Here is a 50,565-nt window from a genome sequence, read left to right as displayed (position 1 = left end):
GAATAAGAAGTAAAACTTGGCGCGAAATGAATTCAAAACGAACTCATTTCCAAATCACCAGAAATACAATGCCCGTCTCGAAGCGCGTTTCACCAACCAAGTCGGTGAAAAAGGATTTATAACTATTTCATCGTTTGAACCAAACGAGCAAATTTTCAGAACATTGTTATATGAAACGCTATTGCCAACATGGATCTCCTTAGATTACATTGGACATTGATCTTTGAGTGATTGGGATACAAAATATCAGATTTTCTGTGTTCGGAATATTAAATGAAGGTAATTCAACTAGGAGGTATCGATATCTCAGTAAACTCTTAATTATTTTAGAAAGTTTGTAGGTTCGAATAATTATCACAACATAACAACATAACATTTCTGTTATGGATATGACGGTTTTTCCAATCAAACAATTCGATTTGAATTCTGAATCCAATGAGATTTTTGGATATCTTTGAATAATTCAACTTCAAAGTGAAAATTTTATTGTTACTCAGAACTTTATTTCGATGGGAGTTATTTTTCAAGAAAGGAGTATCAGGGTATAATTCGAATATGAATCTCCAATGGGAATTCGGACTCCCTATCTTCAAAACTTTCTACCACCTCTCTTCTCTTTTTAAGGAAAAAAAACACAAGCTCTATAGAAAAATCCTCGAGGCGCCCTAAGAGCGAAGCCTGTGCGAAAGTAGTGAATCACATTCGATTTGAATCACTGGAGATCAAATACATTCAGAAGTTTGTTTCACATAAATGCTGCTCCCAAAATGAAACAGTTTTTGAACAGTTAAGTTCGTGATGTACTGAGTTGAACCTCAAAACGATGAGCGTGTTTCTGATATGTACCGCTCTTGGTGGAATCAAATGTTTCAAGTCATTTGAACACTTCTCGTGAAAGTATAAAAGAGACAAATATCCAACCTTTCTTTGATGTTCCAAGCTATCAAGGTTGCAAGTGATGTTCGCGTCTTCAATCAGGCAGATGGCTCTTTTCTAGATGGAATCCAGCAACTTCAGGGATGTTTGGGGGCAGAGCTCCATAAATGAGAACAATACTGTAGAGAAGGTTTGATCTGAGTTTTATAAATCATCAAAAGTTGCTGAGGTGTGTACAGATTTGTGGTTTGGAACAGTGTTCCAAGCTTTTGAGAAGCGGCTATTGCAATTCCAGTGACAATATTTTGACAAGACATATTTGTGCCCAATTCAACCCCCAATAAACTTATCGAACCAGAAATTGGAATTATCTGACATGACATCATCATATCAGGTTTGGAGACATATATCTATTTGGAGAAAACCGATCTCTGTGTTTTTGAGGCATGGAAAGTAACCTGGTTACTTTCATCCCAATTCGATTTTTTTTTATTCGGTTTTTTCCAGTAAGTCATTGATATACAATGGAAAGGGGATAGGAGACAATATTTTACGCCACTGCCGGTAGGCGGTGCATCTGATAGATATCACTTTCACTGTATTCCGGAAAATTCAAAATATTCGAAAAAAAAGAAATTCAGTCTTGGATTCATCCGGCGATGAGACTGCAATGATACATTATCATATTGACTACTAGCGAGCCACCCTGATTCCGCACGGGTGCAATGCTGATATTCGATATATATATATATATATATATATATATATATATATATATATATATATATATATATATGTATATATATATATATACATATATACACAAATGGAGATTTTATCGAGTGTGCATGATACAAATCAAAAATGAAACAATTCGTGGACACAACACTCCAAAAAAAAGGGGGGCAAACTGCGGACACGTGTTTCTGGCTATTGGCCTCATCAGTGCGGTGCAGCCAAGTGTAAAGATGGGCAACACTTGTTTGCCGAAAGCAGGAAACAACACATACGCACGGAGTCAACAACAGAAGCCAACCGCACATATTATATAACTCCCATATATATATATATATATATATATATATATATATATATGCAGTCAAGCTGCTGGAAAATAATTCAATGAAAATAAAAAAATAAATAGATAAGTACTCTTTGATCATTCCCATATTGATTTCAATTCAAGAGCCACCGGTAGACAGCTGTTTCAGCCTATTGGGCATCGTCAGTACTGGGCAGGCGGTCCTCGATTGAAGACGAAATGAGAAAAACCAATAAAGTACTTGATAAAAATAGCTGCGTGAACGCAAGCGAAACATAAGTGGAACCACCTATTGGTGTGACACCCAAGTCAACTTGCCAAGTTTTTTATTTCAGTGTCGGTAGTTTGACCAACTAACCGACAACTGCGGTAGTAGAAATTTACGAAGCTAACCTGAAATGCCATCGGAAAACGAATCCACATGTTTCTAGGAATGATATGAAATCTAGAAAGGTTAATGCAGTCAATCAAGCTGCTGGAAAATAATTTCATGAAAATCAAGAAATAAATAGATAAGTACTCTTTGATCATTCCCGTATTGATTTCAATTTGAGAGCCACCCAAATTTCTGCTACCGCAGTTGTCGGTTGATCGGTCAAACCACCAACACTGACATAAAAAACTTGGCAAGTTGACTTGGGTGTCACACCTATAGGTATATATATATATATATATATATATATATATATATATATATATATATATATATATATATATATATATATATGTATTTTCTCCCCATAAGGATTATTTCCACAACGTTTCGGCAAAGTCTCATTTGCCATCTTCTGGTGATGTCTGGTTTTTTTCAACATGTGGGTCACATGTGGCCTAAGTGCGTGGGCTTACACTCACCCTCTCTACTCTACAGATACAGAGATTCATCATATATTCATTTGATTCCTTTGGATCTCCCTCTTACCACATACAAGCAACATCTGATGCTTCTGTGGTTTCTACGATGTTTATTTTATTCAACTGTATGTATCACTTTAGTTATTTCTTTCTGTGATTTGAATCTGAATAAATATTATTATTATTATTATTATGAAAACTTGGTTAGGACCTGTTTGCCAGATTGGCGTCCCACGCTTCTTTATATCAAAATATTTTTTTTTGTAAATAGATTTATTCTGATTTCAAATTATTGAATCATTGAATATGAAACTCCGCGGACAAATATCAAAAAAATTAAAAAGAATATCCGTATTTTGTGAAGGCAGATAATTTTGGTGTCAAAGAGTCCTGTTATTTACGTAGAGATCCAGCATTAGGCGTCATCTGGATAATTAGGATATTAGGACATATCATAGATTGCTATGCTATGTCCTAATTCACTGGCAAAACACGTATGTATATAAAGGACAATAAATTGATGATTCTACTTGATGATTGTCCTAGGGCTAGGGGACTCAGTACGTTCATCTGATAAAAACAAATTCAACAAGGAATGGTTATACAAATCAAAACTCAGAACTATCGAATCCGTTGATTTCCATTTTTTTTTTTCAGAAATCAAAAATAACATTTTTATGTCAGATATCGTAGAAATGAAATTCACAAGTTTTCCTATGAGTCATGTTTGACATTTTGCATAGGTCAAACTGAAGGAACATTTGGAGCACGCACTGAAAACTATTCATTTCCAAAAAAAAGGTTTGCAGCTTAACATTAAAATATTACTCAAATCATTGGTATCAGAGAGATTTCTACTACAAAGATAAATTATACTTCAGAATATGAAGCAGTTTACTTCGTCTCCAGGAGACGCCAACTTGGTTGATGAAACGCGCGTCTTCCAGACGCGCGAGTTCTGATTTCTGGGAAGAGAACTTGATTTGAATTTATTCTACGCCAGAGGCAGTTCTACCATTATTCACACTAAACTTCGAGTTCAATCTTATGATAAAATATTTCACAGCGATCTGTGGTATAATCATCATTCTCAATGAATATTACTGGAGTTTTGACCAAAACCTAACCGTTTTTTCCACACCAAGTGATCATCTTCAAGAGGAAGTTTGATCTTGATGATCACTTGGTCTCAGATCAAGAGGAAGATCAAACTTCCTTGATCTTCTTCTTGAAGATGATCACTTGGTGATAGAAACACGTGTCAAAGAGTTGAAATAACGGTTTGATGTTGAAGAAAACTCCAGTGATATTCATTACAACACCAAAGATTCCAGATAGTTCATCACAAGTATCATTTTCATCATCAAAATACCTACATTTTATTACGTTATTATTGCTATCGGTTTTCAATTATTCGGAAAACTTGTTTCCTACGATGATAACGGTGTGAGTTATTTATAATATTTTGTTCACATGCATTTTCGCGATATAACGAACCTCTAATGAAGTAAATAATGGTGTTTGATTCCAGTGCCGATAAGAAACCCCTTCCAATTACTCTAACGATCCTGATAAAATTGCTTCACTTGGATATAATATTTCCACAATTAGAGCAGGTTTTCATTACTGCAACAAAATGAAACAAATTGTTTTTGGTGTTTTCATATTCCTCTCGGTTTTCGTATATGTTTATACAATAAAAGTATGTGAAACGTTCATCCAATACGATGAGCCCAATAACAAACATTGTTATGATGATCCTGATTCGGAGTTGAATGTAGTGAGTATTCATCCCAATGAAATTCAATGTTTCCGTTCCAGGTTTTGAAATGAATTACATTTTCAGTTCATTTATGTTTATATTTCTTGGTCACTTCCATACCAATAGCCTTTTGAAAGTTGAAAGAAAATTGGTTCGAGATGTGAAATTATTTGAGACATCAATTGAAAAAATACAGGGTGCGGCACCCCATACGACACTGTCCCTCTAAACCGAACCACCACTTTTTCGAAATTTCTCCATTTCATTATTTATATAAGGCTGCAGAAGGAAATTATTTTGGAGTCTACAGGGTGGCTCAAAAAAGTGTGGAATATCCTGTATTTCTTCACACACGTCAGGAAAAAATGAAATGATTTCATACGACTATGTACCTAACTATAACTGTTCTCGAGTAACTGATTTTTCATGAAAATGTTAGGTACAAATAGAAACTAAATAACATTGAAATGTATAGAAATAATTCCTTCAGAATTGTGACCAAGTATGAAGTTTTTAGTGCCAATCATTTCGATAAAATCCGTTTCTTAATATTATACAGAATGTTCAGAAATCATTGTCACCTTTTTAGAATTGCGGAAAGTGATATTTTCATTTTTTATTTTTTCCGATTAATTTGGCCGTTATCTGATGGGGATCCATAATAATTCCATTAACTACCCTCACGACTTGATTTTCACAAACTTTATTTTCAAAAGTACAGGATGTAACTAAATAAGTGTGAAACATTCGAGGAGGTGATTCCTCATCGGAAAAAGATACGATATTTAATATAAAGAAATTTCATTGGAGCATCCCTTGTTAAGATTCAACCCCTTGAAGAGGGTACATAAAATTTGTATAACAATTATTTTCACAAGCACTAAAAAGGTTACAATATTGAAATTAACCTGACGTTTTATATTACCAAAAAGACAGTTAGCCAGAAATTTAATTGGTTTACCCCATAGTTGTAAGAGGTGGAAAACGCAACCCCTAAAATTTATTTCCAATGCAACTTTTTGTCTGATTATTTGTTTACCATTCAAGAATTTATTTCCGATAGCCTGTTTCATTCTGAACAAAAATGTCTCCAGGGTTTTTTGCCCAAAATAAACCAGTTTGCAGCAAAAAATTATTTTACGAACAACTACAGAGATACATCGTCATAAATGCGAAAATACGAAACTAATCTATGTAGTAGGTCGCTATTAGCGATAGTGACAATTAAATTGGTATGACGCTGTCAGTTTGTGAATTTTCGAAATTGAATTAATACTGATTGTATGTTGTCGTTCTGTTCTCAATTTGTTACTTTAATATTTCACTTGTTATTAAAATGGCATACACAAATGAGGAAATAGTTGATATGCATTACGTTTACGGTTTATCGCAGGAGAATGGGTTAGAATAAGCTTCTAGAAGATATGCTGAAATGTATCCTCAACGGCAGCATCCTTCATATAAAATATTTGCTGGACTTCATCAACGATTACAAGAATATGGTTCATTCGACAAAAGAACGCAGGAATGTGGTCGCCATCGAGAAGTACGAACACCACAGCTTGAGGAAGCAGTACTTAATTTGATAGAAGAACAACCTACTACCGGTACTAGAAAGACTGCTTTCCAGCTAAATGTTGATCATATGACGATATTTCGAATTTTGAAGGAACAACTCTCATCTTGCCATCTTACCATCTGCATCGAGTACAAGCACTAACGAATGTAGTTTTTGTCGGGACTAGAAGCCCACATATGGGCTGATGAAAACCCTCACGCTATTGTCGTAACTAACCATCAAGAACAGTTTTCTCTTAACGTGTGGCTCGGACTTATTGGGGATGATTTAATTGGGCCTCATTTTCTACCTCCTCGATTAAATGGTGAGGCATTCGATCAATTTTTAGGAGAAGTGCATCCAGTACTGCTGGAGGAGGTTTATTTGGGCATCAGAAGGGATATGTTTTTATGCATGATGGGGCTCTCGCCTATTTTAGTCAAGTAGCACGTCAGCATTCAACTGAAACATATGGTAATCAGTGGATAGGTCGAGGAGAACCACAGAACTGGCCCGCTTGATCCCCGGATCTCAATCCTCTCGATTTCTCTATTTGGGGCCATTTACAGCATTTGGTTTATCGTACTCCTGTTCGCGATGTAGAGGACTCGAAAAAACCGCATCATCGATGCGTACAGGGTAATCAGAGAGACTCCAGAAATATTTGAGCGAATACGTGGCTCAATGCGCCGACGTCTAGACGCATGCGTGATATCTGAAGATAGACATATTGAACAGTTACTATGATTTCTACATGTTGTGTGTTTCGTTATTGATGAATTAGTTTTGTTTATTACCCTTTAATCGTTTAATGCAGGTACTAACTATAAAATAACAATAAATCCAGTTCACATTTATGACGATGTATCTCTGTATTTGTTCGTAAAATAATTTTTTGCTGCGAACTGGTTCATTTTGGGCAAAAATCCCAAGAGACATTTTTTGTTCAGAGTGAAACAGGCTATCGGAAATAAATTTTTAAATGGTGAACAAATGATAAAACAAAAAGTTACTTTGAAAATAAATTTTAGGGGATGCGTTTTCCACCCTTCACAATCATGGGGTGAACCAAATAAATTACTGCATGAGTGTATTTTTGGTAGTACGAAACGTCAGGTCAATTTCAATATTGTAACTTTCTCAGTGCTTGTGAAAAGAATTATTATACAAATTTTTTCTACCCCCTTCAAGGGGCTGTATCTTAACAAGGGATGCACCAATGAAGTTTTTTTATATGAAAGATCCTATCTTTTTTTCGATAAGGAATCACTTTGTTGAATGTTTTACACTTATTCAGTTACACTCTGTATATCACCTATATTAGGACATGTTTCGCTATCACACTAGTTTTTTGCAATGAACGACATACCAGTAATCTTTGGTCTGAACTATATTATATCCAATTATCTTCCATTTCATTGGGAGGTTCTCTATACCAAACCTGAATAATTTTTCAGAACTTGGCTTTTTCAAATAGTACATTATTACCTAGCAGTTTTATTAAAAATCAATTACTGGAGAACGATTGAAATAAAATAATTCCTTCCTGGCCTATTCGAGTGTGGAACGGAATACTGGGTGTTCCATTCGGAAACACACAATTGCGATATGCCACAATTTATTGAGCCACCACGAGACTCCCAAATAATATCTTTTAGCAGCCTTGATCAATAAATTTATGATGAAATCAAGAACTTTTCGAAAAAATCAATGATTTGTTTTACAGGGACTATGTCGTATGGGGTGCACCATCCTAAATATTCTGCACATTCTTGACAATTACACTTGGTAGAGAGTGAGCCAACAAAAACTCATTTTTTCCTTTACACTTCTTGAATAAGTGTTTATGATATGCCCTTCATTTTCATGTTACCAGATCACATGAAAGTTGGAGAATGATGCAATACCATGTCATTCCTATCCATCATACATCTGTTATATTCACTCTTTTGAATATGACTTTTTAAAAAACACTTTATTTTCAATTACAGACTTTTCTGAATAACACACAAAAATATCGTTACAAAAACTACAATGAAAAATGGAACAGAATCTAAGTTGATACTAAACGAATTCTAAATTAGTTCTGACGATGATTTGACCTCGCAGGGTTCATTTATAATGTGTAGACAGCGGTGTCAGCAGGAGACGATGGGGAATAACAAAAGTATCACGTTCTGCTGACTCTGCTGACTCAAAGTCTTGGAAGTTGTTATCTTGGTAATCTGATACCGGTGAGATCGTCCTACTCACGATATAACAACTCCCCTTATCAAAGAAAAGTTGGTGCTTTGCAGTAACTTTTATTAAGAAAAAGTTTTTTCATTCAAACTCGTGGTTAGTTCGACATCTTCTTCAATAGGGTCTTCTAGACGGACGCTGGGTCTTCTTCTAGGAACGAATCTTGCCAGGGTTCTGGGTACTATTCTTGTTCTTGGTGGTCTCGGTGGTTTGTCGTTGCTTGAAGAGGTGATTCCGATCGCAATTGACTTCTTGCGACGGCACTTGCAGAAAATATACAAAATCACTAGTGCGATGATGAGAGCAATTGTAAAATACGTGAACCAAGAAATATGTTTGTTTACGAACGGTTCGTTGATGAGTTTGTTCAATCCATCTAAGTATTGGTTCAACTTGTGTTCGGCGATGATGAGATCGTTGACATTTATTTTATTTAATTTCAGGGGTTTCAGCTCCGGGAGTTTTGATTTTTCCGGGAGGTGATCACAGCATCGATATGGTATCTGGACTGCATGTTTGTTGTAAGTTACGTTCTGGTATCTTTCAACGAAATATTTGGAATGAACTCTCGTGTTTCCAATAAAGGCGTTGCATTCAGGCTGAAGTTTCAGGAGAGTATTGGTTTCGATGATTTTTGTGATTACTTCTCTGCCAATACAGTTTATGGTGATCGGTAGAGGATCGGATATTGATATCAACCACAGATTTTGAGAAATCACTTGAACGTTGTAGTCCTTTACGTAGATCACTGTTGATTTACAATTTTCAGGCAATTGCAGAGTTTGTTTGAGGGGCTGGGCTTCAGAAATAGCGTTGCTGTCTATCGGGTATGAAAGCACTTCTGCACAAATTTTCAAGTCGGTTTTGATCACTTTACAATTATCTAAATTTTGAAAAAAAGTGTACAACATTGAATTGTCGTCTCGCGCAATAAATTTTTGAAATGTTAATAATATATGGTGAAGTCCTGTTCGAGCATCCAAGATTGGTATTGGATATAAACGAAAAAGTGTGTACGTTTCAGGCTCGACTAGGGGAATATTTAAAACAAATACTACTTTATTGTCTGTTTGATATGCTTGCAATTCAATAAGGTCTAGGTATTGGGGGATATCTCCAATACTGACGTATAATGTTAAATTATTTTTGTTCAATGTTTGTGATACTTCTTGAAGTGAATAAAGTAAATCACTTGATGTTATGATTGAACCATGAATTATTTTCAATAGAGCGAAAGTGATTGAATTGATAATATCACCAATAATAGTTTCAAGGAATAGGTAGTTTTCCATGAGTGATTGGCATATCTCTAGAGTTTTTATTTGAGCTTCGTAAAATGTCATTTCGTCAGATATTTCCATTAATGATTTTTCGATTTTTTTTATGTCTTGATTGAAAGTCTCTTCATCAACTTGTAGCTTTTGAATTGTTGAATTGAAGTTTTTGATCACCGAGGTGGTTACAGATATTTGATTTTTTAATAGATTTTCAATCTGATGTTCGTCTTGGCTTATTTTATTGATACAATCCGTGAAATATTCTCCATCGGATGCGTCAAGGTTTCCAATTATTGCTTTCCAAAAAGTTCCTACACCATTTATTAAACCACGTTTTGTTCTTTTTTCGAATTTTTCTGTGTCCGTGAAGATATCTTTAAACTTTACTTGTAGTGAGTCTGATATTTGGCTTAAAAGACTGGTATGTGTTTTTATTTGAGCTTTGAAAGCTAGTATTCTAGGCTCGTCTCTGTCGAGAAAATAATGTTTATGGACGTTTTCGGAAACTGTCCTTCCAAATCTGATTTTGGACTTTTCTTTTTGTCTTTCGATTTTTGCTCTGGCCAATTTATAGAAATAAGTTATGCGGTTACTGAGATCTCTAACATATTTTGAAATATCCTAAGTGGTGTACCGTAGTGTTGAAAGTGAAGAAGAAGGGTATTCACGACTGATTTCGAGGATTTGTCTTCTATGGCGTATGCTTGTGTGAATTTAGTCAATTCGTCTCTTATTGTCAAAGCGTAGTATTTTGTGGGAATTTCGAAAATGTCTACATTGATACGTTCAAAAGGGGTTTTTGGTGTTTCAGTTATGATGAGAGGTGTACTGAGGTTTTTTCGGCAACTTTTGACTTTTTGACAAAATTCGCATTTTTTCACGAAATTTTTGGATAATGAATCGGAACTGTGGCAACTTTGTGAGTTTATGATTGAACTGAACCTGAGAAGATTCCTGTATAGCCTCCAACCATACTTGCCAGAATGGATTATTCATCACTTTGAATTGAATGATGAAAATCGAGAGGAAATTGAAGATGGTCACGAAAATGATGATTCTGAGGAAGAAGTTATTTTAGATAGTCTGTATGTTCCTGTAAATCATAAATCATGTCAAATAAAAAACTTTGTATTATTTTCATGTTTTATTTATTTAAATCTCATGAAATACAATAGAAAATGATTACAAAACAATAAATATGATAAAAAATACAATACATGATATAAGTCAGTTACAAATAAAGAAAAAAGATCATAAAACAGTACATGATAGAGTGAAAAAAAGTGTCAATATCTGCTATGAACTGAACCATCCAATGCATTGTATGTTAAAACTGTATCATGCAAAATTAATGCATATACTTTAGTGTTGTCTGGAAACTTGGTCTTTCTCGTCTCAAACTCAATCTTTATATCAATAGTTGATGATTTTGTTGCATTCGGTTGATGGGAACAATTGATGAAGAATAGTGGATTCTCTCTAAATTGTCCAATGTCCATCAGAGGTTCACTCATATCTTTATCATAATATCTTCGCTGGAAACTCTCAAAAGCATAATAAGCAGGAGCATCAAGTTTTTTATCGAAATTCAAATTCCAACGCTCATATGGATAAACTTCAGAATTCAAGTATACTCGAATACTATCGATATCAGCAGTTGTGAATTTTGTAATATCCTGTGTTCTATCTTCATATGTGCTAGTACTTTGGAATGCGATGATGACAAAACGAGGAGTTTCCAATGCGTTAGTTGTTTTGATGACCCATATGTCTGAAGAAGTCCCACGTAATAATGGTAGTTCATAGAGGTCCCACATACGATACGCCAACTTGATTTTGGCATTCAGACCGCTTTTGTTTATTCTACTCAAAAGTTTTAGCTTGTGTTTATCATCTGGTACAATATGTCTTATTTTCCATTCGATTTTATTTATTTCCAAATCAGCATCAACCTCACCTATATATGAGTTTTTGATTGATCGAGCGATAATCAAAATCAATTCATGTTTGGCATTCAAGATACTTTTGTTGTAATCTTCAGCAAAACCCATCAAATATTTCAGTGGTAGTTTTCCACTAAAAACATGACTGTTTGTATCCAAGATATCTTGCTTCAATTGTGAAAGTCCCCAACCAGATGTCAATAATGTGTTAGCATGAGATTGTCCAAATGATATCATGGTTTTCATTGTAGATGTTATCCCAGGTTTTCTAACAACAGCCACTTGTTCAACACCCATTTTATAACAAATTTCGTCAAAGAGAAATGCAATTGCATTATTCGAGAGATAGCATGATTTCGCTACATCTTTGGGGGTGAATTTACCTTCTATGTAAATGAAGCTCTGCAATATCTAGTATAACATCTTGATTATTGATTGCAATTCTGATTTCCTCCGAATTCCTGAATAGCGGTGATCCATAGGGCTTATATGTGTGCTCATGTAAACTTATGAGAGAATGATCGAGCACTGGTTCATTGAATATATTCAACTTTTCACTGTTTGTTTCGAGCACCATTGTTATTTTCTCACTTTCAATCCAATCGATTTCAAAAATTTAAGATCACTCACAGACAGAGCGTTATGTGCTAACTGTTTAGCATACACTTGTGGAATGAGCTTCTTTTTATGCACACCTTTCTTTTTGATAGTGCAACTCGTTTGGGATTGTTCAATGCGATTTTGTCTATTATAAATGAAACCCATAACAACAGTTATTCGAATTTCTTCAATTCCAAAATTATGAAAATCTCTTCTTCACTTCCAAAATCAATAAGGTTATTTTTTTCATCCAAAATACGCACTGAAATGTTGTGAATTAATTGACGACCTTCTGGACTGACAGGCATACATATAATACTGTGTGGTTCTTTAGTAAGATTGTAGTCAGGTTCAACATCAATGTCGAATGAGAAAAGAATGTGGGATTCTTCACCATTTATATATGAACCAGATATTATATTGCAATTTAAGCGGATAAGTCTCTCAGTTGTAATGTTTATTGGTAATGATGATTCATGTATCTGATTTGGTGGAAATATTCCATGAACGAACCCCATCATTTCTGCTATAGAATTTGGATGTGTCAGATCAATTTCATATTTGGATCGCATTTCACATTTGAATGTATTATTATTGGCGTGTAGATGGAAAATATCATCTGCAACGACATCATTTGGTTTTTTATCATGAAACAATCTGAACATGATATGTTTCTGTATGACGGCATTGATCTCTTCTATTTCATAAGCGCCACATGGAATTTCAATTGTCAACTTTTGGGGTATCGATGAGTTGTCATTACTGATTCTAAAACTAACCAAGTTATTAGCTTCAGTTATATTATTGATTGTATTGCATCCATAGAATCCCAAAAGTCCTAATCCATAACGACTTTTCCTATACAATTCAATTGGTGGAAAAAAATCCGCACTCAAGACACTTGTCCCGACAGCTTGTAGCTCGAACTTTCGTGACATGACTGATGAATATTTTGAAACACATTTCAATTTATTATTGTTCACAGCAACAGCACATTTGAGACAATTTACACTTTTTGGAAGGTGTTGTATTGTAATAAGTATCATTTTTATTGATACCAATATTCACATCCTCTATATTACAAATACAACACATAGATTTTCGAGGTATAGGACCATCATTAACATCCGAATCTGAATTTTGATCGTGGTGGTGCTCATAACAATATCTGTTTCATTATATCGATGTCATCTTGCAGATGCTTAGGCAACTTTTCCCAAACATATGCAATCTCATGTGCAACACATGCAAGTATCACTTCCTCAGGCATATTTGCAAGCATCACTTTATCCATTTTTTTCAAGGTACCATATTTTGAAAACATTCTAAGTAAAAACCCCATTCCCTTGATAGCCTCCCGATCCAGTTTTGGTGTTCAAACCATTTTTATTTGGAAAATTATTTAGAGAGAAACTGCAAGCACAAGTGACCACAGAGAACTGTATTAAATCACTAATAGATCGCGTTGGTCTGCTGTTGACATGCGATATGCACAATCACAAACATTTAAGAAAGTGTTCAAAAATATTTGATCACCTTCGAATTCGTGCACTATTGAAAATATTTCTGATAACTTGTATGGTTCGATTGCTTCTGGTTCTGGTTGGTTTTGAGGCATTTTGATTTATCTTAACAAATTTTTGGTGTCAAAATTTGAATGATCGAACAGTACTTATTTACTATTTACAATAATCAATCAGTACGATTATTGATTTTGAAAAGAATTGAAGTGATGGTAAATAGATTGCAAAATAAATCGAGACAAGTCAATATCGACTTACAGTATTACAATCTTCATTCCGATTCGTCGTGTTCTCGAAGTCGTCCAGCCAGGGGCTTCACCAGGTGTTCCTTCCGCTGCTTCCTCGAGTGATGACTCCTCAGGTGTTGTTGGTTCTTTCTCTGTTGAGGGATTAGAATCCGCCGCTACTAGTTAGGGTTTCCTTGTTCTAGCAACGTTGTCAGATCCTACAACGACTGCGCCAATTGTTATATTCACTCTTTTGAATATGACTTTTTGAAAAACACTTTATTTTCAATTACAGACTTTTCTGAATAACACACAAAAATATCGCAAGGTCCATTTATAATGTGTAGACAGCGGTGTCAGCAGGAGACGATGGGGAATAACAAAAGTATTACGTTCTGCTGACTCTGCCGACTCAAAGTCTTGGAAGTTGTTATCTTGGTAATCTGATACCGGTGAGATCGTCCTACTCACGATAGGTGGAACAACAATCCCTCGTTTAAACTGTTTTGATATGAGTATTAAGTGAGCATGAAAATAACCGCCACACAACCAAATGTCTATAGAGTTTATAGAAATTTCAAATCCCGTCCATCATAAGTGAATAATTTCGTTGTAGTTGATGCTGTTAGGCAGTGGAATGATACATCTTTTTCATATTCATTTTTCATGTACGCTATTCCATTGGCGTACATGAAAGTGGAAAATTTGGCATCTATTTCAAACACTCAGTGTTGTATGATTTGATACAACAAATCCCATGAGACTCTTTATACTGTTGTATACAGTGAGTTTTAAAAATATGGAACATTCGCATTGATAATTATACATTTCTCGGAATCCAACACCCAAAATTGGTTTCATTTACGAAATTTGATTGGAAATGATCAATAATTTATATGGAAAGCCCTTTTTAAAGTATCATTCACTTGCGCAGTTCAGCTGATCCAATCAAGCATACCTGAGATGCTTTAATTTTTTGCTAAAAGAGGATGACTACCTGATAGTTTTTGAATTGATACTTTGATACCAAAAGAATCTGAATTAACGATGAAACCTTTGCGTTTTGATTAGTGTTGTTATTAGTGAATTATATTTACTTTGTGAATTGATATGGCTACTTTAGTTTCCTCTGGTGGATTCGCAAATGATGAAAGTTTCAAAATCATAGATATATAAATTGTAGAAGTTATCATTTTTTTTTTTTAATTGAAGATATTGAAAAAATTAATTCTTATCATAATAGGCTTTGACTTTGATGTTCCTAAATTTGAGTTTTCATTTGTTACACTCAATGACATTTTGTTATTGTTCAAGTCATTGAATTTTTGGCGAAAAATGGCTTTCACGAATGAATAAAAAAGAGATATGTTACAAATTTAATACAAATACGATAGAAAAAGTGTTGGGACATCGAAAATGTATTTAAACTTATATCCCAAAAGACGACAACCATATCGAAATATGTTCAAGTTATTGAATCAAAATCTCACCAAGTTTGGTTCATTTGAAAAGCCGAGAAAAAATACGGAGCCAGAATAGTCCAGGAAAGTAAAGAAAATTTGATAAATGGGGTATGTTTGAAGTAAGTTAGACATTGTGTCCTTTTCAATGAAAATTAGTAATTTGCAGATAAACATGAACACGGGAAAATCTACACGTCAAATTTCCTCCGAAATGAATATTTGTCACACAAATGCTTGGAAACATCTCAAAAAAGGCGGTTCAAAATGTTACAAAATACACATATCTCAAAAATTGCATATAGGTGATTCCAAAAGGCCATTTAAATTTTGTAATTGGCTAATAAGAGGACCAGATATTTCTGTTTTCCTGGAAAATGTAATTTGAACAGATGAAAACAATTTTACGAATTGTGAGATATTCAACCAACATAACGAACACATTTGGAGCATAAACAACCCCAGGTAGTTCCAAGAAATTCGACTTCAAGTGCGAGTTTGTACTAACGTGTGGGCAGGAATTCTCTTGGGTCCTCATTTATTTGACGGAATTCTGAATGGAGAAACCTAACACTATTTTTTGATGTCGATTTTCGATCTACCTTTGGCTAACTATAACAACACTCGATTTCAACATGATTGTGCTGCACTGCACACTACCAGACGAGTATCTGATTACCTGACTGTGAGTATTGGTGATAAATGAATAGGGGATAATGGGCCGGTGAGGTGGCCATCAAGGTCTCCAGACTTGAGTGTTATGGATACATTCTTATGGGGTACACAGACAAATAGAATTTATGGTCAGAGAGAATATCAAAATATAGAGGACCTCAACACAGAATTGCTAGAGAATTCGGAGAGGAGGAGGAAAATTAATCGTGCAGTGAATAGTATTCGAAGAAGGGCACAGTTGGGTTATCATGAACAAGGTCAGCATTTTGAGCATTTGCTATGATTTACTTTTGTCTTTACATTTTAGTTAATTTTGTTATTTGTTCAAAGTTCTATTTTCATTGAAAAGGACACAATGTCTTATTTATCTCATACACACCTCATTTATCAAATTTTCATTATTGATTCTGTCTCCGTATTTTTTCATTGGCTTTTCAAAGGAACCAAACTCGGTGAGATTTTGATCCAATAACTTGAACATAGCTCGATATGGTTGTTGTCTTTCGGGATACAAGTTTAAATACAATTCTAATGTCCTAATACTATTCCTATCGTATTTGTAATAAATTTGTATCATATCTCTTTTTTCTTAATTCGTGAAAGCCAGTTTTCGCCAAAAATTTAATGACTTGTTCAATAACAAAATGTCATTGAGTGTAACAAATTGAAATTGAACAATTGAAATTAGGAAATATCGAAGTTAAAGTTCATTATGATTATTTTTTTTCAATATCTCCAATTTTTCAAAAAAAAAAGAAAATTTATGATACATCATTGAGAAGGTAAAATCTGGTTCTATTCAAAACAGAAAGAATCCATTCTACTGCCCATGAGAAAAAATAAAGTTGATGATGGTGGCTGGAACACGAAACGTCGCATAGCCAATCTGAAAACACCATTATGTGTCAGGGAAAAAGTGGCAATGTGTTAGTGCAATTTATTTTCGAATCCTTTGAAAAATAAAGCAAGACAAATATAAAAACCATTTTTCCAAAATTTCTCTTTTTTCCGGATATCTCCGGATATACTTTGAATTTCAGAACTTTCTCAACGGAATATCTTCAGTCAGGAAAATGCGCAACTTTGCCCCTAATTCAACCATCTTCGTATCTCTCATAGTTTCCGAGATCTTATGGTGAGGATCGAATTTGAATCAGCCGCATTGGAAATGTTGATGAAACGAAATATTATTATTTTGCGTCTGCTCTCTTATCATTGCGAACCTAATCCCATTAGAACTGTTTTTATAAACTACACCTCACGATTTGATCTCCACAAATTTGATTTGAAGAAATGTATCACGACATGTTCCACTAACACAGTAGCTTTTAGTGAATTAGGTACCTAATTTACTACGAATACGAAGATTGTGTACATAAAATCGTAAGGTGTAGTTTATGAAATTACTAGGGATCTTTATCATAACAGCTGAATCAATAAAAAAATCCATAGAAATGATTTGGGCACAAGTAAAGGGTATCAACACGACATGACACCAAAAATAAAAATGTCAGAAAACTCTTTGAGGAGAAATTTCGATTTCCAAAAATGACGAAAATGTGCTGGATATATTCGAAAAAATTAGGACATGTGGATATTAGACCATTTAGTTAAGGAAATTTGATAGAGAAACATCAGATTCATCTGATTGTAACACACCGTATTTTTTGCTTACAACTGATATATTCTCATTGAGGCATAGTTATTGTTATTATGAAAATATTGGTTGTATATGATTAAATGAATATACTCGTAGTTGTACATGAAGTTAGTGTGCATACCTGGAGACTGGATATAAATCAAATTATCTACAAGAACAATTCGTTCAAGCCAGTATCAACTCACCTTCGCTGAAGGTTAATGGACTGACACCTATCAGAAAACAACTACTTCCCTCATAAGAAAAGATACTCTGAAAAAAATCGATTTTCAATTATTGGAAATCCTCGACTTTATGTCGATGATAGACACAATCTTTCATTGACGAGTGGCCAAACAGCCCAAAACCGGTCTGCAAATGTGTTCCAATAATTGAAAATCGATTCCGGCAGTTGTATCGCCAAGAGCATATGCAGGAACAATACCATTGAGTCGATGCTGCTATCAGAGCACCACGTCTCTGACAAATACAAAATGTCTATATTTTTTGTTACTGCAATGAATTTCAGTTCATCAATTTTATAAGCTAGTGACCTTACATTATTATGCAAAATATTAAAATTTTTGATTTTTTGGAAGGTAAGGAAAATAACAAATTAAAATTCGTCTCCATTATATTGTCTTTTTGAGGTCCGATAGACACTATCTTGCACTGAAGAGTGGCCAAATAGCCGAAACCGGTCTGCAAGTGTGTTCCATCAATTCCTCCAATAGCATAATATGCAGAAATAACTCCAGTGGATAACCTAGCACTGACTCCTGTCGGATATAATCCAACGCCCTTCGTGATATTAGCCAGAGAAGTAGTTGTTTTCTGATAGTTGTCAGTCCATCAATCTACAGTGTAGGTAAATTGAGACTGGCCTGAACGAATTGTTCTTGTAGATAATTCGATACTCGTAGTTATTGGTTTTACGAACCGAACGTTCATTAAATCTTTTGTTTGTGATCTACTTGCCATACAAAAACGACTATTTGTTTGTCACCTTTCCCGTACGTATTTCATCATTGTACATTCACCGTACTATATTCTCACCACTGTATTCATATATATCTTAAGTTAATGCTTTCGAATTTTTTATTTTCAGACTCAGATCGCCAAGAGGAGAAACTACAATGTTGAAGAACATTTCGTTACTACAACAGATGGATACATATTGTTTCTAGCTAGAATCTATAAGAATCAAAATAATAACTCTCCGATTATTCTTGGACACACGATGCTTCAGCCTTGTGTCAGTTGGGTGAATAGACCAGAGAAGTCTCTAGGTTAGCTTGAATCAATGTATATTATATATTTCTACAACAGCGAAACCAGACAGTTGTTTATTGTCAAAATGTTCGGACATATCGAAATGAATATGTTTTTATATCGACTGCAAATACTTCATTTTTGATTTGAGATTCCATGCAGCATGTTTCTATAAGTATCCATTCTAAAATTGATAGGTAGGTGTGGGACAGTCGTCGCGATGACGAGAAGTATAAGATATTGAAACGTTAATAACTATCTGGAATAATTTCAAAATACAGGTAGTGCAGACCTGTTATAGCATCAAAGTCGTCTGAGTGAATGCATGTTATTATGGTTTAGTTTGCTAAACCATTGCCTGTTATTTTGATGCAACCGGTCAGTTCGTCGAAATATTTTGTTATGCATAACAATAAAACCCATCAAGTAATGTCTTATTCTTCTTCTGGAGAATAACATGCATTTTAATTGACCTAGAAGCTGTAGTGTTTTGCAGAAAAAACTCCATAAGCAAGCTCAGCTCACCTCTACATCAAAGCAACTGAAGGCAGCGATTTGATGTTTATTCCATGAGCTAATATAGATGATATAGAATCCGGACATTTGAAATGTTTACGGTCTCAATCAATGAAAAAGTCATCATCGATGAAAATAAGGCTTTTCTAATAACTACAATTACGAATTTTGTTCGGGGGATTTGCTGCCACATTGCTACCAAATTTGATGACTTTGAATTCAATGCTGCTACTATTATGGACTAACAATATTCAGGAATTGAAAGTGTCTCCTTTCTTTCAATCAGTATTTCAGCTAGCACTTCTCAACATTAACCTACACCGATACCCTGAATATAACGAGGCCACTTCTAGAAGCCAGTACATCTGCAATGTATAATACCCCTCTGCCATCATCAGGCTCAGTACTCGTTTCTTCAATAGAGTCTGGTCACAACTTCCAAATGATTAGTTGTGAGTGAATCAACCAAGGAGACTATGATAAAGTTATGGTTATTCAGGATATAGTTTCTAATACCATATAATTTTGACGAGTCTTTTGATTCCCTTTTATGAATGATAGATCATTTCTGATAGCGTCTGTTTAATATTTTCACGTCAAGCTCGCTCACAGATAACGACGCATCAACTAAGTTCAACTGAGACGATTACTCCTGTGCTAGATTGTTGAATCGAGTTCTCTCATGGTCACCCATATTCTGAAATATTGTCACGAATGTTTTCACTTATTCTTTTAGTGAATTTATAATTTTCTAGATTGAGTTTCACGCTTTCTCAATTTTTCGTCTACCAATAAAACACTCAAGTATAACTGCAGCAATATTCATACATAAACTCATTCACAAACTTTTGTGGAGTGATATAGGCACGTTATCCTGCATTTACCCTTACAAATATAATTTCAAGTTTCGATTATTACCTTGTTTTTCAGCATTTTTTCTTGCTGACCAAGGATTTGAAGTATGGATCCCGAGCTTTCGAGCTAGTCAATATAGTTTGCGCCACAAAACGTTAACTATCAATGATGACGATTTCTGGAAATTCAGGTGAGTTATTATTGAATTCGAAGTGTTTGAGAGTCCAACTTTGCGGTACGGAAGATTGAACGACGAGTACACAAAATGTTACAACTTTTACATCTAACTTACAACTTTAGTATTGACCTTGGTGTAGTTTCGAACGTTCTTTTATTGGTAACACTATTTTATAGATGAAGCTCAAGTCCGGAAGTTATGAGTAGCTACAAATCTCGTTAGAAAAAACTAGAGATTCGTTAAGTTTGACGATAGTCTTGTCACGAAGTGTTCTGGCGATGCATTGAATCTATTGGAGCCTCTGGAGACACCCTACATTTTGTTTTATAAGAGAGAGGACATTGGTAGATCAAGATCTTCAGATGATGTGGTGCTGCAGGTTTCTCCGGGTTTTCCTGCAGCTGAAAAAGCAAATGTGTCACTGGAATCAATGAAGTCGCCCCGGAGCGCCAATTAATTTTTATTGTTGTTTTTATTTTTATCGTTGTTTTAATAACATTTTAAACCTGAATAATAAAAAAAATTGATAATGAAATCTAATGAACGAAATATCGCATTGCACATTTATATCAGACTACAACAAATATGAAACAGTATATATAATTCCTATATCATTTTCTATATCATTAGAAATGGAGGCGAAAGAGCCAAAGAACGGAATCCGACAACCCTAGATTCTGGTGAATATTTCAAAAACAACCACTGATATTCTCAATCGGAAAAGAGATTATTCCAGTTCCAAATAGAAAACTTTCGTTCAATTCCACCGACATTGTAGGTCCTATTGTCTCCGTGATAGCAATAGTGGGATGATCTGGAAAAACGGCCTGTATATTGCTCATACTCATTCAAATTTTCACGTCGCTTTTGCGTTTAGAAAATTAGACAACGCTATCTACATCGAACAATACGTTGTTTCTAATTAGGTTGAACTCAATACTTTTATCGGTTTAAACCAACCTTTTATTATTTGTTTACATATTTTTTTGTCAGCTATTGTTTTCACTTAGCGTATGAGTTGTTTTTGATGTAATGAAAAACGAAATAAATTCGTTCAGAAATATTTTATAATATGAGTATTTTTCTGATTCATACAGGGCAAAGATATTATTCTCAATTTTCTGAAAAGTGGTTGGCAGTGTGCGTCGAATGGAGCTCCAGCTATAATTCTCATGGCATTTTTCTGCATACGAAAAGCTCTGATCGCGTAACTAGATCTACTTTAACTGGCGAAGTAGAAACATCTGTATCAAGAGTATTTTACAGAGATGGTCAATATGTGATTCCCATCGAAGCTCATCTCATCTATACTTTACTCATCTATAATTATACTGGTATTAGAAGATATAGTTATTTTCTTGAGTTTTTTCCCTGTTAAGTTCCAGTTTGTTGGATATAAACCAGTATTCTGCTTTGTCTTCGGTATCTTTGGCATTTACAAGTAAATTTGAGATATCAGAATTTGATTGAAACATTGTGGTGTCGTCGGTAAAGCAGATAACTGTACTGGGTAAAAGGTACTAGAATAAATCATTCATATAGATTACAAAAAGGGATGGACCCAAGATGGATCCTTGAGGTATTCCATTATTTATATACCTTTCATCTGATAAATATGTATACCGCCTGCTTTGTGAATGAGAGATAAGACTGGAAATATTTTGAAGCTGATCTTCTGATATCATAAAAGTCAAGTTTCTTTATTAGTAAATGATGGTTTACACAGTCAAAAGCTTTGAAGTGAGCCAATCCTGGAAGATTCTGCCAGAAGGCCTTGAATCTTCTTGCCATCCAGGTGTTTAATCTTTGTTTGGCAAAGCCTGAAGCAATGCCAATGACTTGTTCTGCTTCCAGCATTCTCCTTTGCAAGGGAGTCACCAGTCTCATTGTCTTCCAGCATAGTATGGCCAGGAATCCAGACCAGAGACAATCTGTTAAGTCTTCCTATCGGGAAGAGTCTTTTTTGGCAATTTGCTACCAATTTAGACGTTTTTCGATAAGAGCCAAGAGCTTCCAACGCCGCTTGACTGTCCAAAATATTTGTATTGACTTGTGTATGGGGTTGGATCCTACCAATCCCTTCGCACATAATTCAATTCATAAATATAGTCGCATAGGTTACTATGCAGGTCAATATCTCTGTCCTGGGTCTGCGACTGAAAAAACCTGCACCACAACCGGAAGGTGTTTTTGATCCTTCTGTAAATTAACAACTATCTGCTCTTAGTATTTCCATTTCCTGGAGAGTCAAGTCATCTCTACTCGAAAATAGTACTCCATAAGGCAGTTCGTAGTTGACAGTTGGAGGCATAAAGTCAGAGGTCATTTCCAGAATGCTGTGACTTCCAGTGTTAACCAAAAATCTGTTGCACTCTGCATTAAATTGATTTGTGCATTTGGCAATGTGCACAAGTCTAAATGCAGTCCATCTAGCCTCTCTCTTCAGAAAATAAATCCACTTGATTACTGTACGCACCCTTAGAATGAAAGTGACCTAACTCAAAATTCCTGTAATACTCGATTTTACCATAAATTAACCTTATAAAGCAAACTCTATAACCCTGTAAAGAAAAAGTCACCTATCTCTAAGTATAACAGGGACAACGCATGTTTCGGTCTCTTTTACTGTTCCCGCTATTCATTTATGTTGGTTGTGTGAAAGAGGCAGAACTAGTATTAAGTCAGAAGTGTTTTCTAGTGGACGTGTAAAACATCGGCGGATCTCGAATTGTGTCTGTTTATTGCAAATACTGTGAAGGTAGGTAACAACAATTTTTTTGTAATAAAGTGACCATTTATGAAATAGGTCTGTATAGAACAAAATATATAATAGTGTTCAGTGACCATTAACAGATTAGGTCTATTTAGTAAAAAATAATAATTAAAGACAAACGGCTCTTATACGAATAGGTCTATTTTTGACTAAAATCATACTTATTATTTTTGTTATTCTGAATATTGAGCCTGTTTAGTAGTAAAAATAAGAAGGATTAGTTGGCTATTTTTTGGAATACGTCACCTTAATATAAAAGTTTTGTACGTTATATACCGATTTAAGTACTGAGTATTTTAACAAACCCACAGGGTGGGCATAAGAATGATGATCACGATCTTTAGTAATGAAGGATCGACTATAATAGAGAGAGAGTTTAAATCCAAACGATGAATTACAGTTTAATAAATTTGTTTTGTTTCAGACTTTACTTCACAAGTTTACTAGTTGAAATGATAACATCAAGACGAGTTCAAGAGATGTTTAGTTTGATGGGACTAACACCTCCAAAATTGCAGACTGATGAAAAAGAAAAACAAGACAGGGAGCCTTTGGTTGAGTGTCTCAATAGCGATGTTGCTCAATGGGTAGAAAATCAGTATCGTGTAACAATCACCAATCCACCTATTCCGAATGACTGGAGTTGCGATAAAGAAAACCAACCTAATTCTGATGCTGTATATCATAATGAATGCTCATTACTACATACAACACTTCCGTCTCAAATTGAGGACTTACATACACACGTCCACCTAGATCGTGATGTAGGTGAAGTAATTAATGACAGCTACGAGGGTAACGTGGAAAAAACTCTGTCACAGAAAGCCATCATCGATCCTGAAATAAATAACATGTCATCGTCATCATCGAAGATTTCATCTGGATCTCGCCTCAGAAGAAAATCGACTCCAATTGATACATACAAGATGTCACCATTACACGCCGGCGAAAGCGATGTGGACCTAAGCGATAGCGATCCGACATTAATTGTGCCAGAGAAGAAAGGTTCCAAGAGTCGTGAGAGTTTAACTAATTTTGACTCCCGCTCATCTCACAGTCAGACGTCTCCTTCTAACAATTCACCTGCCCGTAGTTTGTTGTCAAAGAAAAAATCCTCCCGTCGTAGTTCATCTTCTATAAGTTCATCCAGTAGTAGTTCTTCATCTAGCAGCAGTTCTTCATCTAGCAGCAGTTCGTCATCAAGTAGCAGTAGTGCACAATGCGACAAAAACACCAATCAAGATAACAATTATTTTTCCAACAGCAGAAAAAGGAGACGGGATACCACGAAATGGAAACAGACGTCCGCTAAAATTGCAAGGAATAGTGGGCAAGCATACACTTTTATCTCTAAATCAAAACGTCAAATCAAAGCACGCTCCGTAAAACCACCGTGTTCTCAAAGGTGTAGGTTGAAATGTCGAGACAATATCAGCGAAGAGCAGAGAACAAGTCTTTTCAAAAAATTCTGGGATTTGAATGAAATTGATCTACAGCGCTCCTTTATCAATTCAAGTATGGCCGAAATGTCTCCAAAATATCGTTACTCTAATGCTGAAAATCCAAGAAAATTTAACCACGCATTCTATTTCACTCTAAATAATGAGAAACGGCGAGTGTGCAAAACATTTTTTTTGAAAACTTTAGACATTTCTGATCGCATGATTCGCACCGTTAAAAGCAAGAGAGGCACTGAAGGTTTCGTGCAGAAAGACTTGAGAGGTAAGCATTACAGACATATTAAAGTTGACGCAAATATTCAAGATATGAGAGACCACATTAATTCTATTCCCCGGATAGAGTCTCATTATTTAAGAGCACAGACAACACGAAAGTACATCGATGGTTCAAGAACGATCACAGAAATATACAGAGATTATGTTGATAATCAAAAGCAAAATGATAAGACCTACGGAAAGTTCAACAAGTTCTACGAGATATTTACTACTGAGTTCAATATTGGCTTTTTCAAGCCAAAAAAAGATCAATGCAACTTATGTAATCAGTACTTACTATGTCCAGAAGCTAACAGACTAAATATTCAAGGAAAATATGACACCCATTTGAAAGAGAAAATTTTATCCCGAGAGGAAAAGCGAACAGATCGCGAAAACGTCAGTGATACGACTGTTTGCGCAATTTTTGATCTTCAGGCTGTGATACAATGTCCAACGGGCGATATTTCTGCCTTTTACTATAAATCGAGGCTCAACAGTTTCAATTTTACCATACTAGAGTTGGATAAACCGAAGGAAGTAAAATCTGATTCTAAGTATTGCTGTTATAAAAGCGTAAATTGCTATTTTTGGGACGAAACTCAAAGTAAGAGAGGCTCAAACGAATTAGGATCTTGCTTATTCAACTACCTTCAATCCATTGATGCACGATCCGGAGGAAAAAAAGTAGATGTCATTTTATATTCTGACAACTGTGGTGGCCAGAATAAAAATAAATTTATAGCGAGTTTCTTTTCATTTGCGGTTGTGCATTTTGAAAACATTCATTCCATAATTCATAAATTATGGCCATGCAGAAAATGAAGGGGACAGCGTGCATATCTTAATAGAGAAAGAAGTGAAAAAGAGCCTTAAGTCTGGTCCCATATACATTCCTCAACAATACGTCACCTTGATGAGAAGTGCTAAGAAGAATGGATCCCCAATTCTTGTTCACGAACTTGATTTTCATTATTTTTTTGATTTAAAAGATCTACAAGTTCAATGGGGCTACAACTTCTCAGAAAATGAAGAAAGAGAAACGTGTAACTGGAATAATATTAAATTGCTGAAGTTTACGAAAGAAGATCCATTTCTGATCTATTACAAGACTTCTTACAAAGATGATTTTAAAATACTTAACGACACTAGAACAATTGGAACTTAGAAAACTGTATTCGGAAAGGATTGAGCTAAGTACTAACAAAAAAAAGGATCTCCGTGAGTTACTTAAAAAAAACTTGATACCAAATGTTTACGCTGCTTTTTATCAATCTTTATTTAACAATGAGTAAAAAAACCCTATTAAAACAAAGTTTTCACTACAAATCTTACTCGTCGTTATTAATGACTAATTGAAAAGATATTTTTTATTCTGCTATATAAGGATGTGATTTTTATTTTCTGTTTGAAATAGTAACTCTTTCATGTGATTCTCAGTTATTAAGAGTTTTGACTTTGAATGTTATTTTTCATTAATAAGTTTAAAGATATATTTTGTTTTGTTATCAAAGTATGTGAATTTTAATTTATAATTTGCAAAAGTAACTCTTTTATGAGATTTTCAGTTAGGTACTGTTTGCTAAACTGATTAAACATAAGATTTTTTAGTTTATAAGCGTAATGTAAATTACGGGTAATCTAAGACTATGTTTCTGAAATAATGTGTTATTTGCTAGTCAAAAGTGGCAATTAATTACTACAACCTCATTAATGATAAGACTTAAATGAAAAGCTATTAAGACTGTTGTAAAGACTTGAAATAAATAGATACATTTGATTTTAAAAAATTTGCATTTCAATTTACTACGTTGTATTCACAGAACTTTCAGTACAACAATGACTTATTATTTATTATGTCAACAGAACGCTCTCCAATATGCGTCATAAACAGACCTAACTCATAAAAAATCACAAAAAGTCCAAAAATAATTTTGCAATAGGGACTCAATTTGTAACTACTTTATATTTAATGTCAAAATATATATTAAAAATATTATAAATACAAAATTACTTGGCCACGGTGTACTCAAAAGGCTAATCCATAAATCTGCAAAAAATCGATCTAATGCGTCGGAACACAAAAGAGTTATATTGAGATGTATTCAATACTATACTTTTTTGAAAACTTTCTTGCTCATTTACCACAAACTGCATTTTTTGAATTCAGTCACTTTCATTCTAAGGGTGCGTGTAGACATTCGGGTGGTGAATTGAAAAACTTTTGTCTGCAAAATAGGTTTTTCTAAGATAATTTGGCAATGCCGCAACGGAAATTCAGAAACAAAACTTCCTCAGGGAGCTGAAAAAATATGGAATCGAATGACGTATTCATGTACAGGGTATTCCTTTTCAAAAACTATAACTTAGGTTGGCCACGCTCGGCTGAAATACCCAGGATGCGAGAAAATAATTTTGAAAGATAGTATTTTTCGATATGACTGAAAAAAATTGAGCAATTCGAAATGACAGCAATGGACTGAGGCAGTCTCGTTGACACACCCTGCATATAACCTCAATACGAACACGAAAGGGTATATCTTTCGAATTCTTTTCAAAATCCCCTTTTATTCTGATGTTTCATTTGAATGAAAAAGGAACATTTTTAGGAGCGATTAATTTTCACTTCACTTCATATAAAAATATGAAACTCATGAGAAGTAGAGGAAAAAAATCAAGTACAAAATGAACGTCAATTCCTTTCAGACATAAAGTGAAAAAACTCGTTCGAAACAGTTATAATTACATGAACACCAAAAAATAAAGTATTTTTGAAACAATTACTTTGATATAAATAATGAATTTTACGAAAACAATTTTTCCACTCAGTTTGTGATTTAAACTCTGTTATGGAATTGAAATAGATATGATTCATAATAGGGGAGCCCAAGCGGGGTTTTGGGATTTACTAAAGCGCGGCAGATTAGTATACCTTGTACCCGGTTAAGTACCTCCACCAAATATGAGCCCCATATATTACGCCGCCTTTGAGGGATAAAGGATCAGATTAGTAAAAAAAAATTGATCATTAGAAATTCTCGAGCGCGTCAGATCAAGGTGGGGTGAGTTAATTACCTTCTTAAAAGTGTATATTCCAGTAATCTTACAATTTGAGAGTGACGTAAAGAAAGGGGAGGGCAGCAAAGTTGTAAAAAAATAACGTAATTTCGACATTCTCGAGCGTAGTTAATTTTTTTTTTTGAAAAAAATTATTCAAGGATAACGAAAAATATATGATCTGACGATTTCCGCAAGCCGAAATAAAAAAAATTCGTCGATAAAGTTCAATGCGTGCAGCTGTGTGATACCTATATTTCCCCCCCCCCCCGAGTTTCCTCTATTCTCTATTCACTTTTTCTCTATCTATTACTCTCTCACTCCGTCCCCACTCTGAATTCTGTTGTCATAACGCCATCACAGCTGATCACAGAGACTCGTTCGTGATGAAGATGAAGATGAAGATTAATTAATCAATTAATTGATGGCTGTAGCCATTACTACCTGGTAGGAAATCATAATGAAGAAGAGGGAAATTGAACTTTCTGTTTTTTGCCACTTTTATTTGTAACTAACGTTACTGCAGTTTCGTCCTATACAATATAAAAGTTTGAAAATGTCCTTATAGGACGAAACTGCAGTAACGTTAGTTACAAATAAAAATGGTAAAAAACATAGAAAGTTTAATTTCTCTTTTCTTCATTAATCAATCAATTGATTATAAAAAATTTAATATTTTTGATCATTTTTTTGAAATTATTTTCTTATAAATACCAGTATTCTGCTTAAAAAACATACACTTATTTATTTGCATGCTATTTCCTGAGCTTTTCAATTAATTATGTTCAATGAATTGAAGAAAAATTAAAAAAAATTGTTCATATCAGATTAGGTGAATCCCTTTAGGTAATCGTCAGATTATAAGACAGCACGTCTTAAGCATAAAGTTGAACCATATATATCTTAATCTGACTCACTTGAGTATTTCAAAATGACGAATTTTTTGTACATTATAATAATGGCCGCGAGTTTGCGTCAGATTGAAATCGTCAGTAAATTGAATGAGAGCTTTTTTTTGTTGCACTTAACACCCTCTTAGAAAATCTGACGCGCTCGATTAATTTTTTTTTCTTTTCACATTCAACCCTTACGTACAACCACCCACATCATGCAAACGATCAGATTAACATACCAACATTATTAAAAGTACGTAGAACATTGAGGATATCAATAACTGACGCGCTCGAGTATGTCCATGCAACAGAATTTTTTTACATATTTGAAAATCTATAGTCGCTTTCCCCACCGATGAAAAGGTATATATTATATAACATTTTTTTCTTATCATCCAAGCTTCGCAACCTAATATGTCTCAATGACGCTCGAGTAAATCCCCATTTTGCATCGTGGGCTGCCCTGCTATCATAAACATACTACACATCGTATTATATAGAGTAGTATTGTGATATAAAATTCCATTGTTATCTTCGATGGTAGGGTAGACTGGGTACGGTTGAAACAGTTTCACTTATAACGTCCATAGTTCTGCTTTTTATAACCCGAGCGATGAAGAAGATATGTTAAATAAAAGAGCATGTTTCTGTCTACTAATAGGCAATATGTTTTTAGTCCCAGGTGTGTTATTTTTAAAAGTAGATCAAATTAAAAAATAAATTGGATTTTTTGCAACCGTCCCCATACCAGGGGCGGTTGAAACAGTGAATGGGGTCAGTTGAAACACATGCGAATAATACAAAATATAATATTACAACACGTTTTATTAATTGTTTATTTTAAATCTAAGTATAATTAAGTAACTCTTTGACATTAGTAATCAGTCTTCAATATTTATATACTTGAAACGATATTTTTAATCAGCCTTTAATGTTTTAAAGCACACTATTTAAAATATAGGTATATTATCAACCATCAAAAAACTAAGTCACTACAAATTACTTAATATTGATATAAAATTTACGTAAATTAAACCAAAATCAACTGTTTGTTTTTTAAACATAGCAAACTAAACAATAATATTCAAAAAAAAGTTTGAAAGAAAACAATTTTTGGCTTTCATTAGTCCAATTAGGATAAGCCAAATTTAAAGATCAATCAGAGTCGCAATTCTGACAAATATAGCTAAGACCACTTTCTGTGCATTCTTCGTGAGCCCACAGTTTACAACTGATGCATTGGATCCACTGTTCTCCGGGTCTGCTCTTTGAATATGAAGACATACAGACAAGACAGAAGTACTCCTCATCTTCTGATGATACCTCCTCTTGTATATTTTTCTGTTTACCTTTTATGGTGTTTCTTTTATTTTTTCCTCCATCAAGTTGCTTCTTTTTTCCTCTATTCAATTGCTTCTTTCTTCCTCCATCCAATTGCTTCTTCACTTGTTTAGCTCTTGTTCGTTTCAATCTTATTTCATGCTCTTTTCTTATCTCTTCTTTCTCTGGAGTATCAGTGTAAATAGTAGATCTCCTGATTTTGCGCCCTTTATTATTATTTTTCCTTGGAGCAGCTTTCGGAAATGGTCGTATTGTTTCCGGTGAAAATACAGCGGGAACAATAGAAGGAATTGTTTGAGCACTTGTACTGGGTTTCGGAGAAGTTTCCTGAATATTAATGCTGCTGTGGTGTCTGGGTGGTGTAGTTACAGTTTCCTGATTTTCAATTATAGGGACTAATGAACTATTGATAGCTCCTGGTTGAGCGACCATATCTGCGGGTTGTTTGTAATTTAATAGAGAAGGTGATAATGGCGAAGTTTCGTCTTCAGGTGGATTTGTAACTGATACAGGAACTATTGCTACCTCTGCTGCATTTTCTTGGTTTGGCACATCCGTTACAAATACAGGCTCTACAGGTAGGGTAGTATTTGGTACAGGAACAACAGCTCGTTCTGTAGTATTTTCGGGATTTGGTCTATCCGTAACAAATGCAGGAGCGAAATCAAGCTCAGTGAACAGATTCCGATTATACGGATAAGTTCCTGTTTTGCGAAAGCCGGCTTGAATATTTGAAGCCGTAAGAGCAACTGGCATAGCAGACGCTACAATCCCTGGTATATCGTAAATGGACATTGTCCTTCCTGGATGGTTTCGCATCCATGCATCGCAGGCTGAATTGACAGCTTTCTTCAAAGGGCCATATGCCGATCGATCAAGTGGCTGGAGTCTGTGCGAGCAGTGGGGTGGAAAAGATAGTAAGATAATGCCATTGTTCTTGCAAAAGTCTAGTGCGTTAATGTGGACGTGTGAAGAGTGATTGTCGAGCAGAAGTAACACCTTATGAGACAGAGATACATTTGTATGTTTTTTAAAGTGTTCCAGAAAATGCATAAATGTATCATCTTGCATCCAGCCGGAGGGGTTAGCAGCTCCAGCAGAGCCAGGGGGCCCATCTCTAATAAAATGTTCTTGATAACGCACTCTCGGGAAGACGAAGAATGGCGGAATAACATTTCCAATGGCATTCGCTGCAAAGGCGACTGTGACCAATGTACCCCTTTCCGCCGAAGTTACTGAACCTACTTGATGAGCACCACGCCTAGCCACTACTCTGTCGGGCTTTTGAACAGTGGTTATGCCTGTTTCATCAGCGTTATATATATCTTGAGGCTCAAATTTATGACGATCCATGACAGTGGTCAGATTGTCATAGAAAGAATCTACATTTGTTTTGTTAAAACTAGTCGCCCTGGAGAGGCTAGTAGCTTGTGCTGCGCGTAGAGACAGTTCGGGGTTTCTTCTCATAAACATCCGAAACCATTCCTCACCTGCCAGCTCGTTATCATCCCAAGTTTTAGGTCTTGATAAATTATATTTAACTGCAAGTTCATACGCCAGTTTTCTTACCTCCTTCTTAGGTAGTCCAAAATATATATCAGCACATCGAATCAAGTACTTTGAAAGCTCTCGCTCTTGCACCTCATTAAAAACTCGGTTGTGTGCTTTATATCCCATGTCTGGATTTTCTTGCTCGCCAGAGACATCTCGCTTTCGAATATATCTTAGAAGCGAACAATGGTTTAATCCGTGCTTCTCTGCCGATTTTCGCAATGATCCTCCGGTTTTCACCTCCTCATATGCGTCTTTGTACTTCGACAAGTCTATTTGCCCTCTCGATGTCTTTCTTACGCGTACTCTAGGCATCTAAAAAAACAAGAAAAAAAATAATTACACTGTTTCAACCGTACCCAAAAAAAATGTTCCAACCGTCCCCAACTCCTACTTTAGGTAAAATTCAGTTATTAGTCATTGTAACAATAATGATACACAAAAACTAGTCACAATGTCATATTCCGCGAGCTTCATTTCAAACAACAACGCACCCTCAATGCTGTCACTTGAATAAAAACGACAATAATTGGAAAAATCGCAAAACGCAATAGGGTCCCCTAGAAACAGCCAAAGCGCGCGGAGAGTGGCGCAACACTAAGATTCGTGTTTAGAACTGTCGTCCGCTTCGTTCTCCCCTTGGACCCCTCGCCGCCCCGCCAACGGTTTGCGAGATATTCGTTTTGTTTCAACCGTCCTTTGTTTCAACCGTACCCAGTCTACCCTATATACTTTTGGAAGTTTTGATATCTATCATCAACTCTTCATCAGCACCTTTTATAACTTTCCAAGTCTAGAGACAATTCAGCCACATTGACAATTCGTAGAAACATCTCAAACCAAAAGGTTTTTGTTATTTCTCAAAAACCAATCTCTCCTAAAAATATTCCCCTTTCGATTTCAAAGAAATTTGTCTGGCTGAGAATGAATCAATTACCCGTATGGAACAAGCTGTCGTCGTGACAAAAGCAAAATGGCCCCTTCGGGGCTATTAGTTCGTAATCTTTCGCAAGATAGGTTTGTTTTCGTTTTCAAAAGTTTACAAAAATGCTAGTGAGGGGTTGAAGCATACAATAAATTTGAAAGTAACAGAGATATTCGGAAATGTGAGAATAGCAACAACTTGCCTGCCAGAAAATGGCAAAGACTATTTTCACGTTTCCACTAATTCAGATGCAGATATTATATGGTCAGTCATGATTTCCACTCATTTTCTTTTTTCAGTTTTTACGAATTGGGTGTCTATGACCTTTCTGCTTTATCCAAATTCGTGAAGAAAACAACTGGACGAAAAGCTCTTTATGTAGGTTACTCTACTGGTAGTACAGCAAGCTATGTGTATGCCTCTCATTCTCCAAGAGAAGCCAAAGAAAATCTACAAGGAATTATATCTTTCTCACCAGCTGCTTATGTGAAAGATATGAAATCTCTCTTCAGATATTTATTGCCATTAGTTCCATTTATTAGGGTAAATAATTTATCGAACAGAATTTTGAAAAAATATCAATTTTTTTTCGTCTTTGAATATTTTGAGTCATGCTGGAGAGAAAATGAAAGTTGTCCCGTTATAAAATGAAGTTGATTCTTTCATTTTTGCATGGAATGAAATAATTTGTGCAGGTATTTTTATTATATAAAATATCAAACCCACTGGGATTAGAATCTAGTCAGATTATTATCCAGAAAATTTGCTCAGTGATAGAGTGTGTCTGCATCCTTTAGAATGCAGACATGGAGAATAAAGACTGTCAGGAATTTTTGTTAGAATTTCGAATTAGAATGGTCAAGATATTCACAAAAATTTTAAATAATTTCAACAACAAACATAATTGATTTTAATTCTCGGAAAACTCGAAAATTTCAAAATTTGAAAATTTTCTTGATGTTTCTTCTATCTGGAGAATCAATAAATATAGATCAATAGTGAATCAGCACGAGTGCAATATAGTACTGTGGAAGATTCTCATATTTTTTGTGTCAAGATGGAGGAGTATAAGGCCAAAAACTTTCTTTTCCCAAAATTATTCTCTTCGAAAAATAAACCTTTCAATTTAAACAAGATTTCTATGGCCAGGATTCAATCAAATAAGCGAATGAATGTTATTTATGAACTGTCTTCGATTTCATGGATGGGTTCAACCCATTCCCTGACAAAAGTTCGTATTTATGAACGAATTGAGTGTTTTTCCTTATGTTATCCGCATTTGTTACTGAAGAGCCGATAAGGCAAGTGTCTTACGGCGAAATATCGGATGTTACGGATGTTCACGTAAGTGAAATTTCAATTCATTCATTAATTATATTGTATAGAAATCCTGTGAGTGATATCTGATTTGATTCCATTACGAATATTTGGAATACAAACGGAATAGAGAAAAGTGTTTCTCGCATAATTCAGCGTACATAATATGAAAGTATTTCTTTGGAACATTTCTTTTTTTTGGTAATTCAATTTTTATATGAGAATAGCTATTCTGAAATAGTTATTTACTATAAAAGGGAAAAAAGTATTTGATTTTAGCTCGAGGTTGTGTTGTCTCCCGACGCAAAGCGGAGCTTGACTCACGGTCGATGGTAGGTTAGACGTTTCTGGAAGACGCAGAGCATAATTTTTCTGAAAATTTCACCTCTCACATTTCCTTACCTGTTCTATCAATCTAAAATATTTTCAGCATTGCGGCGTTGCCACTTCTATCAAAAAGTCCTAGCAATTATTTTTTTTAAATGGAACACCCCGTATATTAACACATTTTTGGAATTGCTTTGGTGTTTTATTGATTTTTTGTTAATAATTTCCTAAACCTATCTCTATCTGTTCTCGAGATAAAATATAAATTGTGCTAAATATGGTCCAAAACATAGCCTTAATTGAAATTAAGTACATCAGTACTCTCAATTCATGAAAATTTGATATTTTGATGATAGTTTGGAAAAACTCGAAATATTCAAATAACACCAAGAAATCGACTCCATATCATACAGGGCGTGCTAAAATTACTATTATTTTCATTGTGCATAAAATTAGTCAAAAGTTCATTTTTCCAAATGAAACCCCCTGTATATAACTCGATAAATTGAAAGACTTTGGAAAATGCTTCAAGATGATATATCATGTTCCTATACCTAAATCGTCAAGTTTTCTCAATAAAGTCGCTTCTTCTAGAAACATTATTTTTTTTAGAATTTGGATTCAGGTAGCAGTGGAATTATCAAGCTTATAGCAGTTGGGTTACTTTCATAAGTAATTTACAAAGAGTTATCGAAGGTGTTTCGAATCATCTCCCAAAATGAATGCAAATATCGATTATTCAAACGAAGTTCTTATGAAATTATTCATTATACACAGACAGTGTGATCAAATCATTGCCAGAACTTGTAAAAAATTCAACCAAATGTATCCTGAATTAACATCAATGAACGAGAGGAAGTTTTTGAGATTACAAAATAATTTCCTTAACTATGGCTCCTTGTTAAAAGCGCCTTCAACATTACCAAAAGCTGTTACTTCAAATGAGGACAATACTGTTAACGTTTTGGCATATTTTTATGCATATCCAGAAGCTTCTATTCGCAGTGCAGAAAAAGATTTAGGTGTATCACATGCTTCAGTACAACGAATTTTGAAAAATCACGGAATGCATCCGTATAAATTTACCAAAGTTCAAGCTCTAAAAGCAGAAGACTTCGAACGTAGAATGCATTTTTGTGAATCCCTTTTGATTCATACACAGGAAAATCGGGAATTTTTGTCAAAAATAATTTGGAGCAACGAATCAAAAGTTACGAGGGATGGTATTTTTGGGCTGATCATAATCCTCATGTTACAAAAGAAATGGATTTTCAAGAAAAATTTGACCTGAATGTTTTCTGTATTCTGGAGAACAATAAAATTAGTTTTTTTATTCATGAAGACACACTGAATGCAGAGAGATATCTCCAAATATTGAGGACGACTGTAACCGATTTCCTTGAAAATTTGCCTTTAGAGGAATATGGGAATTCGTGGTTTCAACTGAACGAAGCGCCAGCTCATTCCACCCAGGATGTTTCCAGGAAACTTGACGAATTCTTCGACGATTGTTGGTTTAGGCGTTTAGGGCCGTGGGATTGGCCACCGAGATCGCCCGATCTCACGCCACTTGACTTTTTTATGAAGTGTTTTAAAAGAGAGGGTATACAGTACTCCAGTGCCTACCAAAGAAGAATTGCGACGGCGAATAGTGCGGAGTATTGAAGATCTGGATCTCCAGGAAATTGAAAAAGCAACCACAAGTCGCGTATAAAAAACATTTTAAAGTATTTAAAATGTAATGGACAACATTTTCAGCATTCATTATGAAAATGTGATATGTTGTTTACAATTTTGTTATTTTGAGTCATCCCATTCTGTTATTGTCTGTACTTTCACATGTTTTAGCCCACAAAATCTTACTTTTTACCTAGAAATGACTGATTTTACGTACAGTTGTTCCCTGGAAACTTTGAGCCATAGTTAAGGAAATTATTTTGTAACCTTACAAACTTCCTCTCATTCATTGGTGTCAATTCAAGATACATTTGGTTGAATTTTTTTACACGTTCTGACAATGATTGGATCACTTTGTTCATGTGTATAATAAATAATTTAAAAAAAACTTCGTTTGATTAATCGATATTTGCATTCATTTTGGAAGATGATTCGAAACACTGCCGATAACTCTTTGTAAATTACTTATAAAAGTAACCGAACTGCTATAAGCTTGATAATTCCACTGCTACCTAAATCCAAATTCTAAAAAAAAATAATGTTTCTAGAAGAAGCGACTTTATTGAGAAAACTTGACGATTCAGGTATAGGGACATGATATATCATCTTGAAGCATTTTTCATCATCTTTCAATTTATCGAGTAATATAAAGGGGGTTTCAATTGAAAAAAATGAACTTTTGACCACTTTTATGCACAATGGAAATATTAGTGATTTTAGCACGCCCTGTATGATATGGAGTCGATTTTTTGATGTTATTTGAATATTTCGAGTTTGTCCAAACTATCATCAACATATCAACTTTTCATGAATTGAGAGTACTGATGTACTTAATTTCAATTAAGGCTATGTTTTGGACCATACTTAGCACAATTTATTCTTTATCTCGAAAACAGATAGGAATAGGTAGGTATAGGACATTATTGACAAAAAAGTATTACAGTACAAGAGCGATTCCAAAAATGTATCAATATACGGGATGTTCCATTGAAAAAAATAAAGTTACTAGGACTTTTTGATGGAAGTGGCAACGCCGCAATGCTGAAAATATTTTAGATCGATAGGACGGGTAAGGAAATGTGAGAGATGAAGTTTTCAGAAAAATCATGCTTTGCGTTTTCCAGAAACGTCTAACCCACCATCGACCGTGAGTCAGCTGTATATATATATATATATATATATATATATATATATATATATATATATATATATATATATATATATATATATATTTTTGTTTGATGCAACCAATTTTCCTTCATTTTGAGTATTTCAATATTGAATTCTACAAAAAGAATTTGAAGCTTTATATCTTCTATTATTTATATGCGAGCGCTTTCGACAGTTGGTAGTACTGTCATCTTCTGGCACTCCTCAAACTCCTCCTCAAAGTATATATATATATATATATATATATATATATATATATATATATATATACTTTGTTTCTATATATATATATATATATATATATATATATATATATATATATATATATATATATATATATATATATATAGAAACAGAAGTTAATATCGGACATAGCACTCATGAAACTGGCAAACCATAGACACGTGTTTCGGGCTTTTGGCCCATCATCAGTATGGTGCAGCCAAGTGTAAGGATGGGCAACACTTGGTTACCAAAAGAAAGAAATACAAATGCACGGAGCCACCAACAGGGGCCAACCGCACATTTGTGGTTTCAGTTGATAGATCTCGTGTTCACAAGAAAACTATCAAAATCACCACGGAGGCAGCTATAGCTACCTGCATGACATCCGGGTCCAGGAAATTATACAAATATGAAAGTTATTGAGTGTCTTGATATAGAAACAGAAGTTAATATCGGACATAGCACTCATGAAAGTGGCAAACCATAGGCACGTGTTTCGGGCTTTTGGCCCATCATCAGTATGGTGCAGCCAAGTGTAAGGATGGGCAACACTTGGTTACCAAAAGAAAGAAATACAAATGCACGGAGCCACCAACAGGAGCCAACCGCACATTTGTGGTTTCAGTTGATAGATCTCGTGTTCAGTTGATAGTTTTCTTGTGAACACGAGATCTATCAACTGAAACCACAAATGTGCGGTTAGCTCCTGTTGGTGGCTCCGTGCATTTGTATTTCTTTCTTTTGGTAACCAAGTGTTGCCCATCCTTACACTTGGCTGCACCATACTGATGATAGGCCAAAAGCCCGAAACACGTGTCTATGGTTTGCCACTTTCATGAGTGCAATGTCCGATATTAACTTCTGTTTCTATATCAAGACACTCAATAACTTTCATATTTATATATATATATATATATATATATATATATATATATATATATATATATATATATATATATATATATATATATAAATTCTACAAAAAGGATTTGAAGCTTTATATCTTCTATTAATTATCTGCGAGCGCTTTCGACAGTTGGTAGTACTGTCATCTTCTAGGCACTCCTCAAACTCAGTTTGAGGAGTAGAAGGGAGAAGTAGAAGGCCAAATATTTTTTTTAGTACTGTGGAGTTTGTCCAAGTTTATTTCGAAAAGTTTTTGCATAATATGAAAATTTTAAGTTGAAAATTCGTCAAATTGATGAAGTTTGCCTATGAATAAAATGATTTATTGAAGGAACAAACGAAATATTCTCTTTTCCTATTCAAAATTTATGATCAATTTCAAAAACGATTTCAATTGAAATGTGACACACTTCAGAAAACTACATATTTTCCATCGTTCTTCATCGAGGATTTCATAAATGAGGCTACTTATCGAAACATCAATAATTATAAAGAAGGATCAATGAGTACATTTCATTTATCCATTCAATAATATTCACTTTTCAGCAAAATTCAAGAATACGACAAATAAGTCACGAGAAACCTTCATTGCGCTCGAGTAGTTTCTCTATTGATCAAGATCTATTCGTTTTTCAGATAGTAGAAGGTGGAAACTCCAAAAAAAACATCAAATACAGATTTGATCTTCAACAACCCAGAATGAATATGTAGAATATATTTGAGTAATGAAGTGTTCCTATCGACGGTTTGAAATATAAATATTCAGACCTGGGGCTGGGTCACTATCCAATTAAACATTTTGTATTCATAACTGTGGAGCTGCAGTGTAGTTTGACGTTGCAAAAACTGATTTTGGAACGTCAAAATACAATTTTGAAGCATAATCATCCCTGAAGAGGTGATTTATATGGACCAACGTCCATGATGAAACTGAACCACCAACAGGGTTTTACCTATCTAGTTCGACTTCTAGTACATACCAGACTCAAAAACAGTGAAAACCTTCTGTTCTGAAAATCCAAAATAGCTGTGGCCTCTCGAGAGAAACTTACCACTCAACTGGCTCCCAAACAAACGATAAGGGCCAAAACCATAACATCTGATTCAACTGAAACAATAACAACATCAACCTCATCTTTCAAATTGCGATGTGAAGTCCAAGTGAGCAACTTATACTCATATACTCGACCATACGAGTCATCAACTGAAACTGAGAAAACGGAAATGTTTCGAAACTACGTAGCAACTGTTTTATGAGAGAAACTTATTGAATAACTAGCTATTGATTGAAACGAGTATTCATTTCTATTTCAATACCTTCCACCATACGGTGATATATTATTGTTTTCAGATTCAATTGCTATCAACATATTTTCTGCATGGGTGCAACATCTCGGAGCAGTTTCATGAGAAGACATATCATTTTCAAGGTCCACACGAAATCATCCATAATTCCTATGTTATAATGGAATTATTCCTTTTTCTGAAAGCAAGATATTCAAATTCAATATTCATGAACTGAACTTTAAGCATTCTTGTATCATTCGATCAGAAATATCAATTTTTCACGACAATTGTTACAAAAAGTGTTTTTATTCAATATTGCTGAATAGGAGAATGTTTCTTAGAGTGAAGTCATAAGAAAAAAAAAACAATTTCCGTTTTACATAAATCATTTGACACCATCAGGATCCCTAACGTTGGAGTTCCAATGAGAAAAGGCTATTATATTATTGAATGAACCTATCCAAACACTGAATCTCAAGCTATCTACAATAATTCTTGCTTTCCTCTTGTTCATTTGAGAGTGCTTTTTTGTTGGGATTCAAACTATTACACTCTGCTGGAAAACTTGAACAAGTTAAACGTGGACTACAACAAAGGACCTTTTCGAAAGTTAGTCTATTCGAGCTTTCAGTGCCAACTATTAGCGTTGGTTGTCGCTACTCTTCCAAGAAACCAGTACCAAAATGAACTTTGGATATCATTAATCGTTGTTCAACCTCGACTATATCATAGCGATTCAATTTTCATTGATGTATTCACGGGGAACACAATCATTATGTATCATTTTCAATCAGTTCGGTTCTTTGGAATTCAAGATCACTCACTTTCTGTGGATATGGAGAGTAAATCCACATTTAGCACTAGGTTGTAAGTAGGTCGTTCACCAGAAAAGCTAACCCCTATTTTTTGTTTTTTCCATGATGAAATACTGTTATGAAATTTTTAAAATCATCAAATGATTCATTTCAACGGATTGTTGGTTTGGAATCATTTGGTTGTAAGACGTTTGTTTATGATTTTTTTCACTCGTGGACTCAATTATTTTCAGCCACTGGTATATCAATTTGGTCATGGTGGACTTTTTCCAGACTTAAAACTACTGAGGGCTTTTTGTACTGGAAATTCCTTCCTGATGATTTTATGTGAAACTACAAAAGTCCCCTTCTTTGGAGATAATTATCCACAGCTGGATCCGGTAAGTGGAAATGAATGTGCAACAATTCCATTCTGTATAAAATTCGTTGATTTTGTATTATTTTATGAATCAAAGGCTGTTCAAAAATATTCATCAGTACCACTTGAAATCACCGAAATGATATTGTAACGTTATGATCTTCAAGAAGTTATGATTCTTCTCTACATACTTCAAGAGATTCAGTTCATTTGCAATCAATCAATTGTTTTACTGAGTTACTGAAGAGAGATTTCAGATGAATATGTTACTGAATATTACGAATTTCATTTCATTCCTGATTTCAAAAAAGTTAGTTGAAGTGTCGAAAAATGTTTTTTTGAAAATACCAAACACCAATTTCTGATTCAATTTCATATATATTCAAAATTGACGGATATAGCCTTCGCTATATTCAATCATATTTTATATTTGAAATATATTGGGTGAAGGTATATATGTAGTATTTATCACTCAGTGCAACTCTCTCATTGAATATTTTTTTACAAGACACTGATCTGCCTGATGAATTTCGAAAGTTGAATATTGATTCATTTCCCAAATTTTCCGTGCTCTTTTCACCTTCATCTGTTTTAAAATCTGTTTTAAAATCTGTTTTTCCGTTAACCAGCTGTCGCACCCCTACGAACGACAACCCTCAGAAGTCGAAACTTGTGCGAGCTAAGGATTAACGAGGTCTTACCTTTTAACGTGTGATTCCTAAATGGGAAAATAAAAATACAGAATGCTTCACTTGAAGAAAAGTTTGTTGATGTTCAAGTGAACTCATCGGGATGAATTGAAATATACCACAAACACATCACAGTATAATCTGGCTCATGATGACGCCGATTTGTTGAAATGGGCGTCAAGAGGAGTGTTGATGCCTTGCGAGTGAGAAAAGGAAGATTTTTATTAGAGAGTTTTCTATTAGGTTTATTTTTTCATAAACTACACCTCACGATTTGATCTCCAAAAACTTTATTTGAAAAGTATATCACATGTTTCGCTAACAAATCGTGAGGTGTAGTTTATGAAATTACTATGGATCTTCATCAAGTAACGGTCGAATCAATCAGAAAAAAAAAATATTTGGTTTATATCTTGATTAACCAAGTTAGCTTCTTCCAGACCTCAAATTCTTCTAATTTTATTTGTTCTTTCATGGATTTCGAATCATATCAGACAAAGGAAGTCCGAACTGGTAAAATCCACCAATGAACATTGTCAACCACTTCAAAATAACTTTGAGCACAACTTTGAAATGACGTATCAACTTCCAGTTGATATGTCAAAAAGAATACTTCGACCGCGCTACTGAAGAAGACTGCCGTAACTGCAGTTGGAAAGTTTGGAGATTGTAACTAAAAAAGATAACTGCAAAACCCGGAAATCAACAAAAACGATGTAAATGATGAAATATCTGAGGAATCACTTGTCGCCATGTTGTCAACGGAAACAAATTCAAGTAACACATTATTGTTAGATTTTCACTACAAAACACAAAGCGTTTTTTGCTTTACAATAACCTCCTCAATCATTTGCATACTGACTGCATTCTTCTGGCTAAATGCGCCGTACGGAAGCAAAAGCCAAGAAAATCTGGAGAGAGAGAGACAGAGAGAGAGAGACTGCATTCTGCCTTATTCGTGTTTTATAAAATAAAAATGTATTTCTTGTGACCTTCTACCTATGTAATAAATGATACCTATACCTGAGTTTAGGCAAGAACCAATTTCTGAAATTTCTAACATCGAAAAGAACTAATCACCAATTTTCACATTCAACAGATTCAATAAATTACCAGAACCCTCAAATCTATTGATTTATAAACACTCCGAATATTTGAGTTTTGACCCTGCCTCTTCCAAATGTAATAATTCATAGTCGTTATTGAACTCGTGCTCCTCTGTCGAAAGATGGTTTGCAAATGTGAATTGGTCTCCACGTTTCATTCATTGGAAAAAGTTCTTCCCCGTTGTCCGTAATAAAGTTTTTGGCGAGAACCACAAGTCAACTAATATGGTCCTGATCTATCTGACACTGAAGTTTTGTATTCACTGGTATCAATAAATTATTTTTATTTATTATTTTTCCGGTAAGCCACGTCCTAATACGTCTCTTTCAGAAATTGAGCGATATTATTGTCAAAGATATGACAGAGTCTAAAGTGGGATAGATCAAGCATAAATGGCTTGTTTTTGCATTTTTTGTGAAGAATGGGATATTTACCTTGTAACCGTTGTCAACAGCAATTTGTTTAATGGAATTCAGTTCTATTTGAAAATCACTTCCTGGCAGTGAAGTATTCTATAAACTGTGAATCACATTATTCAAAGCTGCTATTTTATGTTGATAGAGATGTGTAAAAAAATTATGTATGACAATGACCGTCGGTATGAGATGATTTGTGGAAAATTGCAATTCATTTGATGGGTGCCTGAAATCAACAAATTCGATAAATTTGCCCAATTGACTAACTTCACAAATAAAACAAACTGAGATATCATACACATGTCCTTACCAGCATAAGACACTGTTATTCAACTGATTATCATGAATTTAATTTTCACGGTTGTCCATAAAAATAGCTTAAAAAGGACTCAACGGGTTTCCCATTATAAGTCCTTCGTTGCATATTGAATCTCTTTAAAAATCTGTTTGAAATCTGTTTTTCCGTTAATCAGCTGTCGCCTCCATACGAACGACAACTCTCAGAAATTGAGAAACTTGTGCGAGCTAAGGACTAACGAGGTCTTACCTTTTAACGTGTGATTACTAACAATTGAAAATAGTTTTGAGACATACAAATAGTTAGTATGAGTTTGGAATTTCCTTTTGAATATAATATGAAGAAAATAACTTTTGTCTGATTTCTAGTAAGTTTTTAATTTTTTACGACATGGACGTTTGAATTTTAAATTTCACTCAGAGCCAGCTCGGAACCTGAACATTCCATGTTCGAAGAATTATTATTTTGTTTATCATTTAGGTATCTTTTCATTAATCGAGTTACATCTTGTGTGAACTCAGTGTCGAAAAAGTTATGATGATTAGAATAAATTTCCAAACTTTGGGTCTATTTTCATATATTGGAACGTATGAATTGAATTAATCATTATGAATCATTTTCCTGCCTCAAAAGTTTTCATGAATAACTATATATTAATGATAATATAAATCGTCTTCATTCATCAGCATAATAAAAATAAAATACAAAATTCCAGGAAAATATTCAAGTGTTCAATAGGTGAAGTATCTGCCTAGGCTGCTTTTTAACCCAACCTTGCAGAAAAAATTAATAAATCAGAGAAAACTATGCAAGTGATATTTGGAAATAAGCGTATATAGAATCAAAAATATTCGAAAATATTCAATCTACTCATTTTAGAACAATTTATACTATTGTAATAATTATAAAGTATAAAAGTTTGAAAATCAAAATAGATTGGTGCCTACATTTCTCAAAGATATTTTTCACCTTATTTGTAACCATACCGTAAATAATTATCATATACAGCACCGTCTTGAAAGCGAATCTACAGTGACTGAAGTGAGATTTTCATTTTTTTTTTGATATTAGCTAAAGAGAAGTTTCAAAACTCTTTGGGAAGAGTGTTATAAAATGTGGGTACTCAATATGAAAAAGAATATCGTTACAGTGTACTTAAGTGTTTGGGAATAACTAGCATTTTATATTTTCTGGTGTTTTCCATACTGAGGTTTTCAAACATGATAAGTTTATTAAGGAGATACGTTGGTTTGCCAGAAATTGAAACGTTAAATGGAGTTTTCGAAGGTTATCTGATTTGTTTCCTTAAATTTTATACTGGTATGATCAGATTTCCGTATTCCATGAGAAAAACGTAATTTTGAATTATTTGTAATCTATAAATGGAACTGTCAACTGTTTCTCGAACGTTTTCGGTCCAGAGTTTCACATTCCAAATGATGAAATCTACATAGTAATTCAGATGGGATATTCCTCTCAATTTATTGAAATTCATTTCTTCTTCACATGATTGATTCTGTCTGTAAACTGTTCAGTGAATATATCACAATGAAGTATTACTTGAGATAGTTATGGATTTTCATCAAGTATCGGTCAATTCCATCACATAACGAAAACAAATATAAATAATATTAGGTAGCTTTCTTTCGCGAAGTTTCAGAATGTTTCAACAAGTTTTCACCTCCACATCTCATTCTCAATGAAACCATGACGTCATCGGTTATCACTGACTCAGGGTCATTCACTCTCATCGACCCTGGATCATAGGTCTTCCCAGATATTTGGCACTAGTTCACTCTACTTGCTAGCTATTTGCCGTATTTGACTGGATCTATCAAGTTTAAATTTTCTGAAAATTTTCATAAAATTATCTGCATATTTTACAAAACACCATATCCTACAAGTCATGGGAATTCATCACACCATTGTCTCTGGAAGCGAAAGTGTCGTGTTTTAGTCTATGTGGAATTGAAATTGGTGTCTGGATGCCAAAATGTGTGTGAAAGTTGATTTTTCAAATAATCTAATACGTATAAATCGTATTAGTTGCACCACTCATAACTCTAGATCCAATAACTGATAAAATATTTGAATAAAAAAGAAGAATAAAAAAAAATTAAAAATGTCAACATTCGGTTTTTAGGTTATGACAATTGTCAAGATGTGAACACATTTGTGATTGTATGAACAAAACTATTGCAGCAATATCTATCACAATATCATTTACAATGCCGTGTGCGAAATTATCTATCGAATCTTTCACAAAGTAGCCGTAATACACATAGACAGTGGAATATTTCCAGTCAATCCGATCCTTTTATAATGACAACAGAATGAGTGAAAATAGTGAAGAGTAACATCTACTTCGTTATTAAATAATATGTATTATGTGAGTCACTTTCTCTACTTTAATTTGTATCAATCTACTGTATCATGCTTAGCATGAAAATGATCTGGCAACACTGAGAGTGTTAGTAGGGTCCGACTTTCTTCTTCACAAAAACATTAAAAAATTTGTATAACCTAGCTTATAATTTAACATTTGTATTAAGTATTAATTATAAAGCAGTACCAAGTTTAACTGGTCAGTTAGTCTTTTGAAATATTTAGACGAATATACAAATCTAGTTTATTTGAGTCACCCAGTCAAATTAGAACAGTGAATCGATCTATTTCATTTTTGATTCAAATAAGAGGCACGCTCATAAAATAAAGTTACTTTTTCATCATTGTTGACGTGGCATTACAGAGTATATGCGAAAAACGATCGGGCGTATGGAAAAATGCCAAAATAATGTCGCAGATTTTATGGTTCTACAATTTTATTGGAGCTACAGAAACCAAGATAATTGCGAAAAACTGATTTTTGTGACTCTATAATTCAAATAACTGCCCGCGCAGACACGAGATGAAGCTAATATAAAACGTGTAAAAAAGCGTACTACTCTATAAGTGAGTACCTAGGAGACACAGATCTTAACTGATTTTATATTTCATGTAAGCATGCATATTTTATATTTCATCAAACCACTTTGCTTTTTATTGCTCGAGTCTCTCATTTATATTATCGAAATTCGCGTGGACAAACTGTCCTGACATGTAAGAAAAAGTCATAAAGACCAATAACAAATAATCAACCATCATTAGTATTATATTGAGTCCTTTTACATGCAATAACTATATTAAGTATTCCAATCACAATTTGTGAAACTATTTTATATTACTTTATCTTGTAAATCTTTTTTTTTCAATATCTGATACTGTACTATACTGACTTGTCCTATATTATGCTAGACATAATCAGAAGAACTAATGAACTATTATAATTATAATCATCTTGAAATTCATGACAGAAGATCATTTGCCACACTTTCGTGTGGTATAACGAAAGAAGTTTCATTATGATAGCCCATCAGGGCCCCTTCAGGTTGAGGAAAATATACCGTGGTCTGTCAACCTTTGTAAATTATAGGAAATTCATACCCATCCAGGCTCTCATGATTTGATATTTTGTGAAATATATAACCAGCTTCGTCAAAAAGCCAGATATATTTGGTCTATCTCTTAGCCATAATGAAGCCCAACGGTTTCAGTGGAAGGACTTAGACCTAACTGTCTACCTGCATATTTTGAAAATCTATATTTTGTGCTGAGAGCATATTTGAAACCGTCGAATTATCGAAGTCGAAGCCTAACACATAACATTCAAATATTTTTGATTCCAAAAATATGATTCCAATGTACCATTGAATTCAACTCCTTGACCGATATCGAATGTGAATTCAATAAAATGAAACCTATTTTTGTTTTCAGACGTATCTACCCTTTGTTGGTGGGGTCAATCATGACACTTTTGCCGTTGAGTTGGCAAATAATCTAGCAGATATCCAGAAATATGATAAATTCATGGCGAATGATTATGGTAGAGACGAGAATTTGAAAAAATACGGAGAATCCACTCCACCGATATTTAAGTTGTCCAATATCCAGGTCCCTGTTGTCTTGTTCTGGGGAGAAAATGATTGGGTTGCAACGAAACCGGTAAGAAAGACTATCAATTGAATTTATCAACAGTGTGGTCACCCTAATAAAAAGAGAAAGTTAGTTAATAATCTTGACGTCAGATAATTTTTAAACATTTCACAGTATACAAAATCTTTTTTCAGAATGTTGACCGGCTTTACAGTGAATTGAGTGAGAATGTTCGTTGTGGTAAAATCAAGGTAAAAGACAATAAATGGAACTACAACAATTTTCTAGAGGGAAAAAATATAATTCCATTATTGTACACACCACTCCTGGAAACAATTCAAACATTGATGGCTGGAAAATGTTTAACTTGATTTGTTACAAGTTATTATAGTTATTATGAAAATATAGATTTTCTTTGGGTTTATTCTGAAAAAAGATTGGTAGGGTAACAGAATCACTTATCGTCGAGTAATTTAATTGAGAACTCATTATTTCCTGAGAAATTGAAACGATAATAATTGTATAAGTGTTTTGGAAGGTGTGTTTATGGAAATTCATTTTTACAGAGCCCTGAAGAAGAATTTATTTAAATTGGAAACGGCGGCAAGAAAAAAAATATTTTTTTAGGAAAAAAATGGATCTTGTTACCCAACCAACCTTTTTAAGAAAAATTATTGAATCACTGAATTAGTTAACTGATAGGTTAATTATTGAATAAAATAATTAATTTCGTCGGCGGGGTATTTTGATAGGTTCAAAAAGGCCTGTATGGTAGGTCTTCTTCCTTCCTTATCCTTCCATCTATTTCCCAATTTCAACACTTTATATTAGGTAATAGGTAGAATTTATGTGATAGATATTCATTGGACTTGTAAATAATAAGGATAGCAGTATTTTGAAAAATATTTATCAAGAAACAACCATTGATATAATCATTTTCGAAACACAAACATTCAAACCCTCATATATTAATGAAAATTTAACATCATTCGACGTATATTCCAAATTTAGGAAAGTTCAATGAAATTTGAACCGTTATCTTCATACCATATTTCGTATTCTGCATAACAGAATAGATAATGCGTGTTTAATTTCCCAATCGTATTATCAATGGAAAGACAACCATAATTTTGACCAATACTGTATTAGAAAATAGAATGCCACAAATTTCAATCGCGAATAGGGTGATCCGTGTGATCTATGCTACATATTCAATTTTCATATCAGAGTAAAAATAGACTGATTTTCATGAACTGATGAATTAAATTTCATTCTACTTACTCACCCTTTGATATGGTATTGTTTTCATCAATTATTCAAGTGACAAAATTATCTATTGGTGCCAAACGATGATATTATTATACACTTAATGTTCTCATAAAACACCAATGCAAAAACTACTCTTTTCACTTCAACCATCGTGTATCTCCAAAACTAGACCGACGTTTTCATCCAGCCGAATTCTACTTTCAACCCCAGCAAAAATGTGATAATCCCCTTCACTAGAAAGAGAAAATTGGACAATTCAACGCCACTTTTCCTAATTGGTAAGGTCATTCCATTTGAAACGGAAAAACTTACCTTGAACGCTCACACTCACTTGGAAACAGTTTTAGACAAATCCAAAATGTCACTATGGGCATGTCGAAAGATTTGTGATAAAATTTGGGGTTGAGGTCCCAAAGATATATGTGATGACCGTCAGACCAATAATCACCCACGGGGCAGTTGCCTAGTGGTCAAAAGCTTTACAGAAAACGACCCACGCGAAGCTCACTGACTTACAGAGACATACTTGTCTGGCTATCTGTGGTGCCATCATTACCACACCGTCCGCGGCCATGAAGATCATTCCAGATCTACCTTCACCCCATATTTTTCTGGAGAGAGAGGCTACATGGACTCCATATAGATTGGTGCATATCGCCAATTGCACAAATCAATGTAATGCAGAGTACACTAGACTGTTGGTTGATACTGGAAGTCACAGTATTCTGGGAATAACCTCTGACATTATGCCCCCAACTGTCGACTACGCATTGCCTTATATAGTTTTTTTCCCGAGTAGAGAGGAATATATTCTCCGGAAAAAAAAATATTAATAGCAGATAATTATTGCTTCACAGATGGATCAAAAACACCTTCAGGCTCTGGTGCAGGAGTTTTCAGTTGCAGACCCAGGACAAAGATATCAACCTGCCTAAGGACCTATGCAACTGTATTTCAAGCGGAAAACTATGCTATTGAATTGTGTGCGAAGAGAGTAGTATAATCCAACCTCATAAACAAGTCAATAAAGTTGTTGGCTCCTACCAAGCAACGTCTAAATTGGTAGCAAATTGTCAAAACTGAATCTCCTCAAAAGGAAAACTAAAAAAATTGTCTCTTATCTGGATTCTTGGCCACACTGGATTGAAGGCAATGAAACTGCTGACTCCCTTGCAAACGAAAGTGCTACAAGCAGCTTCATCGGACCAGAACCTGTCATTGGCATCACTTCACGTTTTTCATAACAAACATTAAATATCTGGATGACAAGAATATTTTAGGACTTCTGGCAAAATCTTCCAGGATTGGATCAATACAAGGCGTTCATTCCTCTTTGAAGCTTGGAACCAAATATTTGTTATCACAGAGTTTGGAACAGCAGATCATATACTTTGTGCCGGCCGTGCTGCGAAACGAATCACGCCCAAAGAGTTTGGCAGAGCCACACTGTTACCATCTGACCTGAAAGACCACTCACCATATGAACTAATTGGCTTTGTTAAGAAGCTGGGTTAATTTGGTCGAGTTTGAATAGGTGTGAGCCACAATAAACCGTTGGGGGTCGCAGTGGAGGATCGAACAGACCCACTCACTTTTGACCTAACCTAACCTATAATTATCACGTCCCTAACCAAAACCTCAAAATTTTATAGATACAATTTTATTTTTCAACGAAAACTTTGTTTTCAGCAGTACCAAGAGAGCACCAGCATGATGAAATCACGAGTCTGTAGGAGGAGTGATTTTATCAATAGCTGGTTGCGTTGGTTAGTATTGCTCAAAAATGAAATAATTTGAAATATTTGACATTTATCTGAAAACGTTTTTAGGCCGAGTAGCATTGCTGAATATTATTTCCGAAATATTATTACTTTAATAACGAGAAATTAATTTTGACAAGAACATTTGTTAGAGAGTACACTTATTGAAAAAACACTGTTCGAATATACATACATATTACGTAAATGACTACACTCAT

General features: G+C 34.4%; 1 protein-coding gene across 1 annotated transcript; it reads left to right on the top strand.

The window, feature by feature from the left end:
• The first annotated feature begins 4,366 nt into the window (after positions 1-4,366).
• Positions 4,367-48,052, top strand: LOC111513472 (lysosomal acid lipase/cholesteryl ester hydrolase). Its single transcript, XM_074185206.1, has 7 exons — positions 4,367-4,553; positions 18,787-18,967; positions 20,397-20,511; positions 33,054-33,297; positions 40,712-40,858; positions 47,160-47,387; positions 47,513-48,052. The coding sequence occupies exons 1-7, from the start codon at positions 4,410-4,412 to the stop codon at positions 47,687-47,689; spliced, it is 1,236 nt and encodes a 411-aa protein (XP_074041307.1). The 5' UTR covers positions 4,367-4,409; the 3' UTR covers positions 47,690-48,052.
• The last annotated feature ends 2,513 nt before the right edge of the window (positions 48,053-50,565 follow it).

This window comes from Leptinotarsa decemlineata, unplaced genomic scaffold (assembly GCF_025532065.1).
Source record: "Leptinotarsa decemlineata unplaced genomic scaffold, Ldec_3_MD MMD2_tig00026369_RagTag_RagTag, whole genome shotgun sequence".
Taxonomy (NCBI): Eukaryota; Metazoa; Arthropoda; class Insecta; order Coleoptera; family Chrysomelidae; genus Leptinotarsa; species Leptinotarsa decemlineata.
Note: the sequence above shows the minus strand (reverse complement) of the source record. Positions and strands in the feature narration are given on the sequence as shown.

Excerpts from the sequence above, each read along its gene's own strand:
- LOC111513472 (XM_074185206.1), top strand. The coding sequence starts at position 4,410 with ATGAAACAAATTGTTTTTGGTGTTTTCATATTCCTCTCGGTTTTCGTA. Across the intron at positions 18,968-20,396 it reads TAGACCAGAGAAGTCTCTAG|CATTTTTTCTTGCTGACCAA; the intron begins GTTAGCTTGAAT and ends CTTGTTTTTCAG. Across the intron at positions 33,298-40,711 it reads CATTAGTTCCATTTATTAGG|CCACTGGTATATCAATTTGG; the intron begins GTAAATAATTTA and ends AATTATTTTCAG.